This window comes from Carettochelys insculpta, chromosome 14 (genome assembly GCF_033958435.1).
Source record: "Carettochelys insculpta isolate YL-2023 chromosome 14, ASM3395843v1, whole genome shotgun sequence".
NCBI lineage: Eukaryota > Metazoa > Chordata > Testudines > Carettochelyidae > Carettochelys > Carettochelys insculpta.
In genome coordinates, this window is record NC_134150.1 from 37,493,037 (window position 1) to 37,564,507 (window position 71,471).

At 44.0% G+C, this 71,471-nt stretch overlaps 2 protein-coding genes across 5 annotated transcripts in view; one reads left to right on the forward strand and one right to left on the reverse strand.

The window, feature by feature from the left end:
• Window positions 1-5,615: 5,615 nt before the first annotated feature.
• ATP2C2 (ATPase secretory pathway Ca2+ transporting 2) lies at window positions 5,616-50,125 on the forward strand. 4 transcript variants are annotated; one of them, XM_075008263.1, is made up of 27 exons: window positions 5,617-5,769; window positions 18,783-18,893; window positions 20,633-20,749; window positions 21,815-21,904; window positions 22,266-22,301; window positions 22,402-22,463; window positions 24,855-24,963; window positions 25,051-25,200; window positions 25,304-25,372; window positions 25,888-25,963; window positions 26,163-26,229; window positions 31,057-31,181; window positions 34,348-34,445; window positions 35,348-35,449; window positions 36,650-36,739; window positions 38,326-38,427; window positions 38,988-39,144; window positions 41,169-41,339; window positions 42,112-42,209; window positions 42,304-42,354; window positions 42,783-42,949; window positions 44,955-45,023; window positions 45,117-45,233; window positions 45,879-46,026; window positions 47,659-47,754; window positions 48,075-48,216; window positions 49,682-50,125. In XM_075008263.1, the coding sequence occupies exons 1-27, from the start codon at window positions 5,671-5,673 to the stop codon at window positions 49,795-49,797; spliced, it is 2,835 nt and encodes a 944-aa protein (XP_074864364.1). In that variant the 5' UTR covers window positions 5,617-5,670; the 3' UTR covers window positions 49,798-50,125. The 4 variants fall into 4 exon arrangements, with proteins under 4 accessions (XP_074864365.1, XP_074864367.1, XP_074864364.1 ...); XM_075008264.1 differs by lacking the exon at window positions 44,955-45,023 and having other exon boundaries at window positions 5,616-5,769; XM_075008265.1 differs by lacking the exon at window positions 18,783-18,893 and having other exon boundaries at window positions 5,630-5,769.
• Window positions 50,126-54,561: 4,436 nt separating this feature from the next.
• MEAK7 (MTOR associated protein, eak-7 homolog) overlaps window positions 54,562-71,471 on the reverse strand; it is a 24,720-nt gene continuing 7,810 nt past the window's right edge. Inside the window, exons 4-9 of the mRNA XM_075008581.1 lie at window positions 66,780-67,010; window positions 65,895-66,039; window positions 64,255-64,695; window positions 60,384-60,502; window positions 58,314-58,493; window positions 54,562-56,554 (exon numbers count right to left, since the gene is read on the reverse strand). Of these exons, the coding sequence (XP_074864682.1) occupies window positions 56,435-56,554; window positions 58,314-58,493; window positions 60,384-60,502; window positions 64,255-64,695; window positions 65,895-66,039; window positions 66,780-67,010 (1,236 nt within the window). The 3' untranslated portion in view covers window positions 54,562-56,434. The remainder of the gene's footprint in view (window positions 56,555-58,313; window positions 58,494-60,383; window positions 60,503-64,254; window positions 64,696-65,894; window positions 66,040-66,779; window positions 67,011-71,471) is intronic.

The following is a 71,471-nucleotide window of genomic DNA, read 5'->3' on the forward strand; positions in this document are numbered from 1 at the left end:
GGGAAGCGGGAGGAGGAGCAAGGGCAGGGAATGAATCAGACAATTTGCAACTTCTGGTAGGGAGGGGGAGGCACAGGAAATGTGGGATTCTGGTATTCCAGTGCATCAAGAAGTGCATGGGGCAGGTGGGCGGCCAGGGAGTCTGTGGGCTGCATGTGGAGCCCCAGCGAGCCACAGGCTGCCGACCACTGCCCTAGCAGTTGGAATCCTTGTGTGGTTAAGGGGAAGTTGAAAACACTCAGCATTTTGTATTGTTTCTTCCTGTTTATTTTTGACCAGCTAAAATGTCCAGATTCTGTAAAAATTTAGTGCTGGGTTAGACTCATAGACTTGGAGGCCAGAAGCGAGCATCATGATCACCTAGTCTGATCTTCTGCCACAGAGCCTCACCTATCCATCCCTCAAATAAACGCCTCACTTCTGACGGAGTGACTGACCTCCTCGCCTCATGATTTAAAGACTTCAAGTTACAATGAATTGGGGGTGTAGACATGGGTGGGCTGGGGAGGGAGAGGCCATGGCCCACTCCCTTAGGATCCAGGCCTACCTGCTCCCAGTCCCGGCTTGGCTCCCATCCAAAGATGGGAGTTTGCCCCTCCTCCCAGTGCTCCAGGCAGTTCTGGGGAGTAGAGTCCTGGGCTAGCCCTGCTCCACTTGCCTGGCCTTCATTCCAAAAAGCAATTGGGAGCTTGTAAGCGGAGGTGAAAGGAGGACAGTCCACCCTGATGTGCTGCTCTGGTAAGAAGGAGCTGTGGACTGGGACGCTCAGTTCCAAGAGGACACGTGGTTGCTCCCAGGTTGGCTCCGAGGGCTCCCCTGAAGGCTGCCATGCCAAGCAGCAGGCAGCCAGGCAGGTTAAAGGGGTGTCCTCCAACTGATCTGGGACTATCCCAGCCCCGAGCCTCCCCCACACACCCCATTTAGGGAGGCGAGGCTGAAGCTCTCCCCTTCCACAATTCACAGGAGGACATTGCTAGCTGCTCCCCTTCCCATCATTGTCAGGGAGCAAGAGGAAAGTGCAGAGTTTGTTGCATTCCTTACTCTGGCTGGGCAGGGCAGGGGGCAGGTGAGCTGTGGTTATTCCTCTTGCTCCCTAACAGTGATGGGAAGAGGCAGAGCAAGCAGCATCCAGTACAATCCCCCAACCCCCCAAAAGTAAAACAAAAGGGCACAAAACATTTTACTAGTTTTAAGTCAGCTCTAGAGCCAAGTGCCTTCAACTCCCATTGATTTCAGCCAATTTTGTGTGCAGGATCAAACACCTAAGCCAACGGCGGTCCACCTGCCGCCCATGGGCCACCTGTGACCCTTGGGGGTCTTGTGTGGGGCCTGTGAGACATTTTGTTTACTGTTGCCACATGGAGGGTTTCCAGATTACACTGGTTTCCATCCTCATAGATGTTTTTCCTACTGGTATTACCACAGTAACACGAACGTAAAGCAAGGCCACGTGAAGTGAGGCGTGTGCTGATTGGCCGTGATGTTGACTGTGAGAACTGTGTGTTCCCTCTGCATCCAACCAAAGCACTGCTACGGTTCGGTCGTCACACCCTGCAAATTCTAGGTAGGCCAGCACCATTAGCAAAACTCCCCTATCCCAGGAGGCCATTTTGGTTACGGTATAGTTGCACCTCACTCAGAAGGATGGTAACACCTGCAGTCCACTCACTAGCCAAGCACTGACACAGGCGCTGATGTCATTGAGCAAAACACTCAAGCACATGTTTAACGCGAGGTGGGCATTTTGCTTTGCGATGTTAGTTACGCTCACGGCTGAGTACTTTGCTGGATAGGTGTTGTAGGCAATGTGTGTAATCACTGCAAAATGAGTCTTTTTTTTAAAAAAAGGCAGACTGATAAAACAACATACTGCTGAGTGATTGCTGTTTGCTACATGCTGCAGAAAACCCAGCCTTCCGAGCGGTGCTACTATGTTAATTTTTCTTTTAAGGTTCTTTTAAACTGTCATATTAGAAAAAAAAAATCTGTAGCGGAGATCCAAATGCTACATTTCCAATATTAAAAAATCGGTATTGCTTTTGAAAACACCATATACTGTAAGACAAATTTTCCTGAGTTCTTATTGCTGCCCAGAAAACAAATGATTTTACAGCAACATTATCAAACTCAATTGGTAATGCTAGCTTTTAAATAACACCTCTTATGTGTGTACGGGATCATTTTACAGCTTTTTTGGTGCTAACCTTTTCATGTAACATTATGTGCTCAAATTGTTGCCAGATTCTCAGCTGGTGTAAGCTGATGCCTTCAATGGAGCTGCTCTGCTCTCTACGACCTGAGAATCTGTCTCAACAATTCACATATTCTGTGCTGCTTGTATTTAGAAATTTAGAGTCTTCTACTTTGGTGCTCAATAAAACCAAATCCAGTCTATTTTTCAACTTGCTGTAGTTTCAGGTGTGTGTCTTTAACACTGACTCGGCTCTTATTTACATTAAAAGAAAGTAAAGTTCACAGTTACTCTCCTTCCTGCTGAAAGCTGCCAGACCAAAAGCCTGGAGGACTGAAACCATGTATGTATCTGTCTGAGCTTTCCTTACCCTTTGCCCTCCTCACCAATGTACCAGCTGGCGAGGTCCCAGGTAACCGGGCTACCATAGCCCCTTCAGTGCTTGGCTTTCCTGCTGCCAGTGCTTATCACTGGAGTCTGAGCCTGATTCGCCCAGAGGATGGTTGTGATATTGACAGCTGCTCAGAGGAATCTGACTCCACCCCCATCCAGCTCATTTCACTGACCTAAGTGCATAAGAATGGTCAGACTGGGTCGGACCAAAGGTCCAGCTAGCCCAATGTCCTGTCTTCTGATGGTGGCCATTGCCAGATGCCCCAGAGGGAATGACCAGAACAAGATGATGGAGAGCAACCTCTCTCTTGTCATTCATTTCCAGATGCTGACAAACAGAGGCTAGGGACACCTTTCCTAGCTATCCTGGCTAGTAACTATTAATGGGCCTATCCCCCGTGAATTTATCTAGTTCTTATGTGAACCCTGTTAAAGTCCTTGGCTGTGGCCACACTAGCCCCTCCTTTTGGAGGGGCTATGGTAATGTGGCACTTTGGGATATGCTAATGAGGTGCTTCCATGAATAAGCAGTGCCTCATTAGCATAATGGCAGCCACACGTGCTTTGAAACTGCTAATTTCGAAACGCACCTCCCCGTGTAGCTGGGGGGCTTTCCTAAATGACCCCCTGATTGCGAAAGTCCCATCTGGTTTTGGGAATAAGGAGCTGTCAAAATCAGGCATCTGTTTCAAAAGGACCCCTGGCTACCCAGGCGGTTGTGTTTTGAAACCGGCAGTTTCGAAGCACATGTGGCTGCCATTATGCTATGTATTCATGGCAGTGCCTCATTAGCGTATCCCAAAGTGCCATATTACCATAGCCCCTCCGAAAGGCAGGGCTAGTGTGGCCACAGCCCTTGGCTTCACAACATTCTCTTGCAAAGAGTCCCACTGGTTGACCATGTGTAACCCACAAATTTATATGTAGTTAATTGTCCCATGTACTGGTACTTAGAACACGTCACAGAAGAAGAAGCAGTGTCCCCTACCACCTAAGTTGTGAGCCAGTTTGCCTTTAGCTCAAGCTGTAGAGGCACCTTTTCTAAGATTATAGAGGTCCTTGGTTCAGATCTGCCTGGTGGGCAGTGGCAGATGTACTACATAAAGAAATATTGCCTTTTGTTTATTTTTAAACCTGCTGCCTATTAATTTCACTTGGTGACCCTTAATTCTTATGTTATGGGAACAAGTAAACAACTTTTTCTCAATCACTTTCTTCATACCTATCATAATTTTATAGCGCTCTGTTATATTCTGCCTTAGTCACCTCTTTTCTAAGATGAAAAGTCCCAGTTGGTATAATTTGTCCTAACAGGCACCTGTTCCAAAACCCCTAACCTTTGTTGCCCTTCTCTGAACCTTTTCTAATGCCAATATAACTTTTTGAGATGAGGCCACCACATCTCTATGCTGTATTCAGGAGGTGGGCATACCATGGATTTATACAGAGGCAGTAAGACATCCTCTGCCTTATTCTCTGACCCTTTGCTCATGACATCTCCAGCCATGAACAATGAAATGTTTCATCACCACGGGTTGGCATGAACTACAAGAGGCTTCCTACACCTTCTCCTATGTGAGTGAGCTAAAGTGGGGAGGGGCACACGGAGTCTACAGCCGTGTACACCCAGCCTGCTAGCAAGCTCTGCGTGGAGCTGGATGCTGTGAACCAAGAAGTTTCTAGATGTCAGCAGAGAAAAGAACAAAATGGAGCTACATGTCTCAGGGAACTAGAATGTCATGGAGTCCCCTCCCCTGCCCTCTTGGCAGGGCCGAACACCCTCCTTTTTGTAAGCTGTTTGCCCCAGACCCCTTTAAGGATTGAACTCACACCCCACACATTTAACAGGGCAAGGCTCAAACCAAAGAGCTACCCCCTGCCATTATGCCCCTTGCTGGCTTCCAGCCATGTTCTCTGATAGCTGCACAGTCTTTGCTGCTCCTACTGCACAGCTATAGCAAAGGGGACACCCCACCTCACACCTCTGTAGTTTTCAATGTAACAGGAGCAATGATCCAGCTGTTGACCCAATGAGGAGAGAGAATTGTTTTAATTGTGCTGGGGGGTTCAATGGTATTAGGCTCTGAGGGAATCGGGGAGCGGGGGAGAGGGTCAGAGCAGGTGACCAGGAGAGATCTAGTGCTCAGCCTGAAATAGCCTTCTCTCAGCATAGCCAAGCAAAGCAAGAAGGTCTGTTGGCTGTCTAGAGAGAGAGAGAGCTTCAAACTGTACAACTGTCGCATCAGGGCCCAGGCATGTTGTTAATGGTACTGTATCTGCAAGAATAGTTCATGCCACAAAGGGTCCTTTAAATATGTGCTACCTACCCATACTAAGCAATCTGTTTCCTGTTGTATTTAGCTGTGACACACTGAGTAAGTTTCCCAGGCTCAACAAAGAGCTCTGTGTGAGTGAAAGCTTGTCTCTTACACCCAAGGAAAAGGTCCAATAAAAAAGATATGACCTCTCCACTTTGTCTCACTCACAAACCCACACAGATTTGAACATGTCTTAAGGAAACTTCTCCCCAGTGACTACTCACTCACCCACCTTTGTGAATTGACCTACAACTCACCTGGGGTGCCTGCATTTGTGTGGCACCACTGCCTTTGGGAAACAAGGCACCAGTCCTGCCCAATACTGAAAGGCAGCACCAGACGCTGCTGTTGCATTTTGTCAGGGGGTCTGAAAATCAATAGAGGGGGCAGAGCTCTCAAAGCAAAGTTCAGTTGCTTTACACGCCCTTAACAGTTACCAAGTCCTGTATAAGAACCACGCCTGCTCTGTAGACATGCTAACCAGGATCTTGACAGAGCAGGCACACAAATCCTCCAGCATAGCATTGCCTAAGCAAAGCACCCTGCAGGTATCTGCTGCTCTGAGTGAAGGAGGCTGTGCAGCCTCTCCCAGGCACCTGTTGCTGGCAGGGGGCGTGGCTTCCTCTGTAGGTATCAGGTAGCACCTGCCTCGCTCCCTCTTGTGTAGCTACAACCCTGAGCTTGCAAGGGAATTTGAGCCACAGCCAGGAATAGGTGATATTCAGCAGCAGGATAAGGAGGAGCTGCTACTGCTGAGGTCCAGTGAAGATGGTAGAAAGACGCTTCTCCAAACTCTTCCAGAAAGGGTCACTTTTCCGCTTCTCCCAGGAATATCAGCCAATTGGGAATGGGGAGCCAGCAGGGGAGGTAAGGATTTCCTATGCTTCTTGCTCGGAAGTTCTGAAATATAGCATGTGGGTGGGGTTGTTGCTGGCAGCATTGTTGCTCTGTAACTCAGCCAGTTTCGTGTGCTGCTTTGTGGCATCATTCTATGTAAACTGGAGACTGATGTTAATAATGGCACTTGCCTGCCTATGGGAATGCTGTGGGGTTAGTTAATGTATGTGTACAAGGAAGAGCTCCATGAGAAATTCAAAATGTTAACATTCAACTTTATGTCCAGGATTTGCTAACTCTGCTCAGCTTGGTTACATATATCATGATGCTGCAGACAGATTTAAATAATGTGGGCCTGTAATCTGAGCACAGAAACCCTGGGACATGAATGAGGCCGGTGCCTGAACTTCCAAAGGAGTGGTTCCCTTAGGGTTACCATATTTCATCTTTCCAAAAAGGGGACGCCCCTGAGAGGATGTGGATCTGTATCAGTATTTACTAACTCACATTAACATGTATATATGACACATAGTATTAATGCAAGTAAATACTGATACAGATCTACCCCCTCTCAGGGGTGTCCTCTTCTGTTATATGGTATCCCAAAGTTCCTTCATTTCAAAAAATAGAGCCTGTTAGTGGGTGAGGTGAGCTGTCTGGTCTAGCAGGCATCTTATTGTTTGTTTATTTTATTTATTCATTTAAAAAAAATCCATAAACTAAGGCTGTGTTGGAAATATGTCCCTTTTTTTTTTAAACGATTTGTTTATTGTCTCAAAGATGTTCGTGCAATGTGGTTTGGAACACTTCTGAAATACACATTGTTTGGTTTTCCTTCTATTCGCCAAGTCATGTGGTAGAATGACAGATTGTATCTTTCCATATGTTCAAAGAAACTTTCTTTTTACTTTCAAGTCACTGTGCATGTTTTCCAGAGCTGGGCCTGCTTCTTGAGACTATGGGTTTGCCAGTGCAAGCGTAGTCTGCTGTCTGGTGAGGCCTCTAGGGTCTATTGCGGCTTTTATTCCCTGTAAGCTTGGATGACTGCCCAGGAGAGAGTCATGTGCTACCCAGCTGATTGGCAGAGCACCCCAAGCTGGCAGCATGTGTTTCTACTGATGGTACACGTAAATAATTCCTTCCATCCATGGAAGAAAAAATAATTCGATGGAACCTTAGTCTATTGCAACAGAACTAATGGCATATGATATTTTTCAAGCAACAGAGTGATGCTTGCCATACTTCTGTAAGGGATTGACCTTCAGACCCATTCACATGGGTAAGAGGATTAAAATCAGATTCCTTTCTTCAGTACCTGGCTTCGTTACTCCTGGTTTATAATACTATATTGCTTTCCCTCCTTCCAAATACTTGTTGGCATTATGTGCCCAAGCTCTGTATATTGCAGTTAGTATTCTTCAGAAACTACTCCCTCCAACACTCTAATTTTCTCTTCATCCTTTCACCTTTGTTGTTTTTCTAGTATTGAGGTGACCAGAACTGGGGGCAGTATTACAGGTGTTACCTCACTAGTGCTACAGTGAGAGGAAGATTATCTCCTTTCTGCTCCCTTATGCAAGTCTACAGCATACACAGCCCAACTTCAGAGTAAAATGTAGGCAGGAGGGATGCCAAGAATGATTTCTGATTAGTGTTCCCTGAGAACTGTGCTCCTGTGTGGCCAGCCACTGAGGAGAGATTCCAGGTCTGTCCTGGTAATTAGCAGAGCACCCACAGGTAGGGTTCTTGTTTGTTTTTTTTTGTTGTTTCTTCTGGTGGTGCACATCTGCACCTCCCTTGGTGCATGTAAAATTTATTCTACATACAGGGAAAGAATGAGCAGGAACATCGTTTCTAATCGCTCTGTGATATGAGATTATGATGAATTGCAGGTTGTGAACTCTGGTCTGTTGCATTGCCCAGTATTTGAGGGAGGGTCCAGTCACTTTTCCATGGAGAACTACAGTCAGTGAGCTGCTTATTCTGAATTCAACTTGCAATGTTATGGTCCTGCCATTCCCTCAACAGCATAATAACTGATGGAGTATTTGCTCCCTGACCACAGGATCTCCTTGAATTCCAGTCTGAGTCTATGCAGACACCACAATATGGACTAGCATGTGAATAAGGGTGGTGCGGTGTGTTTGGACTTTCAGAAAGCCTTTTACTGGGTCTCACAAGAAAGGCTCTTAAGCAGAGTTAGCAGCCTGGGGGTAAGCATAAAGGTTCACTCATGGACCAGCAAGCACTTAAAAGATAGTTTATTCCTACTTGTTATTTTCAATTGGTTTACACCATGCAGAAAGGTAAATAGTGCAGTCCCTGAGGATCTGTACTGGGATTGGCATTCCCATTCATGCATGTTTTGGAAAAGACAGTAAACAGTGAAGTAGCAACGTTTGCAGGGTTACACAAAGTAGTTAAACCAAAAACTGACTGGTGCCAAGTTACAAAGGGGTTGGGGGTGGCAGGTTTGTAGAAATTGTGTTGGTGCCCAGAACAGGCCCAAGTTGTCTGTCAACACTGCTCCTGAAGCTCCCATTGGCTGTAGGGGCATTCGGGGAGGAGCAGCCTGCAAAGACACCCACCCCCATGCCCAGGGCCTGCATGGACATACCAGCAGCCCTTCTATCCTCACTGCACTGCCTTCACATAGTGCAAGAACTAGGGGTACCCAATGGAATTAATAGGTAACAGGTTTAAAGCAAAGAAAAGGAAGTGCTGCTTCAGACCATGCACGATCAGCCTGTGGAACTCCTTGCCAGAAGATCTTGTGAAGACCAAAAGCTTGTCAGGATTAAAAAAAGAATTAGACAACTTCCTGGAGGACAGGTTCATCAGAGGCTGTTAGCCAGCACGGTCAGGGATGTAACACCATGCTCTGGGAGTCCCTAAACATCTGCCTCCCACGAGCTGGGACTGGCCAGCAGGTTGGGTGGGTATCACTTGACATCTCTGTTCTGTTCGTTCCCTCTGAAGCATCTGGTACTGTCTGCTGTCAAAGACATGACACTGGGCCAGATGCATCATTGGTCAGATCCAGCATGGCCATTCTTATGTTCTTAAAGGCCTACATTTTCAGCGTAAGCCTGGTAAGAATCTGCAACCATGGGAAAACGAATTCCATTCAAGTCTATGGAGCCCTCATCAAGATGTAAATGCAACATCACAGTGATTTCAATATTTATGGAATGACATAAGGTCATTTGGTCTCAGCTGGAGTACTGTGTCCAGTTCTGGGCACCGCAGTTCAGGGAGGATGTGGAGAAATTGGAGAGGGTCCAGAGGAGAGCAACAAGAATGATCAAAGGTCTAGAGAACATGACCTATGAAGAAAGGCTGAAGGAATTGGGCTTGTTTAGTTTGGAAAAGAGAAGATTGAAGGGGGACATGATAGCAGTTTTCAGGTATCTAAAAGGGTGTCATAAGGCAGAGGGAGGGAACTTGTTCTTCCTTGCCTCTGAGGATAGAACAAGAGGCAATGGACTTAAATTGCAGCAGGGGAGGTTCAGGTTAGGAACGTTTTCCTAATGTCCAACTGTCAGGGTGATCAAACACTGGAAGGAATTGCCAAGGGAGGTGGTAGAATCTCCATCACTGGAGCTATTTAAGAAGAGGTTAGATAGATGGCTTTCAGGGATGGTCTAGAAAGTGCTTGGTCCTGCCATGAGGGCAGGGGGCTGGACTCGATGGCCTCTCGAGGTCCCTTCCACTCCTACTCTTCTATGATTCTATGACATGTACAGCCAGGGCAGCTGCTGAGACCCAAGCAAAGACTGCTAACAATACAGGTTTTGATATTTGGGCTACAGGTCCAAGGCCCGGATCACCAATGATTTCAGCGGAAGGTAGGAGCCGAAGTACATTTACCATATGGGGTTGTCACAACGGGAGGGCACAGATTCGTGAGTTACATTCATGTCACAATTCTAACGGAGCCTGCAGTTTGAACTTTGGTAGAAGCAGATGACAAGGACTGTTGGTGTTCAACCTCCACTTTAACATCTGTCTCCATCATCTGTCTCTGTCTAAAATTTCTGGGATCTGCTCTCTTGCAGTCACCTCCACGTGAATATCCTTTTCTGGGATCTAGAAGGGAACTTACGGCTGAAAGACCAGGGGACAAGGAGATGTTCCCCAGTGGCTGGAGTTTGTCCAGCTCTAATGTCTCTGAGCAACACCAAGTTTTAGTCTCTTCTAAACTCGAAGGCCAAACTATGGTTTCTGAGGGATCACCTGCGCTTACCGGGAGACTGACTTGTTTAGGGTAAATCTTCCAGGCTTCGATTTTGCACACGTGATTCGATTTCATGCACCCCTGCTATCAGGCCTTGACATTCAATCTCCTCTACTCATTATTGCAAGGAGTAAGGGAGGTCAGCCAGATAAATCAGTCCTAGATACATTGATTCCAGCTATGCAATTGTAGCTGGAATTGAGTATCCAGGTTTGACTTTCAGGTCGAGTGTAGGCTTGCCCTGGGCTGTGTTATTTTCGCTTCTCACATCTCTTGGGGTGTTTTCCCTGTCTAGACAGTACCTGATATCAAATGGGCTGAATCTGTTCAGTAGCTACCATGAGTCTTGTCATCTCCTCCTGCAGCAAAACTCCCAGGAAGGGAAGAATGGTTGGCCTTCAAGGTTTGCCTCTTATCTACCTACCCTTCAATGGGGTGGTGCTCCTTATCAGGGGTTGTACCAGGGGAGAGGGTGCTGCCACTGGCTTACCCCTGTGCATGCTCTCCTCCCTTTGAGGTGAGAAGGGAGAGAAAATTCAGAGGGAGGGTTAAAGTTTTATGAAGAGGCTCAAAGGGAATATGCCTTCATAGCTCTCTAGCTCTCCAACATGCCTCTACAAATGGAAAGAGACCCGACCCATCAATTAGTGTGTGGGTGGAGGGGCTTGTGGGGGAAAAAGCACGCCATGCATCTGCTGCTTCTGTATAGAATCATAAAATGTTAGAACTGGAAGGGGCCTGGAGAGGCGATAATAGATGGCTATGGCTGCTTCTACACTACAAGACAAAACTGATTTTTAAGTCAGTTAGCCTGATCTTTCCCAATGCCTGTCCTCACTGTAAATTCCGTTAGCTTGATTTTATGGACCACAACAATCGACACGATATTGAAATTCTAAGATCGTAGTAACCCAATGGGTGTAGCCTTCAATTTGAATTTAAAATTCCGAATGAAGCGTAGTGAGGATGTGGCATGTCTCTCAATCGAATCATTAGCCTCCACAGATGTCTCCTACGTGCCCCACAATGCATCTAAGTTTTCCGCTCTGGCCTCTTACATCTCCACCGCTCTCAGGTGCAGAGGAATTAGGCAACAGGACCGTTACAATTTGGCACCTGGGAACCTGTGGCTATAGGGTCATGAGAGGCTGAAAAATCTTCTTTCTTCTTTGCTAGTAGCACAGCTGTGTGGTCTGTGATTCTGTATATACCCCTCTTAGCTGCCTTTTTTTCTGCACTGCCTGGCACCAGCCACAAGTTCCCCCATACTGTGTGTCAGTTAGGTGGTGGCTGGGGGTCATGCTTGTCTGGTAGGATGAGAAACTTCTTTTCAGCTGTTCGTTTGTTGTCCTGCTCCCCACACCTCCTTCCTTCCCTCCCCTCAGAGGTGCCACACAGTCTGGGACATTCCTGCGCCCAGCTGCGTCACATGGCTTGACCCCAAACCAATAAGAGGACATGCTGCACAAGGTGCCAGGCAGCTTGTGCGCAGTGAGGGTCAGAATTTTCAGGGGCTGGTTGTAGCCAGGGTTCTTTTAGCCACCTGGGGGATGTCTCCCTTGGTGCTCATGATTTTCGGGGGGCTGGCTGCAGCCGGGGGTCTTTAGCCGCCCCGAGCCATACATGTTTCAATGAAGGCAACATATTGGCTATACAATTACCACAGTTAAAGTAAGGCTTGCAGCAGGGATTATTCTTGTCCTAAGGGTTGTCTTTTCCAAGTCCAAATCTGACTGTAGTCTGGGGTCTTTTAGCCACCCCAAGCTGTAACTCTTTCATGAATCATTTGAGTTTTAGTGTAGCTACTATGCCTACATAAACATAAGGGCCTTCTTCGTAGGAGGCCTAAATCCAGATTCAAGTTCCTGAAAGGTTCGCTATGAGTGGTCACGATTTTCGTGGCTGTCAAAAGTCTTTTAGCTGCGCTGAGCTGTAACTGTGAATGATTCATTTGGGTTTCAGTGTAGCAACCACAGCTGCTTAGACATACTTAACATGGCAGGGTAAATAAGGGAATTAAATGTGGGAAGGTGTCGTATATCCACATCTACTTGTGGGGCCAGCATGCAATGGGGCTCAGGGAACTGTGGGATAGGTTCCCACAAGATACTGCTGCAGCACTTGATTTGAGCTACTTGTGTGTGGCTAAAGTAGGTTGATTTTTGTGGGAAGCATGAGGAAGGTGAAGATGCTCATAACTGAATGAGTGGATAAAACCCAGTGTTAAGAAATCAATTTTAATAACTTTGATTTTTATCTCATAGTGTAGACACAGCCTATCTAAGCTGCTCTTAAATATCTCCCATGACTGAGATTCCACAGTCTCCCTAGGTAACTCATCCCAATGTTTAACCACCCTGACACTTAGGAAGCTTTTCCTAATGTCCTACCTAAACCTCCCTTTAAACCTGTCGCTGCTTGTCCTACCCTCAGAGGCCAAGGAGAACAATTTTTCTCCCTCTTCTTCCTTGTTTTGCTCTTTTCTGTGGGTATGATTGGATACCATCCAGACCTGTGAGATTCAGAGGCAGCCAATATTTAGGTTACATATTAGGAAAAACTTTGCAACTACAAGGCTAGTTACGCTCTGGGACAGGCTTCCAAACATGTTTCTGGAATCCCCCTCCCTGGAGGTTTAAGACCAGGTTGGACAAACCCCTTGGGGTGGGACTAGATTTATTTGGTCCTGTCTCAGTGTTGGCTTGACTTGATGACTTCTATGATTCTCATAATTTTTTGTGTGCATGAGCCCTATGGGTACAGTTGGAAGGGCGGAGACAAATGGGCAAAGTTTTATATAAGAACACATAAAAATCACTAACAATGGCATGGGCCTTGTAGACACAATCTTTCAGTTCCCAAAGCATTGTATATGCAGGCAAAGATAATGTAAGCTCTGAATTCAAGTCAGGACAAAGCTGTCTGTGCTACTTTTTGGATGTGATTTTTTTCAAAAGGTCTATTGCCCCTGTTTGCAGACAAAAGATAGACCTAAAATATGCCTGCTCAAATGAATTTGGGTGCAAATCAGATTCCTTGCATCTTCCGCTGGATTGGAAGATTTGTCATTTCCACTGAAGATCTTGTTAAAGAGTAGTGCTGTTTAAAATGTCAAAACTTGAAATTTATTTGATGCAAAGAAGGAAAATTTTTAATCATGAAATGTTTTCCATTCTTCTGCCAGGTCCATTGCTCAGTCTGTTTTTCCATTCCTTTCATTATACTGTGTCTTGTACCTGGACTCACCCTCTGAGTTGCAATCTGTCAGACTATAAATGTCTTATAATTTAGTGTCTTATGAGTTGACCTGATGCTGCAAATATTCCTGCAAATAGCTCTGGGACTGCAAGGATGCCTAACATGCATACAAACTGGTTCCAATCTTTTTTTGTCCCCCCCCCCAAAAAAAGTGGCTATTTTAATTTTTTTTATTTCAATTTCAACATTTTTGATGGTGACGACAAAATACAAAAGAAACAAAGACAGTTCTTTTCAATAAGGTTTTGTTTTGTTTGTATTTGAAAGCCAAAAACAAAATGAAAATTTTTCCGTTTTAAGACAAAATAAAAAATGGTGACTTCCTTCAGTTATGTCATTAAAATCTTCTGCAAAAAGTTGGAAACAAAACCATTGTATTTAGTCTTTCATGAAAACAAAATTGGATTTTTCAACATATTCTACATGGGATAAATAGGAATTTGCTGGATCAGAACATAAGTTAGTTCTCCATCCGGCAATAGAGAGAGAGCATATAGTTCAGGGGTACGCAAAGTGGGGGTGGGCGTGAAATTTCATAAGGGGGGCACAACACAGGCAGCTGCTGGATCTCAGGCTGATCCATCTCATAAAAGATGTTGAAATGTGTTATAGTTTTTATGTACAGTTTGAACCTCTGTAATTGAGAACTCTCTCATCCAGCAACAGCTGCAATCCGGCATGATTTTAGTTAGCCGGATGACCACTTATCATGGGTGCGGCCAAATTTCCCACGGTCCCAAAAGTTTATTTGCAGCCACCAATCCTGGCTTTCCATGTTCTGTGCTGTTATTTAGCTGCAATTTACCCCTACATGTCCGCTAAGAGCCGAGTAAACTGTGAAAGCGTTCAGTAATGTGCTAGACAGTCTTGACCTCCCATGGTCTGGCTAATTCTCTCATCCAGCACAAGTCAGGCAGTGAAGATGCCAGAAGAGAGAGAGGTTCAACCTGCACAAGTATTCACATTTACAAACTGATAAAGCTTTTACACTCTACGTACTTATTTGTCTTCCAAATGCCAAAAAGTTTTTCTGTTTTGTATGAACACCACAGAAATTTCCATCTGTTTGCATTACATTAGATGGGGGGGCATGGGGCCCTGCTAACTGTAGGGACAAAAAGTGGGGCTTGGTGTAAAAAAATTTGTTCACCCCTGGTTTTCTTCTTTGGGCCAAGTCTAGTGCAACTCCAGAATAGGCCTTTATTTCCCCTTATATTAGCACCTACTGTAATGGAGTATGTGCTTTCCAGGGCAACTCATTCACTTCGCAGCCGAGGTGAATAAAACTACACATAACGATCACTCTTTACTTATTACCCTGATTGCTTAACTCTGTGTATATACACTGACACCAGAGTTGGTCAGCTGTGCCCTTTAAAAGAGAATGAGCAGGCAGGAAAGGGGTGCTATTTAGCACCAGACAAAGCAAAAGGTTGCCACAGCATATTGCGCGTTAGCCAAAAGTCAGAGCCTGTTTACTTAGTCTTTAAGCATTTGATTAAAAACTTGCTCAGGGAACAGCTTTGCTGGCTGACACTTTTAGGGTCATCTTGCCCTTGAGCTTTCTGAATTTACTCCCAGAAATACCAAAGGTGCAAAATGCTGCTGTGGAAACCAGTCCTGTGTTATAATGATACCTGTTGGCTCCTAGTCAGGAGCCAGGCCTTTGGCAAACACAAGCTTCGTCCTTTAACAAAAGGAAACACAGCTTGTCCCTGACAGAACATGAAAGGAACCAGGGGCCCTGCTGTTTTCCAGCAAGATGAGGGTTAACATCATTCTCTGCACTTCCCACACAGGTTGGCACAGTGGAGTAATGCACTCAGGCTGAGGCCCTGAAGGGAGATTGTACAACACTGAACTCCCACGGTCTTGCTTTGTTCCTGAGTGGGTGGAACTGTACTCTCTGCGGGTCTGTGTTGAGGTGACAAACTCCTTGCAGCTGTGATCTGCACACCCTAGGGCATGTGGGAAGACCTGTAATATATACTTCCAGGCTGACGGGCTTGTAGAGTTAGGACATACAATGAGAACAGGAGTGAACAGGTTTAAAATCTCTCTTGGGTGCAGAGTGAAAGCTCTGCGTGTGAGTAATGCTGTGTGGAGGCAGTGAACTAACTGGGGTGCAAGCAGGCTAGGAGAAGGGGGTTTCTTTATGTGGGCCCTGTCAACTGCATTGCTAGCAGCAAGCATGCGAAAGCAATGAGTGAGGGTGTTTGAAATCATGTGGTAGTAAGCCTTTTCCACTCCCATGTCCTGGGCAATCTTTTCTGGTTCAGAACAGGTGTGTCCTGTCTATTTTTAGAGTCTGCCTTTCAGGTTTCCATGCCAGGTGTTTCCTGGGCACCCTCTTTTCATTTTTCCTTGTGGGTTCCAACTTAAGGCTCTCTTTGTGACGTTGGTGGCTGGTTTTCTACGGGTAGGTCCTTCCCTGCCTGAATTCTTCTTCCTCAGTTACCGCAGGTCTTGGTCGTTGATGTTGTATGGCCAGTGGATCCAGAGGCTTTAAGGAGTAGTTATTGATACACATTGGATTCATGAACCTGCCTTAAAAACAATTTTAAATTTAAAAAAATATAATATTTGAAGATTATATGTCTTGTCAAACAGTGATGGGCAGCCTCGGCTGGTGCGAGGGCCTCATGAAGAGCCCTCCTTCCTTTCTATGGGTGACAAGATTGTCGTAACCAAACGGTCTCCTGGCATAGAGTAGTTTCACTAACTGCACTTGCATAGGTAGAATTTGCAGGGTGTACTGACTGGATGCAGAGGGAGCACATTGCACACAACGTTGACTGTGAGAGCCATCAGCCTGCACCTCACTTCATGTGTCCTTGCTTTGCAGGTGTGTCTCTTCAGTAATACTTGCAGGGACAAAACTATGGAGAGAAAAAACAGCGGAATCTGGCAATCCTGAGGGTGGGCAATGGGAGGTGAAAAGCCTCCCAGGCTGTACATAGGACCAGAGGTGAAAAAGTACCCTAAAAGTTATGTTAGTAAAAGTGCAGCTGCCTTGTGGGGGAATATAGTCAAGTACAAGTCACCGGTGTCTCTCTGGAAAGCTACTTGTGTGAAAGGACACATGCATGTCGCATCTTTATTGGATTCAGGGACCCAGAAGTGAAAGCAGATGCATTTTTACTCAAGTACAGTTTTGGGTACTCTTTCAACCTCTGCATGGGACCTGGATGGGCTCCAGGGCACCCACCACTGCTGTAGAAACGTTAGAGGTCACGTTTCTGGACTTTACAAAAACAAGTGGTCCTGAAGCACCATAAAGACTAATACATTTATTCATTGGGTAGTGAGCTTTCATGGGTCAGACCCACTTCTTCCAATCTGAGGAAGTGGGTCTGACCCATGAAAGCTCATTACCCAATGAATAAATTTGTTAGTCTTTATGGTGCTACAAGACTGCTTGTTTTTTGTGAAGCTACAGACTAATACGGCTACCCCTGTGAGAGACACTATTTCCACACTTGTCTGTCTACCCATGAAAGCTAGAAAACTTTTTTTTAAGCAAAAGCTAAGGACCTGTAGGCCTCGGGATCGCAAGAATTAAAAGCACTGCTTGAGCCGGATTAAATGACATCAGTGCCACAGCACCACAGATGGGAGATTAAGTACCTTGCTGTGGAATTCTGACTTGGTCTTCCTAAGTGTTTGTGCAAAGCCAATTACTGTAGTGCCAGGCAGTGCTGAGTTTTTCAAATCTCTCTCTTACACACACGTGTATGTTAGTCTTATGTGGGAGGGGATTGGTTTTCATCTGTTCCCAGTAAATACTAACTTGGTGTGTGGGGGGCGGGGGGAAAGCAAAGATCAAGCTTTACATTTGGAAAGGCTCCTTTTTTTAATCAAATGACTCACTTTCCCAGCTCTTTTGTCAAATTATAGTCTATCAGCTGGCCCAAATAAACCTAGGAAGGAGAAAGCAGAACACGGTATCCCAGAATAAACAATCTTAACCAAACAAACTAGAAGTTTGTTTATGCCCTGGTGAACCTTGAGGAGATAAGTAGTTCAGATTCACAGAAACCTCCATCTTCTCACCCGTTCCAGATTTGCTCTCTGTCCAATATGGTCCTGAGTGAAAGTAAGGGGGTGCACCTTACTGTCCTGTGTGGTCAAAAATGCAATTTGAGGAGTTCAAAAATAAAAAATACTGGCTTTTTGCTTCAGGAGGTAAACTTGGATGCACAGTATGTTGTGAGATTTCCAATTTGAAGCTGCATTCTGCAGAAGGAGTTAGCATCTCCTCAAACTGGGCCCCTTGTGAAGTAGCCTGACAGGGAAAGAAAAGAAACAGCTGTCCTCCCTTCACAAAAAAATAAGTAAATATAAGAAATCAGCAGCTCACATGGAGGCTGAAAAAAATTAAGCCAGGGCTAAAAAAGAAACTCAACTTCATCTGATGACTAAAAGTGGAAAAACCCGCATTTGAAAGTACTGCTCGTATACACTGTACAGCTACGTTGTCAAAAACAAACCAGCCATTCAGGGACCATGAGAGTCTGGTTGAGAGCTACACAAAAAAAGCAATATGATTTGGGTCCCAGGTGCTCAGCCCATTCCATGCACATGGGGCTGTGTGCTTCTGTGGTCCACAGGATCACCTGTGTGGAGGATTCAGACCCTACAGGAGTCATAGTATCCATGTCCCAGCCTCCCTAAGGAAGAGGGGCAACATCTGATATGAAAGTGAGGGAGATAAGCTCCACAGGTGCTTACTCAAGAAGCAGACCAGCTGCACTTAATTTTCCAAAAGCACCTGGAAAGGTGGCAGTCTCCTAGGAAGGGAGGTACTAGTTCAAGGAGAAAAATTCAGTTAGCTCCGCTCCCTAAATTGCTGCCAACATGTGCCATTTTTGGCTTGGTTGCCTTGGGATTCCTTGCATCCGGCATCTCCCAAGGGACTTGTGAAGGGGCTTTAATTTGAGCTGAGTCTAAAATATCCAGCTGTTTCATAGGACCAGCATCTCTCTTCTGTAGCGGGAAGGGTTTCTGGTTTTTTTGGTTTCAGAGGGGGGATGGGGTGAGGACTAGAACTAGGCCTGGCCATGTTCACCTTCCACCTCTTTTTCTCTCCAACCCAGTGTGTGTAACACCCCTGCTACTCCTCTCACAAGCTACTGCCAAGCGACCAGATGTTTTCTCAGCATTTACCCATGTATTTACCTCAGACTTTCCTTCTCTTCCCCTCTTCTTCTAACAGCCTGATTTCCTAGGTTCTTTCTTGGCAGCCTCCCTAACGAAGGGGACACCTTCATGTCCCCCTTGCATTTGTGAATCTGCTGATAGCCGACCAGCCCGATTCTGGAGTCACAGGTCTTATTGCAGAAGGGCCAGGTGCTGGTAGCTGATGGAGGGGGACAGGGCAGGTTTTGCTGCTCTTTTCTCCTCCACCTCTCCTCAGCTGCGCTGCAGCAGGACCTCTCAAATTGTGCCACCCCCTCACAGATTACCATTCTCCCTTGGGGAGGGCTCTCCCAAGTGTTGACAATGATGCCACATTGTTTTTTTTTCATGCTCTTTCTGTGTTACCTAGGCAGATGAAGAACAGGTGTTGGCAGCAACTAAACAAGCAAAAGAAGTGACTGCTTTGCCCCCTAGAGAAGCCTGCAAGTGCCATAAAGAAGACTTGGCAAAAAGTTTACAAGTAAGGATTATTACATGTGGTGTAACCGCACTTTGTGGAAAGACACACCCACCTCAATATCCACTATTATTTTACTCAGAGAGCACTTTAAAGACTAGCAAAATAGTTGATTAGGCGAGCTTTCGTGGGACAGACCCACTTCTTCAGACCATAGCCTGGCTATGGTCTGAAGAAGTGGGTCTGTCCCACGAAAGCTCGCCTAATCAACTATTTTGCTAGTCTTTAAAGTGCTACTTGACTGCTTTTCGTTTTGGTAGTGTATAGACTAGCACGGCTTCCTCTCTGTTACTGTTTTACTCAGAGAGGGGCCAAGCTGTGAGATTCATACCACATTTTAGATATGAACATCCTCAGGCTTCAGGTGGGGTTCAGATCTATCTTCCTTTGGGTGGCTTTCTGACACCCGTTGAATCACTGGTTTACTTTGTGCTGGTCAGTGATGGTGTTGAGTGGAGTGAACCTCTGACCCAGGACTGACTGAGTTAATGGTTGGGCAGCACAGACAGCTAACTGCTCCTGATCCTTTGCCAGTGGATGGAGGATTTAGCACAGTTCTACAGACAAATGTGCAAGAGACACAGCTGTGACACGCTGTCCCCGCTCAGTTCTAGCAAACGTGTCATAAAAATCTTAGTGGGCGTAGGACACAGGACTGGAAGGGATCTCCTGGGTCATCAACTCCAATCTCCTGTGCTATTGCAGGGAACCCTGTCATGTAATCCCATTCATAAATTTATCGAGTACCTTCTTATAATCTGTTAGGTGGTTTGTTCCCACTGCTTCCATCTCCACAGCCTCACTCCTCTAATGGTCAGGAGCCACATTCTGATTTCCAGCCTAAATTCATTCAAGTCCAGTTTTGATCCATTTTCTTTCCCTTAACTCCCTCAGCATCCCTAGCATCTAAATCAAAGCTTTTCGCTTCATGATGCTAGATCCAGCACATCACAGGGGACTTTCACTGGGCCTAGGTTGTGATGTGTATATAGTCATATGTAAAAGATGATGTAGGGAGATGTGTATATTACACCTCCCGCAAGGAACCCTGAGATGCATTCTGACTCTGAGGGAATACAATCTGTATGACAGTTTGCAATGGGGAAAAAAGTAATAATACAATGTAAGTAATATACACATGATGTTTTGAAAAGGAATTGGCTGGAGGACAGACAACTATGAAACACTGATCCATCAAATCTGGGGACCAGGGAATATTGTAATACTGAGTATTTTTGTAGTCTTTCATTTTTAGTTTATTCTCCATTGAATAAATGAAAGATCCATCTTTAAAACTTGCAACCAAAATTTATTTCCATTGTTCTTTTTCTAAAATTTGGCAAAATACTGATTTCCTACCCTATGTTTCTAGTAAACCCAAAAGCTAGTTCTTTCTTAGCTGATTTTATTATTTATTTTATTTTGTCATTCCTCAAATGGAATCACAGATCAGGGAAAAAACATTTTGTTAATGAATTTGTGCTCTCTTTTCTGGGTCCATGATAGTAGCTTCCAAAGCTTTGTAGTTGGTACAAAAGCAGTAGTTATCTTTTTGTCGTTGTTCACATCTGAACATGATAAATATCTGATCAATGTTTTACTCCATGCACAGATAAGTGAAAGATGTGGTTAAATATTAGCTTTTAATTTTAATGCAGCCTGAGTCCATCATGCACTTTTCCTGCATAAAGCATATTTTTGTTTGATTGATGTTTTTATTTATTTATTTAACCTCCCTTCAGGTGGATTTACAAACTGGACTCTCAGAATTTTCTGTGCTACAGCGCAGAGTAAAACACGGCTGGAATGAGTTCATAGTAGACAATAAAGAACCAATATGGAAAAAATACCTAGACCAGGTAAGGGTCACATGTAGTTTATGATGTAGTCCATTAAAACGCAGTTTTACATTTCTGTGGTGTGCAGTGAGAAAAATCTGTTTTGAAGGGATCTGAGCACTTCTATTTTATTAGAATTTTTTGTATTTCTGTAACCCCAATGTACCAAGGAACTCTGCATAGAGTGACAGGCACTCGCTAAGGCCTGGGGGAAAAGTCATTGCAAAATCATGGACCATGTTTGTATTATGTGGAGATAAATTTAATGATCCGCCCCCTGCTTAAGGTGCTGTACGCTATGTCTGACTCAGAGCTTTAGCGTTCTTTGCCAGTTTAAGGTTAGGCTCCTAACTCCACATTTAGGTCCCAAAATAAAGGCTCGGATTTTTTCAAAAGATCTGAACATCCAACAGTTACCTCTGATTTGGTAGCAACTCGTGATTGCTCGCCTTTGTCCTGTGTCAGAAAAAAGCACACACGCTATGGTCTGAGCGTTTAGCTGCTTCTTCTGGTCAGTGACTCAGCCATTTCATGTCTGTACTCGGGTGATGGGATTCCTGAGAGGGCAACAGCCAAGTGCCCCATCCCATCCTCTCCCTACCCCTTCTGACCTCACCCTTGTCCACCACTTCCTGTGGAAGCACTGTGCTGCTTGCGGTGGGCGTGGGGGCAACACCCCCTCTGTCCCAGAGCAGCGGGGCCTAGGAGTAGCACTTTCTGGCCATGCTGCTATGGGGAAGGGGTGGGACTTCCCCTGTATGCATTAGAATCGGCATGGTGGTCATGGTAAGTAGGTGGGGGGCACAGAGGGTTCATATAGCCACCTGTGTCCCTCCTCATGCATTGTCTATTCCTATTCTCATATGAACATGATTGGACTGAAGCTAGACAGAGAAGCAATTTCGTTTTCAACAGTCTCTGATCGCAGAATGATGCAGTAGCACTAATTAAAGGAATTCTTTATATCAATTCCGTGCTGCTGCTTATTTTTAAAGGAGTACAACGTTAAACTGTCTCTCCAACAGTGAACTAATCTGTATTATTTTTCTTAAATGTCTTTTAAAACAAAAAATCTCTTATTTTTAGTTCAAGAACCCTCTCATTCTGTTGCTGCTGGCTTCTGCTTTAATAAGTGTAATTACTAAAGAATACGAGGATGCCCTGAGTATTGCAATGGTAAGTTATTCACCCGAAAGTGAACTTGTCTCAAAACTGAAGCGAAGCAAATTCAGACAGGAAATAAGGCATGTAGGTTTTAACGGTGAAGATAATTAATCAGTGGATCCATTTGCCAAGATTTATGGCTCATTCTGCATCACTGGTAATTTTTAAATTGATTAGATTTTTCCTCCCGCCCCCTTCCCAGAAAGATTTGCTGTAGGAATTACTTGGGGGAGGTTCTGTGGGTTAGAGAGGGCCAGATGTTCAGGATCACGGTGGTACTTTCTGCTCTTAAAATCTCAGTATCGCGTGTAATGAATGCACTGCATTAGCTGGAGTTAATATGCCCAGGAATTTAATGTCCCTTTCTCCTTAGGCAGTTCTAATTGTGGTTACAGTGGCCTTCATTCAGGTATGTCATAAGAATCCATAACTTTGCTGCATAGTTCTGCATCTCCTATTTGGAGTAGTCCTGTTTTTGTAACTTAATCTTTATTTGACTCTCTCATAAGGAGTATCGCTCTGAAAAATCTCTAGAAGAACTCAACAAACTAGTCCCTCCGGAATGTAACTGGTAAGTCATGCAGAGCGGTTTGTGTATTTTTTTTTTTTTTAGTTCAAGTAGTAGGGGAAGAGCCAGATATTGGAGGCAACAGTTCTGATGCTTGTGCATGTAATGAATTTCAAGAGCACATAACTGAGAAATGTGTCCTTGGATGGGGTGTCTTATGGGTATCCAGCTGGTAACATACCACCTTAGTGCATAGTCTCATAGCTCCCTCTGATGACTTACACTGTTGTTCATGGTTTCAGGAGCTCTCCTTTAGTTGAGGTGTCAAGTTCATGGGGCAGGGGGGTAAATTCCTGCATTTGAGCCCCAGTGATTAGCATGGGGTTTTTCTGAGTGTAACCAAAAATTCCTTACATGTGACCTAAGAGAAGAGCTAGCTTTAGTCAATAAGGCTGAAAGTCCAGCTACACCAACAAGTCATACCTCAGAAATCAATGTCTGATCTACACCAGGGATCAAAATTGATCCCAGAAGTGCAATTCTCGCCATGACATTTGCGTAGCTAGAATCAACGTATCGGAATTGTAACTGAGAGAAAGCTGTGCTAGTTTATATGCTATCAAAACAACAAAGCAGTCCAGTAACACTTTAAGGACTAACAAAATAATTTATTAGGTGATGAGCTTTCGTGAGACAGACCCACTTCTTCAGACCATAGCCATACCAGAACAGACTCTCTATTTAAGGCACAGAGAACCAAAAATAGTAATCAAGGTTGACAAATCAGAAAAATATTATTCTTCCCTGGTGTAGATCAAGGATCTTCAGGCTTGTGCTGACGTCCCTTGCTCTACACAGCCCCGCGGAGTACCAGGGTCGATGACTGTGCCCAGAGAGATCAATTTTACTGTCTTCACACAAACAGCAAAATCGATCCCTGGAGGATCGATCGGAGCCCTGAGTAGTGCAGTAAACAAATTTTTGCCAATGAGCATAAAGAAATAACCAGCAGGGCCGACAGCCACCGCAGGCTTGGGGGCAAAGTGTGCATTCTTGTCTCCATGTCCTCAGAAGGGGCAGAGCCTTTGGCAGAAGGAGTGGGGCCTAGGGCAGTCAGCGCTTAGCCGCCAGTTCCCTGTACAGTTGCCCCTCCCCCTCGGTGGCAAGCCTGAAAATAACCACAAATCACCGGTTGTCATTTGTCTAATGGGCCGAGAGACATGATCCAACCATATTTGTTAGGCTTTCCAGCAACCGCTAAAATGCCCTGGGGGAAAAGCAGATTTTCTCCTCCTAGTTTATACAAATCTGTTTTTTTCTCTTTCTTTCTGGGTTGTTTTGGCCTCATGACTGAATCTCTGAGATAATCCATCCTGTACCCTCTTTGCACCCTGGCTGTCTGTAATTCAGATGGCCTGCAGGCGGCTCTGCATTCTGACAGTTGAGAGCAGACCCCACAAAGGATAAATCCATCATATGGAGATTCTGGGCCTTAAGGATGGCCCAGTCATGCCCTCTTTTCCTCAGCTGCACCTCTGCTAATCTAGAAGCTGTCAGAGGAATCACTGCAGGAAGTCTACTCTATCTGATGAGCCCTAGTCCAAGGGGAATCCCCCACTGGCTATATCCTTTGTGCACTGGCAAACCCACAAAAAATAACCTGTGCAGTGACCCAATTTACATGCCTAATTCATGCCCAGTATCCTGCACGTGTAAATCTTTATACATGTATTCAGTGCACATGAGTTTTTTAAAAAAATGTTTCTCTGCAGCTGATTAATGGATTGTATTTATGTCCAATGTGTTGGATAGTGCATTAAATCCTATTGATCCGACTGCTTTAGCATAAAGGATCAGCTTGGTACAAAAGGCTTTTACGATTTGTCTCTAAGGAAATCAGCTCTATCATGGCCAATACAAACAAATGGTTCCTGTTGAGGGTATAATTATAGTGTCAAAAACAAGGGATGGCCTTTTCTACTTCAGTGGTCCGAGAACTTTGTACCTTACAAAGACTCTAATTATCATTGCTTGTTTCCATCCAGGAATTTCAGAGTCAGCACCTAACCTTTTCAAAGACAAACATTTAGTACAACAACATTCAAAAATACCAACTGTAATTCTACCTTTCAACAGACTGCCAAGTACCATCATCTCTTGGCTCTGCCTTTTCAAGTCTAAACAATGGAGAAAGCATTTCAGGACAGTTCAGGTTAAATGTACATGCTTACCAAAATCTAAAGCTTCCATAATCCACCCATCTGTTAGTGCATTAAAATTAAACTCATGGTTGGAATATAATCTCCTTTCCTCATTTTTTGGTTAGATGATAATCTTTTATTGGAAGAGCTTTGGGGCAAGGGGTTCTCATCCTTATATTTGCCAAACATGCTATTTGGCCTATAGAACTAGTAACACTCATTTAAATAGTATCATTCTTTCAATGTAACGCAGCATAAGGGAAGGAAAACTGCAGCATCTTCTCGCCCGAGACCTGGTCCCAGGAGATATTGTGTGCCTTTCTATCGGAGACAGGGTTCCAGCAGATATCAGACTGATAGAGGTAAATGCTAGCCCGCACCTGAACAATAAGATCAGTTGGTTTGTTAGTGCAATGGTAAAGCCTCTACATGGTTACACTTTTAATTAGGTTACAGACCTATTGGTGGATGAATCCAGTTTCACCGGAGAAGCTGAGCCTTGCAATAAGACTGATGATCCCTTATTGGAAGCTGGTGACATAACCACGCTAAGTAATGTTGCTTTCATGGGAACACTGGTGCGATATGGGAAGGGAAAAGTGAGTCCTATACACGCTCCATATCATCCATCTCTAGATAATGGAGAAGCTTTATGGAAGCTCAGCATTTTGCATGAATCTCATTGTTCTTCTCCTAATCCAGGGAATAGTTATCGGAACTGGAGAAAACTCACAGTTCGGAGAGGTGTTTAAATTGATGCAAGCAGAAGAGGTAAGGGACAAGAACTCTGTTTTATTAGTACTGTGCTGTAGCTTTCCTGGTGTGGTACCAAAGTGCCTGTCTTGCTCCTCAAAACTTGGAGATCAAAGAGTTGTTCACAGGTAGGGTGGTCTTGATGTTCAGGCATTGCAGTGGGTGTAAGAGAGTTTAGTTTAAGTCCCAACTCAGCCACAAACTCTGTATGCCCACTTACTCTCTCTTCCTCAATTCCCCCATCTGTGAATAGCGTCCTTCTGTCTTGTCTATTGAGATGAGAAACCCTTCAATAGGTATTTGTCTCTCCCTGTGTATATGGTGTGCGGTGCCTGCATAGTAAGCCTGCAATCTGTTTTAGGCTGTTTCCAGGTCTGGCCCTCCCCCTGCTTGCATCTGCGGGCCAGGCCCTGTAGATTCTTTGGCTACGCCCCATTTCTCCAGTGACAATGTTGTTACTGCTTCTAGGAGGATTCTACGCATGTACTTCATTTTACAAAATAAAAAACATTTTTTCTTCCTCTTGTTTCCAGACCCCTAAAACGCCTCTACAGAAAAATATGGATAAGCTGGGGAAACAACTCACCCTTTTCTCTTTTTGCATAATTGGTGAGTCGGCCTACCTGCTTAATTATAGTGTGTTTCATAATAAGTATATTCCCATGTTCCACTGTATTCCAAAGGGCCCTTCCATCGGCAGTGCCTCAGTTTTTGACTGTCTGGTCAGTGGCACCATGAGATCTTGAAATGCTGCAGAGACCCTTAACTGCCATATTTCAGTTGGTTTTTTCCCCCCTGCTTCTCCTAGGCTTAATAATGCTGATTGGCTGGTTGCAAGGAAAGCATCTTCTCAGTATGTTCACCATTGGAGTGAGGTAAGGATTGGAAAGAATTCTTTTGTTGTTTCTTTTGTGTTTCCCTGCTTTTCTGCATAAAAGAGATTGCTTGAGACAATGGTGGGAGTTTTTCTACGAAAACAGGAACTCAAAATACTTCCTCAATACATGGTTTGGTTCTGCATCTCTGAAGCTAATGGGAGTTTCAAAATTGACTTCAGTATGTGTAGAATCTGCTCCTTATGATCCCTTCAACAGCAAATGAAGGAACAAAGGAAGGCTTGAGGTTTAATGTATTTATTTTTGGAAACAGACTGGTGCACTCTTGGTGCATTATTTCATTAATGTCCAAATTCTACCATGAACTTATTTCTATGAACAATGACTTGGAAGACGCCCACATAAGCACAGCTTACCCCACTTCGATCCCTGCCAGAAAAGTCCTTCAACGTCTTAGTAGGCAGCAATTTTAAAACAAACATAAGTTAAGTACTTCTTCAAACAATGTACAGTCAACCCCGTGGAACTCATTGCCAGGCCATGTTGGGAAAGCCAAAAGTATAACTGAGTTCAAAGAACAATTCAGTAATTTCTTGGGGGAGATGTCCATCCAATGGCTCTTCAGCCAAGATGGTCAGGATTACAACACCAGTCAGTGTCTTCTGTAGTTTATTTTCTATCCCTCAGCAGGATAAATCTGGCTGTGTGCACCCAGGCACATAACCAATGTGCACCTCCAGTAGAAACACATGCTGCCCACTGCAGGTAGCTGTGGAAGTTCTGCTAATCAGATAGAAGACTCCTGAATTTCACTCGGCCTAGAGGGAACGCTACCTCAGTTCTAGGTGTCCCTAATGCTCCAAGAGTCAGATGACGGGAATGAACAGCATAGGATGGATCACTTGAAATTGTCCTGTTTTGTCTCAATGGTGGCCAGATGCTTCAGAGGGACAGAACAAGTTACTGACCTGGATGGACCACAGTGTTGTTTTCTTTTATGTCTGTGCAATAAATTAAGAAGGACTGTTCCATCTGCAGCTAGCCCTTCCCTCATTTGTTTATAAAGCCAGAAATGTTACATTTGTCCATGACATATGGAAATACATGCACAGCCCCTTAGTCAAATACAATAAACCATCTGTTTGGGTGGCATTTGGAAAATGCGTCCTTAAGTGCTAACTAAGATTATTCATTAACTAGCACAGTTTGGAAATGGAAGATAGTGAAGTAGTTCAGTTTTATTCTCACAATGGCAGGGGAGTCACTGAGGATGAAGGAGAGAAGGCTGTGTCAGCAGTTCTTGACTTGGCATTTCAAAAGTGCTGAGAGACAATGCTCCAGTTGGGACTGTTCCTGGATCGTCTTCATCCCAAGCCAGTGCTCTGACCACCAGTTTGTTTATCCTGGGCTCTTTTGCCCTTATTTTTTTATGGAAAAACTTTGAGTGGTTTCAACTTCGTTCCTTATCAGAATGAAAACAAGTGCCAGTTTCATTTTTTTTGAATACAATAGACTTCTGGTTTTCTGACCAGCCTTAGTGCTACTAGCCCCAGGAAACTAAGCCTTCCCAACTGGTCTGAAATTATAGAATCGTAGAATACTAGGACTGGAAGGGACCTTGAGAGGTCATTGAGTCCAGCCCCCTACCCTTATGGCAGGACCAAGTACTGTCTAGACCATCCCCTGATAGACATTTATCTAACCTGTTCTTAAATATCTCCAGAGATGGAGATTCCACAACCTCCCTAAGCAATTTATTTTGGTGTTTTGACCACCTTTACAGTTAGAAAGCTTTCCTAATGTTCAACCTAAACCTCCCTTGCTGCAGTTTAAGCCCATTGCTTCTTGCTCTGTCCTCTCTCTTCTTTTTTTATGGAAAAATTTTGAGTGGTTTTCTCCCTCCTTCTTATGACATCCTTTTAGATACCTGAAAACCGCTATCATGGCCCTCCCTCAATCTTCTCTTTTTCCAAAATGAACAAGCCCAGTTCTTTCAGCCTTTCTTCATAAGTCATGTTCTCTAGACCTTTGATCATTCTTGTTGCTCTCTTCTGGACCCTTTCCAATTTCTCTGTCTTTCTTGAAATGCAGTGCCCAGAACTGGACACAGTAGTCCAACTGAGGCCTAACCAGTGCAGAGTAGAGCAGAAGAATGATTTCTCGTGTCTTGTTCACAACACGCCTGTTAATTCTGGCAATGAAACTCAGAAGTCACTTTTAAATATGTTTGCTTTGATGCATGTTTTAATTGAGTTAGTGTTTAACATCAATATTTTTATTGCCTTATAACAGCAAATATCCTTTATGGCCACTTTGTACCTGCCTGCTGAACAACAGAGGGTTATAAAGTAATTATCAATTTGTAATATTTTTCTTTTGGCATAACTGTGCACAGTGCAGGGGCAGGTCTACACTAGACCTGAAAGTCTCTTAGATAGGTACATCAATTCCAGCTACTCAGTTGTTGTAGCTAGAACTGCCTAAGATCAATTTACCGGGCTGCCCACGCAGCAGGAGGTCAATGGGGAAAAATTCTCCCGTTGACTTCCCTTACTCCTCATAAGAATGAGGAGTACAAGGGTCGACTATTCAGCCTTGATGGTTTGACTTAGCTCATCCCCACTAAACATGCTAAATGGAACCCCAAAGATTGACCCGGACTGGGTCAACCTTCTGGGAAGTATAGACGTACCCCCCAGGTGCCAGTCTGGTTAACTACGTCCTCAAAAGAGCCTTTGGGGCTACGTCTACACTAGCCCCAAACTTCATTGGCCATGCAAATGGCCATTTCGAAGTTTACTAATAAAGCACTGAAATGCATATTCAGCGCTTCATTAGCATGCGGGCGGCCACGGCACTTCGAAATTGATGCGCCTTGCCGCCGCATGGCTCATCCCAACACGGCTCCTTTTCGAAAGGATCCCACCTACTTCGAAGTCCCCTTATTCCCATGAGCTCATGGGAATAAGGGGACTTCGAAGTAAGCGGGATCCTTTCGAAAAGGAGCCCCATCAGGGCGAGGCGCGTCAATTTCGAAGTGCTGCAGCCGTCCGCATGCTAATGAAGTGCTGAATATGGATTTCAGCGCTTCATTAGTAAACTTCGAAATGGCCATTTCAAAGTTTGGGGCTAGTGTAGAGACAGCCTAGGAGTAAAGGCTGCTCAGACTATCATTAGCTCTCTGAGAATAGCTTTGATCCTCCACACTGAGGAAAGAGGTGGAGAAATTGGAGAGGATCCAGAGAAAAGCAACTAAAATTGTGAAAGGTCTAGAAAATATGACCTATGAGAGAATATTAAAAGAATTAAGTTTGTTTAGTTTGGAAAAAAAGAAGGCTAAGAGGAGACATGATCATAGCTTTCAAGTACCTAAAAGGATATTACAAGGAGGCGGGGAAAAAAAATTATTCTTGTTAGCCTCTGATGATAAGACAAGAATCGATGGGCTTAAATGGCAACAAGAGAGGTTTAGGTGGGACATTAGGAAAACTTTCCTAGCTGTCAGAGTGGTTAAACACTGGAATAAATTGGCTATGATGGTTGTAGAATCTCCGTCGTTGGAAATATTTAAGGACAGGTTAGATAAACTTCTGTCAAGGATAATCTAGATCATAGGTTCCCAGACTGGAGGGCGTGAAGAAATTCTAGGGGACCATGAGGCAACCCAGCCCCCCCACTGTTCCCCCATTCTTTGCTTCTGGCTCTCAGCCCCTGCTATTTTCTGTGGGTGACCTGGCACAACCACTATAAAAAGCGGGCAGCTGGTGAAGACCCACATGCAAAGGTGAGTGTGGGTTGTCGGGGAGGGAGGAGGTTGGAAGTAGATGGTGGGGGGGGAGTTTGGGGGGGGGGAATGAAGTAAGAGTAGAGAGCTGGTGCTACCTGGCTTTGTCGGGGGGGGGGGGTGGCTTGTGGGGTTCAGGTGGCCAGCTGGCTTTCAGGATTCATGGGGCTTGGTGGGTGGGCTGGTGGCTGGCCCCTGTGGTGCGTGACTCAAGCGGGCAGCTCTGGCAGCACAGGTCTGAGGTGGGCGGGTGGCTGATGCAGGCATCTCTGGTGGCTAGCACGGGGCTCAGGCAGCTGGCCAACTGGAGCTGCGCCAAGCACCCGCAAGGGGCCAAGACAAACTATTTATGCTTATTTTTAAGTTTAAATAACATTTTATATCAAGCTTTTGTGTTTATTTTAAATTACAAATTGAATTTTTTATTAAAGGGGGGGTTGGATGATGGGGAAAAAAGAGGAGGGGGGCGTGAGGGTTTCTCAAAGATCAAAAGGGGGGCATGATGCCAAAAAGTTTGGGAACCACTGATCTAGATGGTGCTTGGCCCTGCTGTGAGGGCAGGGGACTGGACTGGATAACCTCCTGAGGTCCCTTCCAGTTCTAGTGTTCTATGATTCTGTATGTGTGAGAGGACGTCGGTGGGTAGGGAAATGAACTATCCCTGGCAATGGTTCGAAGGAATGCTTGCTCTTTGGACTCGCTCAAATGGCAAAGGATGGGTGGGTGAGTATTGTACCAATTTCTATTTCACCATGGAGATTGGAGTTGCAAGATTTCCGTTATCAGAGAGGTAGCCGTGTTAGTCTGTATCTTTGAGAACAACAAGAAGTCCTGGGGCACCTTACAGACTAAAAGATTATTATACTATTATTTATATTAATTAATTAATAGCTATTAGTCTATAAGGTGCCCCAGGACTTCTTGTTGTTCTCGAAGATTTCCATTGCTGACCTTCACATTCAAGAGGTCCTGCGAGCCTCATGCCTTCTGGAAATGTTTATTTGAATGTCTATTGGGTGTAGCGCCTTGTGGTGTAACACACTGTAACTGGAAACCTGTTCTTTTCCTATACTGCAACCCAGTCTGGCAGTGGCTGCCATCCCGGAGGGGCTGCCCATTGTGGTCACGGTGACACTGGTGTTGGGTGTCCTAAGGATGGCCAAGAAAAGAGTGATTGTGAAGAAGCTACCCATAGTAGAAAGTCTAGGTAAGGCGGATGATTGTCACCTCTGAGGAAATGAAGCAGTGTATCTGTATTCATCTGCCAAGTCTGTACCCATCCACTTGCTTAGAAAAAGTCGGGGGAGTGTTTGTGATTAGAACACAAGGCTGGAACAACCCAGTCACCCCCATTTTTTAAATCTGGCTTTCTTCTTCTCCACCCCCTCCTCACACCCAGGTCCTCACCCTCCTCCCTTTAATCCCCTCAGCCACAATGCTGCTGGGATCAAAAGGCGCTGTTGTCACCAGTGTTCCCTGTAAAGGGAGCGCTTGGGTGGCCACCCAGGAGAGATCGGGTGCTGCCCAACTGATTAGCAGAGCATCCACAGCTGTCAGCATATGTTGCTACGAGTGGTGCACATCTGTACATGCCCTGGTGCACATATCAAAAATTTTTCCACTCATGGATGGGAAAAAAATAGAGGGAACCCTGGTTGTAACCTGTTCTTTTCATGGAATTGGCTGTCCTTGGCCACCGGTTCACTTTTCCAAGGGTTTGTCTGTGTTAGTCGTGCTCCTGTGCCTGGTTCTTTTCCTCCTTCCCCACTCTGTTAGTCCATGTGCTTCTCCTCTGGCTGGATAGTGGCATTGCCCCTGCACTAGATTAAGGCAGAATGGGATGGGCTGGCATAACGGCATCCCTGTGTACCTGCCCACCTCACTGATACACCTCAGCTGCCTCATCACAATGGCACTCCCAAAATCACTGTCTCCTGGAACCTGGCTCCCTGGCCCTGTGGGTTGGTATGGGGCATTGCATGGCAGGAAACAGGGATGTCATAGACGGGGCAGCGTTCCACTTATGATGGAATGCATTAAGGACGAGGGTCTAGGCCCACAAGGCAGCATCATGCAGCCTTCCGTGGCTGTGGTGGAGCCTCACTCGGTGTTGCTGTCACAGACAGAACTCCCATTGACTCAGGGCCCTGCAACGCAGGACTGGAAGGGACCTTTTAACTCTCTGAATCCAGGTCTGCCTATCGCCTGCAGCCCTGCCTCATAATCCCACTCAACTATATCAAGCTCTGTCTTACCACCTGTTCGGAGGTTCGCCCCCTTTCCTTGCATTGAAGGGCACTTCCAGTACCTCATGCCTCTGGTGCTAAGAAACCTCCCATTTCCCAGCCTGAATTTATTCATCACCATTTCGTCCCCATTTTTTCTTCTGCCAACATTGTCTTTAGCCTAAATAGCTCTTCTGTCTCCCTGATATCAAAAACAACACTCTTCCTTCTTGCCTTTCCTCCAGAAGCAGGACCCCTGCTTTCTAACAGAGACTGATCACCCCATCTCCATCTTATCTGCACTGGCTGTAACACCAGCCCATGTGGCACTGACTGTCCCATCTCCGTAAAAAATTATTCTGAAAGGGCCTTTTCAGGCAATCATTAAAAATGGTCATATCCCAGCATCACAAGGAGCAATGTTCTTCTACTTTGTAATGATACAAGTGCACACAACTTCTGTAAAGAAAGTATTTGTCCTTCAGTCAGCTTTTTCTTTTTTTAATTCTAAAAATAATTAACTCCAGAATAATTAGAGATAATGACTCACTCTGCACTAATCCTTCAAAAGTGCAATCTGCTTGATCGTAGACCAATCTGTCTTCTGAGTTCTTACGCAGCCCTTGTCCTGGTTATTGTAGCTGAGCTCTGCCCATTTTGCCGCTTCCTATGCAAAGGAGTCAGTGACTCAGATGAACGGACCTGACTTTCCTTTACACTAAAGCCTCTTTACACTGCATCAGTCTAATCTGCTCCTGCTCTAAATCTGCTTTATATTGTCAGTGCAGTGTAAAGAGGCAGTAATGGAAATGAGAATCAGGCCCAGAATTTTCATACCCTGGTATAATTGAGATGTGTGCTTTCAAAGCAGAGGTGGAATACGGCATTGCTTCTCCCAGAATGCCTCTTGTGCCCTTCCCCATTATTGTCTTAGCTAAACACCTCAGAATTCTCCATACTTTTTCTCCTCAGAACGCCCCTCTGAGGTAGGGTGCAGCTCTTATTCCCATTGTACAGATGGGAAACTGAGATACTGAGGTTATGCCTACCTTGCAAAAAAAATGTGCAGCTGGCCCGTGCAGCTGACATGGATTTATGGGGCGAGGGCAGTAGGTCTATAAAATTGCTGTGGAGACAGTGGTTCTGGAGCAATTTTAATAGTGGGCATGTGGTAAGCCAGCCCCCTTATCCCTATCCACTGCACTCCCCAACAAGGGGCCAGGAGCAGGGGTCTGTCTTGGGGGAGTGGGCAGATAAGGGCATGGACAGAGGTTGGGGGGCCAAGGATGGGGCCACTGTTGAGGATGGGCACAGGGCCGTCAGCTGGCACCTGTGTAAAGTGTGGGTGTGACGCAGCTCCCACTCCCCTGGCTTGTGTGTGTAGATTTCCAAGCTCAGACATATACGTTAATATCTTCTAGCTTGCAGTCCAAGCCCTGCAAGTGTGAGTTAGCTGACTCTGGCCAGCTGAGTGTTTTACTGTGGTGTAGACATACCCTGTGAGGGTAAATGACTTGCCCAAGGTCATACAAGAAGTTTGTGGTAGGGCCACAGGGCTTGAACCCCTCTTGACCCAAAAGAAAAATATGTGACTCTGCGATCCACTTACACTGTTGTCCAAGAGAATAAAGAACTTCTGAGTGCATCTTTGGGAACCTGAACCTCCATTGTATCCCCATCTCTGTCTCTTAGGCTGCAGAGCTTTTATTCCCACCCACCCAAACTTCCTGCCAATGTGTCAGTAACAGCTGCATCAGGACAGGTTCTTGCAGCTTGGAGAAACTGATTGCTTCCTCCAAAATTAAGGGCTTCTTGGAAGAGTGTAACATGTGATGGAACCTTCCTTCCAACAGCTGTCTCCTACCAAATCCCAAGCCCAAATTACATACAGAGTAGGACAAGGCATTATCAGCCACTGGAGAGGCATGGACAAATGTTTGCAGAGCTTTTCTCTTTAGCCCATAGAGAGGGGTTAAAAGACTCGCCCAGCTTTTTGTATTTAATTCTTTCTCTCTCTTAGGTCTTTGCCCAATAACTGCTCGTGTTTGTAATGTAAAAGCAACATCTTAGAGCATTTATATGGCTTCTAAATCAATTGTTCATTTGCACATTGTTTTAGTTCTGAGAAATAAATTTTTGTCCCATCAGGTTGCTGCAATGTCATCTGTTCGGATAAGACAGGGACTTTGACAGCCAACGAGATGACAGTAACTCAGCTGGTAACCTCAGATGGATTCCAGGCAGAGGTATTGTCCATGACATTACACAAACTTCATTGCTCAAGCCAACGAGAGATTGTTCACATTTCATTCAGCATCAGTCTAGTCCTGTACATGCCTCAGTATCTGTTCCTTGTATGGTCAATTCCAATATACACTGCTCTTGATATAGGTGAATTTATATTAAACTACGGTCTTATTCCTTGTGCATCTGAAGTTCCCACTCACATGAAATGTGCAGGTGCTGAAGGAATGCAGAATGAGGCCCCATAGCTGCAAAAGCTACTTTCTGCACTTGAGAGTGTGGGTTTAATACAATCACGCAGGATTTGCACACAAAGTTCCCAGCAACTTTATGAGCATAAACGCAAATCTTAGAATATTTACCTAAGCAATGCTGGTGGCTTTTCTAGCAGAAACACTTTCTCCTACTTTTTCATACAGCCATGGGGCCTGATTTGCCATGACCTTACGCATTGATGTCCGTTACACCAGTGCATATTGGGTGTAAACTATTTCCACAGAAAAGATAGTGGAGACCCACACCTGCAGCAATCAATCATAAGATAGGAGTGCAGGTTAATATATTTGTATTCCAACTGGCAAATCTAATGTACCTGCACCTCACTAAGAATTTGGTCCATTCATTGAACTGAACCCAAAATTTCATAAACTGTGATTATCAAATAGGACTGACATACGACAAAGTGAGTTTTCTTCCTTTTAGGCAGTACTGCACCTTGATTATTGGTGAACTTAGCTATAAATATTTCTCCCAGCAAAGCACACAAATCACAGCATGTCTTGAAAATAAATTGTGAGTATCCTCAAAGATAATGTGCTGCAGAGGAGAAAATCCTGATAATCACAGATTTCAGCTAGACAGTGGGATATTTGATGTATGCACCTTTCCAATTTATTTTCCCCAGGTGAGCGGGGTTGGATACAAAGGGGAAGGAAGCGTATGCCTGTTACCATCAAAGGAAGTTATTACGGAATTTTCCAGTGTCTCAGTAGGAAAGCTAGTGGAGGTGAGCATAAAATATTAATCAAACTGCTCTGTCTTCACTCTGTCATTATTTATGATGCTCTCCTTGTCTGATTTTTAATGCCTCCAATTGAGCGTGTCCTTGCTGTAGCAAGAGGATATAAAGATGGGTTTGGAGTGGTTACTATATCAGACATGAGCATGATGTATTACAGGTTACATCATCAGAAATTGCTAGCGAGAAGCCAGAGACATTGGCTTACTGGAATACATTGCAGTTTTGGATGAGCATTTGTGCTGTGGTATGGTGATGCAACTAGCTTTTGCAGTTCTTGTTTCTATAAAGTAGCAGCAATTCCAAAAAATGCAGCCAGCAAGATAGGTAAAATCTTTGTTAATTTCAAAAAGTACTGGGGATCAAATTTTTATGCACTGTTACCCCTCATTTTTTGCCTACCATTATATGTGGAAATCAGATACATGCTATTTGCATATGCAAATATCAAACTCATATTTGACCATCTTTCAGTCTTGAGATAAGTTGGATTTTATATTGCGTGCCAGAACAACAGTTAGAAGGGACTAGTCTGATTTGTTGAGCAGACACAAAAGGGGATTCATGAAATTACAATCTAACCTTTGCTTGTTAATTTGAAATAATACAATTTTTGATGAGCTCTTCTCAGAGGCGGAAAAAGTACCCAAAAAGTTATGTGAGTAAAAATGCAGCTGCTTTGTGGGGGCAGGGCTGTACTTAAGTACAAGTTACCAGTGTCCTGCTGGAAAACTACTTGAGTAAAAGTACATGTGCCCATACACACACCTGTCACATCTAGATTGTACTCAAGTATCCAGAGGTGAAAGCCGCTGCACTTTTACTCAAATAACTTTTTGAGTACTTTTTTCCACCTCTTGTTCCACTTGTTTGGAAACTCCTCAAAACAGTGGGAAAATACAACTGATCTTGTGATATGCTGGTATCTTGATCGAAAATATAAATTAAGAGGCTGTGCCACCGAACTTGATCCTTAACCCTCATATTCAGCCTTGATGCCAGTTTTTGATTCTGGATTTTTATCTACCCTGAATCTGACTCCAGCTCCTTAGTTTAGCTCTACTTGACATGAGCAGAAAGTTATCACAATGCAGCCTTTATAACTCTGCAATATTTTACCAGTTCAATAGCTACATAATGTATTAAAATTTTATATAAAAATAATGTATGCAAATATATCCCTTCTAGGCTGGCTGTGTAGCTAATAATGCTATTATCAGAAAAAATACTGTCATTGGTCAGCCAACGGAAGGAGCGCTTCTTGCTCTTGCAATGAAGGTAGGGTTTCTTATATTTGCTTATTTCTTGCAAATTTTTTTCAAGATAGAGTCAGGTTCTGTATAGGTGGCAAAATGATGGATCCCTTGTAAGAGCTGAGAGGAGGCAGCCAATAAGATTGTTTGGTAATCCAGTAAGTTGCGAAATAAACTGAAGCCAAATTCATTCATTCATCGTTATAAATGGAGGCCTGTCACTGAACAGGCTGACGTCAGTCCTTTTTGCAAGAATTTTTGTTCCAGCTGCCCCATCTCGCGCTCTCTCTGTCTCCCCCGTGTGCGTGCACACACCCCTTCAGTTGCTATCGCAGGCAACACCTTCACAGAGTGATTTCATGTGATAGCAATAAGCGTTTTACTTGAGTGCTTAGCATAATTACACTGCACAATGGATTTCTTGGGGGTGGAAATCAGACACCTTTTTGTGGTTCTGCAGACACCACTGACAAGAGTCACCAGCCAATTACGAGCCATGGTGCAGAGTTTTTTTTTTTTAATGTGCCCCCATCTGTTAATTTCTTCCCTTTCTTCCAACAGTTGTAAAGAACAAAGAACTCCTGTTAAATGTTCTATTGACCTTTCTGTCAAGAATGCAAAATTCTGTCCACCACAAATAGGCCTGATTTAGCACTGCATAGTTCCTCATGTTGTCATTTTCCCTGGAGTGAATGTACCTTTTGTGATTTGAAAGTACCATTGCTGGGTGGTTTTTTCACAATGCGGTCAAAACCAGAATAGCAGCAGAGACATTCCACAGGTTCTGTGTTGGAGTATACCAACTTCAGTGCAGGGCATGGCCTATTTGTCTCTGATATTCAGTGTGTTAGATATCACTGTTACTCTTTGGACAGGACATAATTTTCAACTGACTTTTTTCTTCTAATTGTTGGTCCCTTAGAGCAACACTCTGAGAGAGCTTTTTGGAGATCAGCTCATTTCTGAGCTAAGGCTATAGGAAATTAATGAAGCCATGACTCATTTGCAGTGTGTTTTTGTTTTTGGAAGGGTGGCATGTGTACAAATGAACAGAACCAAGGTCTTGTAATTAAAGCACAATATCAGAAATCTTGGTTTCTCATTTGAGCTTTGACATAGACTTGAGAAAGTGACATCGGCCTAAATTTTCATAAATCTCCATTAATTGCTGGGTTCCCAGATTAAGACATCGAAGTCCTGAATGTCAGAGTTGAGTAGCCTCTGCTGCTGACAAAGTCAACAAGCATCATGTTAGTGAGCACTTTTGACAATTGAGCTCTTCATAAATTCCAGAGCCAGAAGGGGTCCATCATGATCATCTACTTTGACCTTCTGTATAGCCACAGAGCTTCCCCAGTGTAATTCTTAGCACAAATATTTTCAGGCACACATCCACACAAGCTTAAGATATTTCAGAGTAAGCCTCCTACGTAAGCAAAATAACTAGGCTTTAATCTTTCTCTCTGCTTCTCTGTCCTCATCTGTAAAAACACTACTACATAAAGACTTCGTGATTTTTGTTTAGTATCGGTAACTCGCTATATGTAGAGGTGATATACAGAGCTTGTGCTGTTTAGTATGATAGTAATAACTTTATTTTCCTTATTTTAGATGCAGCTAAGTGATATAAAAGATACTTACGTAAGAAAGAAGGAAATTCCATTTAGCTCAGAGCAGAAGTGGATGGCTGTAAAATGCATGCTTAAAAATCAGGTACCACTACCATTACGTGGACTGGGTTCATATTTCCTGTCTTGTGTTTGAATATCAATGGAAGTGAAGCGAAGCTTCTTATGTAAAAGTCAAACAATGGATTTCAGACACAAGTAGCCAGTACTTTTATATATTAGAATGCCATTTTTGTTTGGACATTCTGGATAGCAATGCAAAAAACAGGATGAGATTTTTTTCAAGGTAAATTTTTTTGGAGGAAAAATTCATCCTGTTTTGCAAACAGCTGTTTAAAAACATTTAAATATAATTTTTTAGTCAAAATTTGTGTGGGGGAGGACATTTCCGAGAAACTGAATTCTTTGTTACCTTCTTCAATAGTTTGAGTTAATTTCATTCTCAGGTCTCTTTAAAAATCACTACCAAGGCCACTCGCCTTCAGTATATAAAGCTTGCACCACAGAAATACTGGTTTAAAAAAGTGTGTGATCATGTGTTTTATGGGATAGATAATGACACACCCAACGGAAGCTGAATATCTCCAGGTGCAAGGGGTTTAACGCTGTCAATATTTTAATGACATAGTTTTTCTTGTTTTAAAGGGGCAGGAAGATATTTATTTTATGAAGGGAGCCTTTGAAGAAGTTATTCAATATTGTACCATGTATAACAATGGTGGCATCCCACTGCCTCTCACACCACAACAGAAAGCCTCCTATGTCCAGGAAGAGAGAAGAATGGGATCGCTAGGCCTGCGGGGTCAGTCAGTATTACATCCTTTAAGATTACAGGTTATCCTATCTGAATATTTTCCATTAGAAGAAATAAATAACTCTCTGCTTCTCTACTGCTTCATGCACAAGTTGCAAGAGCATGATGGTTCCTTTCAAAATGCTTCCCAGTAAGTAGCAAAATACTTCAGTGAGAAACACGTCCCCTAGTTTCATGGTGTGGAATTCTTGTCTGCTTCTCAATAATCAGCGTCTTGCAATGTCTTTGCTGTTTCTTAGGTTCTGGTCTACGCTAAGCAGGTAAGTAGATTACAAATATGCAATTCTGGCTACATCAATTGCATGGCTAGAATCGACTTATCTGGAATTGACTTACTTGGCTGTCTTCACAGTGGGAGGTTGATGAGAGAAAGTCTCTCGCATCAACCTCCCTTATTTCTCGCGATATCAAGGCATACAGGGATTGACTGCTGACCCCCGATAGTTCGATTTTGTGTGTCTGTACCAGGCACGTGAAACTGAACTCTGGAAGATCGACCCTAACCAAGTTGATCTTCTGCGTAATCTAGATGTACCCTCAGTACTGGCCAGGAGAGGATCTGGGGTGGACCACGGTAAAAAGCATCATGTGCAAATTGTTCCTAGATAACGGAACATAAAAGGATCAGTCATGTGGCCTTTACTCATGTTAGTTCTCCAAAGAAAAGACAAAGTGTTTTAGGGAAATGTGCACAAATTGGGATCTAGGAATTTTTGATTTCCAGGCCCAACTCTGATAGTGACGCTGTCGCTCAAGGAAAGTTACGATACCTGCCTGCTTCAGATTTCACATGCAAAAAGAGGGCAGGAATATTTGCTGTATTTAACACTGAGGTGTGTTTGAGGGTATTGTTAGACAATTCTAGTACAGGTTGAACTTCTCTAATCCAGTACCCCGGTACCTGATCCGTGCTGGATGGGAGAATTTGCCGGACCACGGGAAGTCAGTATTGTCTAGCAGCATTACCAAAACTTGCACTGCTTACTGGGCTCTTAGAAGATACTGAGGGGTAAATTACAGATAAATAAAAGCACAGAACACAGAGCCAGGACTGGTGGCTGGAAACAAACTTTATGGGACCACGGTAAACTTGGCCATGCCCATAATAAGTGACTCTCCAACTAACTAAAATCACTCCGAATTGTGGATGCTGCCGGATGAGAGAATTGCGAATTAGAGAGCTTCAACCTGTATCGAGTATTATCATTACTCCTATGAATAACAGAAGCTGGGTGTTCTTAGATTTCCCCTCTGTTTCTAAGAGCCTTGTCTGAGTTTCTTGGTGGCTCATTTGGTGGTTTATGTCTGTGAAATGCAAAGAAGTATACATGACCGCTGGAGAGCATGAACAATTTTCTTCTGTGAATAATTGCAATAGTCTGAGACATAGTTTAATATTGTCACTACCAAACTGGACACTGATCCTTGCATAGTCCTTTCAGTAGCCAGGCTTTGTTCAGAGACTCAACAAAAAGCACGTGTGGAAGTGATATATTGAAGTCAATCAGAATCGTGCCTTTGTAAAGGCTGGGCAAAGTCTGCTCAATTTGAAATCCCTCCCATTGATTTGATTGGAATGGGGATCAGGTCCTGTATTTCAGCATCACGTTTTGATAAGTGAAGTAGGTTAATTTTTTTCTTTTACTAGGAAAGTGTCTAGGCCTCAGTTTCACTCCTACTTCATATCAGCATGTGTCCCACAGACAAACTATGTACTATACTTACTATATGTGCTACACAGAATCAGAGAAATGTGGCAGAGACCTCAAGAAGTCAACTGGTCCATCCCCCTGTGGTGAGGCAGAATCAAGTATTCATGTCCTGGACCATCCTTGCCTGGTGTGTGTTTAACCTGTTCTTGAAATTCTCCAGTGACAGGGATACTGCAGTCTCCATTGGAACTTTACTTCAGTTCTTCATTTATGCTTGTAGTTAGTTTTTTCTGATATCCAAACTAGAAAATAATGTGGAATAACTTACTTCTTTGTCCCCCTCTCTCTGTCTGTCTCTAGTACTTGCTCTGGCTTCAGGTCCAGAACTTGGCAGACTCACGTATTTAGGACTGGTTGGAATAATTGACCCTCCAAGAGTTGGAGTTAAGGAAGCAGTTGAAGTCCTTTTAGAGTCCGGGGTATCAGTGAAGATGATAACGGGAGATGCCTTGGAAACGGCGGTGGCTATAGGTAACAATGAGCTATCTTTCCACAAATTTTGCAATGCCTGTCAATCTGACCAGTGCCAAATCTTGTATATTTTATTGACTTTCTTAAGACAAACTGAGTCCATCTACTTTTCTTTTCATGTGTTGCACTAGATTCCTTGAATTCCAGGTGAAGCTTTACATAATAGTACATTTTGTCTGGCTACGCCTAAGGACAGGAGACACTGGGTGTGGTTTAATTAGGTATTAGCATCACCCCTAAATGTCTGGGAGTACCTGGTGCATAAAATTGTACCGTGCAGGTAATGGTGTAATTATTTACATATTCCTGGGTGGCTGCGGGTAACTTTCTCTCCCACAATCTGTTCCCCCAGTCAGCCTGCTGCTGGGACCTCACCAGCACCCCCGTAAAAGGGTTAAAATTAGCTGAAGATGACATACTTAGACCTACTTACTGCAGTGTCTTCCATGCAAAAAGGCTGGATGCTGATGCTCTCTCATTGACTTGCTGACTCTTCTTGCCCTGGTGGAATGTTGGAGTCAATGGAAGAGCACTTGGAGGCTGATTTTACTGCATCGAAGCAGGCGTGCTAAATCAACCCACCAGTGGATCAATCTCTAAAGCATTAATCCACCATGCAATGGAGACAAGTCCCTAGAAATAGAATTGTTGTCCCATGCCTTCATGGATGACACCAGCCTAGAGACATTTTCTGTGACACTGTTTCAAGTGAGAATATAATGAGCCACTTTTGGTGATAATGGGCTGCTCTTGTGTTGGGTTTTCTGTGCAGGACGGAATATTGGACTCTGCAATGGGCAACTGAAAACCATGTCAGGGGAAGAGCTGGACCACATGGCTGAGTCCGAGTTATCATCTGCTATCAAAAATGTAATTCCATTTAGACCATTTCTCAACAGTAACGCTGTGTAACATTCCATCAGTCTAATACCTTTTTTCACCCTTTGTCACTTTCTTTGTCCAGGTTTCTGTCTTCTTCAGAACAAGTCCCAAGCACAAGCTAAAAATCATAAAGGTACAGACTGCCTCCCAACACTGTTATATGACATGGAAAGCCAGAATAGTGCACTGGAGAGTCTCCTGCAGAATAGGACAGGGATCTTTGAAGGAAGAGTCAATACAGTAGAGCTGTGATTACATGGACAAGTTCATATTTTCAGGAGTGGAAGTATCTACTGCTCCTGCTGATACCCATTGAAATAATTAGGGTCATGCACTTGGTGAATCCAGGGTCCTGAGCAGAGTATCTCACTCGTTTCTCTGCGTGCTACTCATGGTATTTTGTACAGCTGTGGGCTGCTCAAGTCCATAATCCCACCTGAGATGTAAAACCCTCCTCGTGCAATGGAATATACATTACAAATATTGCAAATGCTTCAGGATCAAGTTGATTTTCACATAATGAGGCCATCCCTTAATGTATTCATCTCTCCATTTCCACAGGCTTTGCAAGGGGCTGGTGCCACTGTGGGAATGACGGGGGATGGAGTCAACGATGCTGTGGCTCTAAAATCTGCCGATATTGGGATAGCGATGGGACAGGCGGGCACAGATGTCAGCAAGGAGGCTGCCAACGTGATACTGGTGGATGACAACTTCTCAAATATCACGTAAGTTGGGCTTCAGATACTTTCTCGATATTAAATGCAATGAGTTTCTATGTGACTTGCATTGAAAATATATCAAAGACCAGATCCTCAGCTAGTGCAAATCTGGGTTCAATCTCTGGAGATAATTTACACCCACTGCAGGTCTAGCCCGTCATCTCTCTGGAGGCATATGTGGAGGACTGTGTCCATTAGATGTCCATCCATTCTCCCTGCACCACCTAGCTTCTAGCAAGGACACCTGTGGCTCTATTCTGAAGGGCAGGGCATTGAAAGCTAACAGGAAAGTGGTCAGAATGCCATAAATATGTCTTGTGTACACTTATGCCCATGAATCAAGGTAAAAAGGACAGCTTTCTCATCTCAGGCTTTTTAGTTCTGATAATATCCCTTTAATCAAACAGTTGTATTTCCAACCCTGCCATGTTACGGCTTTCCAAAACGAGTAAGGTTGAACCTCTCTAGTTCAGCACCCTTGGGACCTGACTGGTGTTGAACCAGAGAATTTGCCATACTCTGGGAGATCAATATTGTCTTGTAGCATTTGGTAGCTAATGCCTCTGTGCTTCACGGGCTCTTAAAGATATTTAGGGGGTAACAAGCAATTCTGTAGCACCTTATTAGAGCTGAATAACAGCACAGAACTCTGAGAACTAGTGGCTGTAATCAAACTGTTTAGTACTATGGGAAACTTGGACACACCCATAAGTAGACATCCGGCTAATTTAGAATCACGCCGGACTAGAGAGATTCAACCTGTATTTGGGCTTTCCTTGAAATGAAGTGACAGAGTGAGTATAGACAAGAGGACAGCCATTTGGTTTATAAAGTATCGGAGGCGGAGCCGTAGCCATGTTAGTCTGGATCTGTAACAGCAACAAAGGGTTCTGTGGCACCTTATAGACTAACAGAAAACTTTTGAGCATGAGCTTTCGTGAGCACAGACTCACTTCATCAGATGCTGGTCTTGGAAATCTGCAGGGCCAGGTATAAATAAGCAAGAGCAAGGGTGGGGATAACAAGGTTAGCTCAGTCAGCAAGGGTGAGGCTTACTACCAGCAGTTGATCTGGAGGTGTGAACACCAAGGGAGGGGAAGCTGCTTTTGTATTTAGCCAGCCATTCGCAGTCTTTGTTTAAGCCTGAGCTGAGGGCGTCGAATTTGCAGATGAATTGTAGCTCAGAAATTTCTCTTTGGAGTCTGGTCCTGAAATTTCTTTGCTGTAGGATAGCTACTTTTAAGTCTGCTACTGTGTGGCCTGGGAGATTGAAGTGCTCTCCTACGCACCACAGTCACTCTAACTCAGGGACCCATCCATGCAACAAACCTCGTTGCCAGCTCTGCTCACATAGCTACACCAGCAACACCATTACAGGACCTAACCAGATCAGCCACACCATTGTGGGTTCGTTCAGCTGCACATCTACCAATATAATTTATGCCATCATGTGCCAGCAATGCCCCTCTGCTATATACATCTGACAAACTGGACAGTCTCTATGTAAAAGAATAAACGCACACAAATCAGATATTAGAAATGGCAATATACAAAAACCCGTAGGAGAGCACTTCAATCTCCCAGGCCACACAGTAGCAAACTGAGAAGTAGCTATCCTACAGCAAAGAAATTTCAGGACCAGACTCCAAAGAGAAATTTCTGAGCTACAATTCATCTGCAAATTTGACGCCCTCAGCTCAGGCTTAAACAAAGACTGCGAATGGCTGGCTAAATACAAAAGCAGCTCTCCCTCCCTTGGTGTTCACACCTCCAGATCAACTGCTGGTAGTAAGCCTCACCCTTGCTGACTGAGCTAACCTTGTTATCCGCACCCTTGCTCTTGCTTATTTATACCTGGCCCTGCAGATTTCCAAGACCAGCATCTGATGAAGTGAGATAAGGTGCCACAGGACCCTTCTTGTCTATAAAGTTTCTTAAATGATTACTAGGTTAGATAAGAAATAGCATGAATACCCATCACTTAATAAATTACCACATCTCTCCTTTCCAGAAATGCAATAGAGGAAGGAAAAGGAATATTTTATAATATAAAAAATTTTGTCCGGTTTCAGCTTAGCACGTAAGTACATGCTTGCTTACACTCTCCTGATGAGCAGCTTTTAGGCAAGGTCGCATGTTGCAAGGTGTCATTCCTTCTTTGTCTGCTTTGCAGGAGCATTTCTGCATTGAGCCTTATTACTCTGTCGACAGTGTTCAATTTACCAAACCCACTCAACGCTATGCAGATCTTATGGATCAACATTATAATGGATGGACCTCCAGCTCAAAGGTAATGAAAATACACCATGAGCCAAAATTAATCTGGGAGAAAAGTGATGCAACTCCGTTGACTTGCAAAGCATTAAGAAGGTTCTGCTAACAAAAGTTGTCATGGTCACATGTTGACCTTCTTTACTTGACCTATCTTGGGGTGGAATCTCCAAATTGTTCCACCCATAGACTGTGAGTGAATCTGTTACTCTGTGTATACTCACTCACTTTATATGCAGGTTCAGCTGGGTTTTGATCATCTGTATTCTTCCCTTCAGCAAACTGTGTGTCCAGAAACAGTGAATTTTTTTTTTAACAAAATGTTTATATTTAGCAGCTGAAAGAAAGCCTTAATTGCCCAACCTGTGAGATAATGTGTTTGAAATTGTCAGCCTCTCTGTAAATTCAGTACGACATTAGTTTGGGGACATAAAGGAGGAAATCCTTGCCAAACAGCCCTACATTTGTCCCACTTACCCAAACAGGATCAAGGCAGCACAGTGACACCCTGGAGGAGCTAGCATTGGTGTTTCCTCTGCTTTGTGCCTTCGGTGACTAAGCAAAGGATTTTGGACTCCAGGGCTCTGTCTGCTTCCTTGCATGAGCACTAACATTAGAATAGGCATAACTGATCTGTATCTTCTCAACACGTTTTCTTTGACAGCTTGGGAGTTGAGCCCGTTGATAAAGATACCATCAAACAACCCCCTCGAAATACTACGGATACAATCCTCAGCAGAGCATTGATCCTGAAAATCTTTGTGTCTGCTCTGACTATCATCAGTGGGACCCTCTTTGTCTTCTGGAAAGAGGTGACATAAGTGTTTCATCCTTTCTTGTTTGCACTTTATATCGAGAACCATTCATAATGTTTTAAGGATAATTTTCTCAGAAGGCAGAGGGTCCAGTGAAGCGGATTTGGGGCATCACAAGAAACCTGGCTCTGCAATTAACTTGCTGTGCGGTCTCTTCTCCTCTTAGTACTGGAGTTTCCCAGCAATAACGTGAGGATAAGAACACTTAACTTCCATTCAAAAGTTCAGTGACAGCTAGTGTTTAAAAGTCCTATGTATGAATTAGGCACTACACCTACTTCTGTTAGCTATTTCAAGGAGTATTTCAGAGCAACAAGAATGATCAAAAGTCTACAGAACATGACCTATGAAGAAAGGCTGAAAGAATTGGGTTTGTTTTGTTTGGAAAAAAGATTAAGGGGGGACATGATAGTGGTTTTCAGGTATCTAAAAGGGTATGATGAGGAGGAGGGAGAAAACTTGTTCTTCTTGGCCTCTGAGGATAGGATAAGAAGCAACGGGCTTAAACTGCAGCAAGGGAGATTTAAGATGGACATTAGGAAAAAGTTCCTAACTGTCAGGGTGGTCAAACACTGGAATAAATTGCCTAGGGAAGTTGTGGAATCTCCATCTCTGGAGATATTTAAGAATAGGTTAGATAAATGTATATCAGGGATGGTCTAGATGGTATTTGGTCCACTCATGAAGGCAGGGGTCTGGACTCAATGACCTCTCAAGGTCCCTTCCAGTCCTAGTATTCTATGATTCTATGATTAACTTCTGATTTTTTTTATGCCACAACATTGAGCTACAGCCTAATCCTTTTTTTGTGTGCTAAACTTTGCAGTTGTGTCCTTTTTAGAAAGCCAAATATTTAATGATTTCTTGCATTTGATTGCTCCACTGCAGTATTTGTACATGAATAAAATCAGGATAGCTCAGTGCTTTGAGTGTTGGTCTACTAAATCCCTGGTTGTGAGGTCAATCCTTGAGGGGGCCATTAGGGATCTGGGGCAAAGAAAAAATAGGTGGGGGGAAGAGATGGTGCTTGGCCCTGTCAAGAGGGCAGTGAACTGGACTTGATAACCTCCTGAGGTACTTTCCAGTTTTATGAGATGTGTATCTCTACCATAAGTCTCACAGGCTGGGTTTGGAGTACATCAATTATAATTGCTAATTAGACATAGCTTGCAAATTTATGAGAGGGGTAGCTTTATTAGTCTGTACCACAAAACCAACAAGAAGTCTTGTACCATCTTAGAGGCTAAGAGACTTTTTGGAGCAGAAGCTTTTGTGGGTAAAGACCCACTTTGTCTGATGCGTGTGATGCATGCAAATGAATTCTCCACAGAGCTTTTGAGCAAATTCACCACTAGCCAAAGAGTTTAAAATATTGGAAGTGCTGACTGTAAAATAGAAATACTGGCAGAAGAGAATTACCTCAATGGTATTTAGGCACCTGTCATTGAAATCCGTGTTTAGAGCTAGGGGCGGTACCTAACATTCCTGTTCTCTCTCATTTTTAAAGTACATTAGATTTTAAGTTGACCATGACTTCTTTTTAAACAAAGTGGTTATTGTTAGACTATACAGTGCTGTGTTGACATGCTTTTATAAGGCCCAATCACTTTTTTTTACATGTGTTTCCAGATTCCTGAAAGCGGCACAACTCCCAGGACCACAACAATGACTTTTACTTGCTTTGTGTTCTTCGACCTCTTCAATGCCCTGACGTGTCGTTCTCAGGTGAGCGAGACAGTTGCCAGGTCAGCATTGTCTTTAAATAGCTGCTTAAATGTTTACTGCGAATGGAAAGTAATCTAAATATTCAGAAAAGGCATATTTTTTTTTTCTCATATGGTAACTGGAGAAAAATCAGGTTTTATCCTAGTAACAATAATGAACTAATTTACAACAAAGTTACGCCTCTCTGAGTTAGCCCATGTATAATTTGAATTTGCTAAAGGGCTATTAGTGTTTGGCTGTTGGATGTGCAGACAGATAAATGTCTACGTTTATATACACGAGGCTGAAAATGTTGACTTTTTTTTTTTCCCCTCCCCCAGACAAAGTTGATCAGTGAGATAGGCTTTTTCCGCAACCACATGTTCTTGTATTCTGTGCTGGGGTCACTGCTGGGGCAGATGGCTGTTATTTACATCCCGCCATTACAAAAGATCTTCCAGACAGAGAATTTAGGAGCACTGGGTAAGTTATGACAGAAAAAGCAATATGCTTTGTTAAAGCTATTGCAAATGAATATGAGATTTGCCAGCTTAGATTAGATCTCTAGTACAGCTCTTGTTATTATGAGATAGCTCGGAAGAAGGTGGGGTCATAGCCAGTTGTGTAAAGTGCCACGTTGCTGAGGAGGAGGAATTTATTGTTCTAGTTTCTGCTTGCCTAGGTTACAAGTATTTATGTTCATGTCATTCTCCCTCTCCTCTCACAATCCAGATAATGTGAGTGGTTCTACTGACAGGGTTCCTTATTTGGAAATATCAAGTTCTTTGCACAGTGTTTGTAAAATAGCCTCAGTCTCCATTAAAGAAATTAGTGCTGGGGGAGCTACCTTGAATCATGACACCAGTGCACCCCCCAAAGCACGTACGTAAAGCAGGGTTTACATGGTGGTGGTCTATACTACTGTGGGCTGTAGATCTAAACTGCACAAGTTCAGCTACATAAACAACGTTCTCAGTGGTGACAGATGGCAGAACAAGGAGCAATGATCTGAAGTTACGGAGGGACAGGTATAGGTTGGATATTAGGAAAAACTGTTTCAGCAGGAGGGTGGTGAAGCACTGGAATGTGTTACTAAGAGAGGTGATGGAATTTCCATCTCTAGAGGTTTTTAAGTCCCAGCTTGACATAGTCATGGCTTGGATAATTTAGTTGGGGTTGATCCTTCTTTGGACAGGGGGCTGGACTAGATGACCTTCTGAGGTCCCTTCCAGCCCTGGAATTCTATGAATGTAGCTGAAGTCCAATACTTTAGGTCTGCTTACCCCAGTAACTTCACCATGGTAAGCAGACACCTGACAACCTCCTGCTGACTCTGACATGCCACCAGAATGAGAAGAATAAGCAGAGTTGATGGGAGAGTACTCAGTGGTTGATTTATCGCATCTATATTTGACATAAGTCAACCTTTGCTGGGTTGATTGCTGCCCGTCGATCCAGAGAGTATCAAAGATCTGCCCTAAGGCATCGCAATATAAGGCCTCCTTTACATTGGTGCATAGGAGGTTGTGCTACTCTAACTGTAACAGACCTCCTATTTTATGAACTAACTGGCGAACGGGGAGCTGATAAAATCCAAAAATTGAGAACTGAACATGCAGCAGGGCCAATACGTGAGTTAATTTTTAATCATTCAGTGATAGTGCATGTAACGATTGGTAATGAATGGATACAGTGTGCATGACTTTGAAATCTTAGCCTGTTCAAACTGGACAGATACTTGATCATTAACTGAAAGATTAAAGTCACATTTGGCAGCCAAAAGATGGGTCCTATAACTGTTTCTAAAATAAGAATTCAACTTTGCATTAATGTCGTTCCATCAGTGCAAATTTCTCTAAAGTGGACAGGGCCTTATCTGAATATGTTTGTCTGACACACAGTGCAGCTGACCCACTGTGTTTCACTTTCTTCCCTGACTCCCGAGCAGATCTGTTGTTTCTCGCTGGCCTGTCATCTTCAGTTTTTATTGTGTCGGAACTCATCAAACTGTGTGAAAAGTACTGCTGTGGAGCAAAGAAAGTGACGAGTCCTCATGAGGTCTAAGGGATACACACCATTCTTTGGATTCAATGGCTCTTTTGTAATTCGAATACATCATTCTGTGACTATGCAAATCCTTGTGGAAACGAGTACAGGCAATATTCCTTCCACATTCTTCACCCAGGCTATATCAAGCTTTTGCCTGAAGTGTAAACACGGCCTCCATGGCACAGATATACATATATTTTCAGATTATGTTGACCTGTCCATCAGTTGAAGCTATCACTTGGCACAATATGAGTATTCACCTGTATAGAAAAATCTACTGCACACCACTACATTTATTTATTTAAATCACAATGTTTTTTGTTAATAAAAATCTGTATTTAAACTTTAACTTGTCTGTGGGAGCATCTTACATCTCCACATTTAAAAACATCTTTCCATACCTTTGCCTTGACTACCAGGACACTGTAGTCCATTTTTCTTGATAAATGCTGTGGCTTTGGAGTTCAGCCCAGCTGACCTTGATTCAGCAAAGGTCTTAAGCATGTACCGAGTTTGGGACTATTTACATTCATGCTGGAAGAGTTGCACATGCTCAGTACCTTTCAAATTAAAAGGGCTCGACTTGTTTTTAGATTTGTGTGCTCCCATGCAAACGCCATTGCCTTCACCTTCTTATGGGGGGTATAATAGAGCAAACACACACAGACAGACAGACAGACAGAGAAAAAATTAGTAACAGAAGCTTCTTGGGTTTACAGACTGCAGGACCGCTTTGTAAAGGTACTTAAACACTGCTACCGTCAGCATTTTCTTTGTCTGTCTGATGTAAGAGCCTGGGTCTCAGTTTAACAGGGATTTAAGCACTTAGGAGCCTAAATCCCATGGATAGTTGTTGTGTTTTAGGTTCCTAAATGCTGATATCCCTTTTGAAAGTGAGATTTAGGCTCCTAAATTGGATAAAGGTTGCAATGCCAAATGCAGTGATGGAACACAATAGCCTAAGTCAGCAGTGTTCAGTAAGAATTCAAAGGTCGCCATACATGTGGTTGTCGTCTTTCCATATTCACCACATTCCCCTCCCCCACTCTAAATAAATGCCCCCCCTCCCAAACCCCCTTCTAATTCAATGCCAGTAACTCACCAGAGCTACTGGAGCTGCCGCCAGGGCTGCTGCCGTGCGTGTTTCCCCCCCAAGCCATGGGGCGTGTGCACAGAGTGGGCAGACAGCACTCCCTGCATGTGGCTCTCAGGAGAAGCCAGAGGTAAAGGGCTTTTTGTGGGAGGGAAGCATTGTTAAAACCCAGAAACAAGAGTGAAAACCAAAGGGGATATTTCTACTGTCACTCATTCCTTTCTATGTCCTTGCACTGCAATGCAGTGGTGCATGGGAAAGGGGCTGAGGCTAAAGACATAAGACCCCACGGATAAAATATTCACTAAGCCCACCTGCACCTGGGCTGTTTGTTTTGTATGCTGGCAAGTTCAGTTTCTGCACCCCCTGCGTACAGCATAGCAGGTTTAGCTTAAATCCCAGGAAAACTGCCTCAGTGTAAGAGCATTTGGACAAGGGCCAGGCTGCCTTGGGATGCTGCAGAATCTCCTTTTTCAGAAGGAGGTTGGATAACTCTCTGATAGTGAGGTTGGAGGATGTGTTTCACCTAATCTAACTGGAAAATCAACCCAGGCACAGTCAATCTTGTGGGGTTCAATTTCACGTGCTTAGAAGGGACATGCTGAATGGAATGATTGGGGTGGACAGTTGACCCCTATATTCCTCAATACCGTGAGGAGTAAGGGAGGTTGACGGGAGGGTTTCTCCCATTGACCTCCCTCGGTGAGGACAGTCACACAAGCTGACAAGTCAATTCCGGCTTCACAATGGCCACAGCTGGAACACCGTATCTACAGTAGACTTGAATGTCTAACGTAGACCTGGCCTAAGATTCGGTCATCACAGAATTGGGCATTTCACTTCCATACAAAAGATATTGCTGAAAGACTTTTCTCTGTCCTCAAGTTCACTCCCTTCCTGTTAAAGTTACGCTTTGTCTGTTTATACTTCAGCTGGTCTGAAAAAAAAAAAAAAAAAAAGCTGTTTTTGCTCTCCTTTGTTTAAACAGGGAGGAGAGGGCTGGGCTGGGCTGGGCTGGGCCGGGCAAGGTTATTGTGGCAGAGTACAACTTTTTCGCTTTGGTGTAAGCTTTCCATCTGCAGTTACACTGTCCAAACTTCCTTATTGGCTTAGCAGGAAGTGCTTTGTTTCAGCATCATCTTGCTAAGCAAATCTGTAACTTGAGCCTCCATCAGAACATTCACTAAGAGCATCATCGACTGTTAGGTTTCCCTCTTCCCCCCCCAACCACCTTCATTTTATATGATCTGATTTCAGGATAAGACCAGTTCCTCAATGATCATAGGACTTCCATGCAGTCAAATGCTTCGCTGGTTTCCAATAGGAGGGAACCCAATGTGTATCTCCTTAACAATACTGACAGAGCTTGGCCCTTCTTTGCTCTTCAAAGAAAGACAAGTCTCTGCTTTTCACATATTAAAATTCTTGGTGAAAAGCAGTTTTCAGTAATTCACCTACCGAAATGAAATACAACCACCCACAGTAGCTGTTCTTCGGTGGCAATTGCCTCCACTTCTTCCCAATTACCATAAAATATCAACTGGCTTTTCAGTGTTGACGTAAATTCTCTTTTAACCAGTATTCAGTCTGCTGGAACTCTAAAACAACCAGCACCAGGTGCCATCCTGGAACCTAGACCTGTTCCTCCTCCAGGGGACTGCACTTTTCACAGCCTGCTCCTACTCCTCTCCTGCCCATTGATCATATGGGGAGCAGAATCCAGCCACCACCTGGGGAATTACATGTGGCCAGTGGCCCCCAGTGATGGGCTGGTGGCCCAGAATAAGGCAGCCCTGCTGAGGTGAGGCACTGTGTTAGCTGCATGGAGCAGGCTGCACCGGCTGGGGTGGAAGCCTGGTGCCCCCCATGACAGCATGGCCACAGTGAAGCCAGAGATGGCTGGAGAGCAGTGTGCTGCCCTGAGGAAAGGGAAAGCCCCACCATTTGGGGCAGGTCTGCTGGGAGCATGAGTGGCACAGCGAAGCTCTGCCACAGGCTGCCAGAAGAAGGAGGTGCTGGGGGCTGTGGGTGGGGGGGAAGAGAAGTGCAGCTGGCAGCAGGAGGAGCTGCCCAACCAGCTGAGCCATGGGGAGGAGCTGCTGGCCTGCCATGAGGTGAAGGAGCTGAGTGAGACCACCATGCTGCAGCAGGAGTGGGATGAGAGCCTCCTGCAGGCAGGGAGCCCTGTCAAGGACCAGGGAAGACACCTCTCAACCATCTGGGACCTTTGAATACCTGGCAACCTTCCTGTTCTGGGGGTGGGGGGCAGATCGACCAGATTGTCTGCTTAAAATCTACACAAACATCCAGTAACTAACTTTTCTAGTGGGAGGCCAGAAATGCAGCACTCTCTGGAGTGGAGACCAGAAGCAAGTTTAACAGCACTCAGCCTGCCCTGCAAAATTGTCTGCTGCAGGCAGTGAACGCTAGGTCACTAGGTGAGGTACCCGACTTTGCTCAGGTCTTTAACGGCAGTGCTTTTACTAAACAAATGGAAAACCATGTGCTTTATTTCAATGACTGTATTTTTCAAAAATGAAGGCAGTGAAAGGGGTGTAAAGAGGCAAGAGGTGGGAGGCTCGGGGCAGGGGATTGGGGGGCACAGGGCAAGAATGCAGAAGTCAAGATGTGGGAAGTGCAGTATTCAGGGCGGGGGACTCAGGACAGGGAGGTGGGAGCGGGGGCCTTAACAGGGCTGCCTGGGGCAAGGGTGGTACTGGCCCAGTGAGAGCTTCGCACAGGGGCTCAGGGCTGTGCACTCGGGCTGGTGGCGCCTCCCGAGGGGTGGGGTGGAATCTGTGGCTGTACGTTTGTCAGGTGGAGACTGGGCGTTGCAGCCTGGCCCCCAGCTGCCCAACACCATCCTGCATGTGTTTGGAGGGGTGGCACTTTGGGGGTTACCCCCAGCTGCCAGCAGCCTTCTACATCCTGCAGCCTGTTTGGGGGGGCTGCTCAAGGGTTTGGGGAGGTTCTGGGGGCTACCCAAGCCTCTCCAGTGGCCATCCTATGGCCTGCAGGCTTTGCAGAAAATGAGGTTCCAGGAGCTGCCCCCAACCTGCACAGTCCTTTCCCATGACCTGCAGGCTTTCGAGGTGCGGACAAGGCTCAGGGGGCTGCTCCTAGTCTCCAGTTGCTCCACTGTAGGCTGGCTGGGAGGCCAGGCTCTGGGTGTTGCCCTGCCGTCCACTAGCCCTTCTGTGACGTGAAGGCTGTGTGGAGAGGGGTGAGGCTCCAGGGGCTGTCCCCCTCCTCCAGCGCTCCCTTCCCCCCGTCCTGTGACCTGCAGGCTGGCAGCTGTGGCTGGGCTATCTCCTTCAGAGGCTCTTTTCCATGATCTGCAGGATTTCCAGGGGTGGGTAGGAGGAGGGAGGCTCTGAGGTTGGGGTAGGAGAGCTATTTACCTGGTCTGGTGGAATCAAGAGGGCTGAGCCCCAGCCCTGCTGCCACTTTTGTGTTGCTGTAGCTGCCAGTAGTACCCATTATCACATCCCTCCTCTCTTTGCCCCTCCCTTCTCATGTTACGGAAAACAGTCCCATTCCGGGCACTTCACATTTTTTCAGGCACAACCAAACCCTGACCTTGCTTTAGGATAAATTAAGAAGCTGAATACCAAATTTTGTGGTCCTAACTCTTATGATTTAGGAGAATTTCTTGAACAAATGAACTCACAGATGCACAGTCAGACTCACAGACTTTATATAAACTGTTGGGGAAATTTCAGGATGTGAAAAAACAACTTACAGAAAGCACCAGACATTAATTTATTTTCTACAGTAGTTCTGCTAAATACAATTTAAAATGGTTATAAAAACACTCAGAGGAGAAAACAATTGTTTACAAAGCTCAGTATAAGTTATTCAATACAGACTCTTGAGCACTTTAAACATCCTGGAATGTAACATGATCATTTGGATAAACATATGAGACTGGGCTAAGAGTGGGTATGACATTTATCTGAACCATCATTATGGATAGGGTGTAAGATATAGCTGATTAGCACCTACAGCAGGAGTGATTTCTCTCTGTTCCTCTTTTAACAATAATTTAAATATAATAATCTTGAATACCCCATAAAGTAAAAGTAAGTTCAATGTCATGCTTTGGCACCCACTGAAGAAACACCAGATAGGTAAGGGGACATCAGAGTTGACTGGAACCTGATCAAAGTAGTAAATGACCATGTACACGGTTAAAGTACATTTTATGCATGCTACCACTGCCAACAGTGAAGAATCTAGACCTATTACAAGACAATGACTCCACTCTAATAGAAAGATGCTTTCATGAGATCCCCTCCTTTACTGTGAGAGAGATGCTTCAGTTATACATAATAAAGGGATAAATATTGACTTTTCTGTTCCCCGTGTTGGTTGCTGGGACGAAAATTCAAGTTCTCAGCAGAAGTGGTTCTTTTAGCAAGTAAATTAAATAGCTAGAGGGTTAGCAATATACAAGGTACTGAAACAATAGGTAGGAATGGATTGTAGTAGGAAAAAGCCCTGAATGTGATTGACTGTAGCTACTTACCAGCACAGACAAGTGTTGTAAATAACAGCGCCCAAAAAATAGTCTCATCAGAGAGCAACATGTTTTAAACAAACCAGTGATACCTGATGTTATTGCAACAGATTCTGTAATACAATATTTTCAAAAGTTTTAGGCATGAACCCTAATATTTTTAAGGCATTTGGCCTGGTTTTTAAATGTGTGGCTCCCTGTGACCCTCTCATCGCAAGGGAGACTATCTTTGAAGACACTTTCCAAGAAACTTTCCATTGACATCCATGGGAGTTATGCCTGTGTTAAGAACCAAAGGACGGGCCCGTTGATGAGAGTCTTTGAGTGAATCCCTGAACAACTCCAAGATTGTTTTATTAAGGGCCAAGTTCTGTGCTGGCTATTAATTGAGGTTTCACGCACATAAATTCTAGCATAAGTCAGTGCAGAACAGCAGCAGTATGTCCACAGTTCTGTGTGTCTGTACACAATCCATATGCCATACTTTGTTAAAAAGCTGAGCTTAGAAACATCCTAATTTGAATCAGTTTTTAACAGCAAGAATGCAAATGAATGAAGTGGACTGTTCTACAGGAACCATTTTAAAAAGTTAACTCCTTTCTAGGCTGCATGGACATTTAAAGTATAAAACTGAGTTCATGGCATGCAAGGAATTATTTTCAGGTGAGGTGTCAAGAGCTTGTTTTGCCATCTTAGAGATTCTAGATACGGTAAAAATTAACACTCTGTGTGACTAAGTGGTAGTAATAACACTTGTGCTTAATATTGGCATACAGAGTGGAAAATGAACAAATATTGCAACTGCTGTCATACTTATTTCCAGCTCCAAGCAGGACTCAGCCAGCTATCTAATTTCCCATTATTCCAAAAGAAAGCACCTGCAGTCATGACCATGTTCTGGCCCTACTACCCAGTACTGTTTACAATGTATTCTTATTTTAACTAATTATGCACCTGGAAACAGATCAGAAAATGTTCAGTCCAAGGAATATCAGCATTTGCTGGGATCAGGCAGAACAATCCAAGTCACATGGGTCACCTTAGTTATCTTCATCTTCGATCACCTCTCGTAAACCATCACTCTGGCGACTTTTTCCAGTCATTTCTAACAAGGCCTGAGCCTCAGGGTCTATATCCAGTATGCTCTTCTTACCCTTTGTCTACAACAAAATCAAAAAGACAGTTTAGAATGTCATCACAAATGTCGACAAGGTCAGATCGTAATTAAATTAAGTTTGACTATCCATAAAGCGGTTGGTTGCTTTTAAAGATTGTTAGGAAGAAGGTGCATGTGAACAGAAGAGATTCACTAGGACGTAGCAACTAACTTTGTGCCATTCCAGTGACACAAGACAGCTTGAAGTTGGCTTAGCAGGCTAGTTTGCTGTTTGTGGTTGCTTTGAGTCACAAACCAGTCAGAGCACACTGGTTAATCTGACCCAGTATTTCCAATACAGATGTGAACTTTTTAAGTGTTCCAAATACAATTTGACTGTCCTCCTGAAAGACTAGGTCTCTCTCTATTTACAGCTGTGTGCTCACTGTACAGCCTCTGGCCAGGTTTGCATAATGTGAAAAGAAAATAGCAGCTGCGTAAAACAGACAATCCAACAGGAACAACTGAGGGATATTTACTATAAGGAGGCCTCAGTCCGGCCTCAGGAGCAAAGAAATTTTCTACAAGTCTATTTATGCACATATTAGGCAATAAGACCTTCCCCATTTGTTCTTATTGAAACCAAGCCCCACAAAGATTTGCTGCATCCCTGAGGAAATTATGCCTCTGATTCACTTCTCTCTAACACCCTAAAAATCCCACTTCCTCTTTGGTATTACATGATTCCAGAAGAGGGGTCAGCATCCCCCGGCACAGGTGCCAACAGTGGCACGTGAGCCGGTTTTCATTGGCACGTGAGGCGGGAGCTCAGCCCTGCCCTGCTTCCTCATGCAGTTGGAAGCTTACTCAAAGCCAAGCCACCTACGGATTGCCAAAAGATCAGCTAATGCTATCAACCACCACCTAATCGGTAAAGCTCTGCATCTTCATTTATTTATAAAGCTGTCGTAAGGAGGATTATTAGCGCCTTTAAAAAGTATTACCAGCACTCAGCCCACACATAGAGGTCAAGAAGCCAGATTGCAGCACTCTACCTCAGAAAGGTTGCTGACCCCGACAAAGAACCATACCCTTACTAAAAAGGATTACAACAGTACACCCAAAGTTTCATAGAGATAGTTTTAATTTTCATGATTTATTTCATTTATTCCTCTTGTTCCAGTTGGCATATGTACTTCATGTGTTTTAAATTTCTAGAAGTATTTCGCTACATCTACACGAGACAGTTTTGTTGATAAAACTGGTGTTTTGTCAACAAAATTCAGGGAGCGTCCACATTACAAATGTGTTCCGTTGACAGCAAATTGACAGAACATGGTACGTCTGTCGGCACCATTCTGCATTTCCCCCATGAGGCAGCTCACCTTTCTCGACAGAGTCTGTCAAGAGAAAGACAGTGTGGATGCCCTAGGGGAGGCCTTCTGTCAACAGAAAGGGTTTCTGGGACACCAGGCAGCCCTGTTTCCTGAGCTTCCAGTTGGTTGCTTTGTTGAAAGAGCAGCCTGGTCACTCTCCGTCAACAGAGCGGACCACTTTTCTGATCTACTTTGCAGTCTGGCTGCGATCTGTCAAGAGAAGTTTTGTTGGACGATATCATCCAACAGTAATTTCTGTTGACAGATTGCTCTAGTGTAGACATAGTCTTGTGCTGCCTTAGCAATGAATGTTACAGAAATAAGTAACATGATTTCTCACAATATGGACAAAAAGTCAACATTAAAACATCATAGAAATATGCTTAATATATTCTCCCTTGTACGCAGGTAGGTTAATTTTGCCAACTTTTGAAATACTGTGCTCACCTCTGCACTTTCTGGGAGATCTCCCACTGCCCACACCTCAATGGCATCTAGAGTAAAGTTTTCGTTAGCTGACAGCTGAGGACAGTTGTAGGTGGTACATCTAGGTTTTGCTCTGCTGTGTCCACTCCCATAGTTACTGTCTATCCAGAGCCCAAAGTAATCATGCTGTCCGCCCATGCCCTGTGAAATAAACAATCACGTTAAATAATTATTACACACACATATAAATCAGAAACTTGACCAGGGCTGCAGGCTATATTGTAAGTTGCTAGCTTCAGTATTTATGGCCAGATTTCCCAAGCCAGTGAAATGGGGAGTTTCAAATAAACTTGTGTTTACATATCCAAACTGAATCTGTATGCGTGTAAATAATCCATTCCGCACCCATCTTACATGTCCTACAGGAGCATGACAATTGGGCAGGCACATCAGCTGTACCTTGCCTTGGAAATGTAACTGGCTGTGTAGTCTAACAGCTACTGTTTGTTTGACAATATACCCATTTTAAGGAGGCTATACCTGCTTTAGCCAAGGTTACGGCTACACTAGGCAAAGTAAGTCAACCATGGATATGCAATTCGAGTTACGGCAATTGTGTAGCTAAAAATCAATGTATCTGCATTCGGCTAACTTGACTGTCCATACAGGGAAAGGTCAACAGGAGAAACCTCCCTTACTCCTCGCAATTTGTGAGGCATACAGGGGTCAAATGTGACCCCCTGAAAGGGCAATTTTGCATGTCCATAGTAGATGCGTGAATCAAACCCATGAACAGCAACCCTGAGCAGATCGATCTTCCAGGGTAGCGTAGGTGTAACCCAAGTCTTTCCCATTTAAAGCAAAACTACAAGTTGATGTGGCTTTCTTTAAAGTAAGATTTCACCAGGATGCAGTGATTACTGATGTAACAATCGAGGCAATGCTGACACATTCTGTCTTAGAACACGCACCTGCTTTGTTCCAAATAAAATGAAACACATAACTTTCAGGTCACTATAGGGTCTCGTCTGCATACTTGGCTCAATCTAATTCTTGACCTTCCCCCCCACCCCGCCACTCTCTGATTTGCTCACCTTGATTATCTTTTTCTGATTTGTCCTCCTTGCTTACTGTTTTTGGTTCTCTGTGTCTTAAATATTGAGTCTGTTCTGGTCTGGCTATGGTCTGAAGAAGTGGGTCTGTCCCACGAAAGCTCACCTAATAAACTATTTTGCTAGTCTTTAAAGTGCTACTTGACTGCTTTTTGTTTTGATATCTTTCAGGGGATAATCACAGACAGACCGGGCTAAAAATGAGTCATCTGGCTCTTCAGTTACTCAGGGCTAGGGGTTCTAACACTGTAAATGGTGTGGATATGTGCAACCAAATCTTCCAGCCCACAGTTTGAAGCAGCAGCATTCTGAGGGTTTCCTGCAATGCTGCGTGTGGTTCCCAGCTTGAGAAATGGGTTCTGCTCCTTAACTCCCCGAATCTTCATCTGCACAAAGTCCAGTTCCTTGGCTTAGGAAACCATTTCATAGGGCAAATCTACACTAGGGAAGGAAGCTGATTTCACAGATGCAGTTCTAGCTGTGACGTTAGCATAGCTAGAATCAATATCAGAATTGACTTTCTTCCCTAGTGTAGTCCACTGCTTGGAAGGCAACATCCCTTACTCCATGTGATAGTGTGGAGTACAGGGATCAGCAGCTGAACCCAGAGAACTCAATTTTGCCATGTCTGTTAAATCGAACTCTGGAAGATCACTCTTCCTGGGGTCAATTTTCCCATAAGTACAGAGTAGCTCAGATTTTACCCTCAACAGTTGACTAGTCTAATATGAACATCATCTGTAAATACTCAGATTCACTGGCACTTCCACATTGCCACAGCTTTCATTTTAATGAAGATGCATTAAGAAATCCTCATAGTAAAAATGCTAAGCTAACACATGAGCTAGAAAGATGACAAATTCCTGTAAGAAGTACAGAATAGATAATGTCAGCTGAAGATGGCAATGAAACTACTACACAAGACACTGAAAGACCAGCCAGGAAGCTGAGCCCCAGATAGTCATTTCTTAGTACTCACAAGTCCATTTGGCATAGTTTGCTGCCCATGATTCAAATACATGTAGTGATCATTGTATCCAGTGTATGTGTGCACCATGAGAGAGGGAAAAACGGAAAACAAAAAGCACCTGTTGTCACCTGTGAATAGCAATAGTGCAAAGTGTCAGAGACAAAACAATGGACAACCGTGTGAGTTATCGAGAAGCAGAAAAATAATTCAGAATAAGCACTGATATGTTGACAGATCCAGTACAGATGCTTAATTCAGAATCATAGCCAAAGTCTATTCTCTTCTATAGCTGTGCACTACCCCAGAAATCAATGGGATTGCATAACTGTACATGAGAGCAGAAGCTAGGCCTCTTAGGTATATTGATTACAGTGTAACAACTGGATCACCCACAAAACAGACAAGGATCCACCCACAATCAGATTTTAAGGCCATTTAGCTAGACCAGGGCAAACCCCTATGTGTGGACACGCTTCCTACTTACTAGCTACAACTGGGATGCGCTTGATCAACATAAAAACCACCTTTAATTAAGCTTGATGTGGGTTTTGTATGTAGAGAGCACCTGAGGGTCTGATGCTTCAGTGCCTTCAGCCTCTCGTTACTGACACCTGTACCAGCTTGCTGTAAAATGCCATCTAATCAGCATATAGCACAATATCCATTTCTTGCACAGAAGTGTTTAGACACATTACAAGAGCGTTGCAACTCAGGGCCTATGTTTTCACAAACTAAGCCCCAGTTCAGAAAGCATGTGCTTAAGGTCTTTGCTGATGCAAGGCCAGCGCTAGTATTGATCTCCTTGGCCTCTGAGGCTAGGACAAGAAGCAATGAGCTTCAACTGCAGCAAGGGCGGTTTAGGCTGGACATTAGGAAAAATTTCCTAATTGTCAGGGTGGTTAAACAGTGGAATAAATTGCCTAGGGTGGTTATGGAATCTCCATCACTGGGGACAATTAAGAGTAGTAGCTGGACATCTATCAGAGATAGCCTAGATGGTGCGTGAGCTGCTGTGAGGGCAGAGGCCTGAACTTAATGACCTCTCAAGGTCCCTTCCAGTTTTTAATATTCTATGATTGTCCTCTGAGTGTAAGAAACTCAGAACATGAAACAATGGCTTGGATAACATAATCCTGAACAGCTAGCAAGGGATCCAGCCTGAAACGTTAATCACATGCAAGAGGGTTTATGAAAAGAATAATATGGAGTACAATGAGTGAAGCTATAACTTAGGGAATTGTCTCAATAAATGAGAATGCTCAACAGGGTAAATTATCTATTGAGTCAATGCAAACAGAGTTTCTACACTTGCACATCAATTTTCTCTACAAAATTTCACAAGGATTTTTATCAACCCTCATTTTACTTGGCTAGTATATCTGGCTTAGGTGCGTTTGAATCGATATCTACCAGTTAAAAAAGTGTCTCCTGCAATAAGATGTCAGCAATTTATGAAACCTGACATCCACTGTTATTCTCTAAGGGCGGGAGCTAAAGATTCATAGCAAGACTGCCCAGAAAATAATCGTGACAATGTTTGAAATGCTTTTGAAAACAGAATAGCTTGATGTACTTGTGAGGCTGTGCCCACCCCACCACCAAGAGGAAGAGGTAAAATGGAGAAGAAAGGCCTTGAACAATTAGAAAATGGCTCCCTAAATGAGCCAAGTGGGTAGTGACTTGTTGCAGCAGCCACAAGGGGCCATATATATGTAGGGCTACTCAGCAGAGCGGAAGGCAGTCTCTCTTTGACCTGCTACAGAGAAGGACTGGCTGCTTAGGTGCACCATGGCCAAAGCAGAGCAAAGCAGAGCTACAAGAGCTTCTGGCTGACTGCTAGACTGAGGCCTGAAGGATGGGCAGATAAAGTGCTAAGGCTACAGGGGAAGTGCCCAAAGGGAAAGATGCAGCACAGGAATTTGAGGAGTGCTAAATTGCTGCCAACTATAGGTTCCCTGAGTCAGGAGCCAGAGTAGTGAGTGAGCCTATGTCCCCCTCCTCCATTTTGCACCCACTTGCTTGAGAAAGTGGCCACTATGGACTGCAGTTTGCCTTTGGAGCAAGGGACCAGACCGATGACTGCAGAAGGCCACTGAGGCAAGTAACTGGACTGCCAGTTCCTCCAAAAGTGGGGAGACTGGTGCAAGGCACAACTGGCAAGCTGTGCCCAGAGGTGGACGCTGTGGGTGGGGGGAGCAATGTGGGTCAAAAAGTGATGAAGACAGCAAAGTGGGAGTAACAGCGATGCACCCCTGGAAGAGGGAACCCAATGAGAGGACTGGGCTAATTCCCAGGACAGCTGGCACGAGGTACTGTGGTGGAGAGTCCACCCCATCACACTTGGCTGTTTAAAATTCTTCAAAGCATGTCTTCAGTGTCCAACAAACCCAAAGGCACTGACTAACCCCCAAGATTAGCAACTGGTATACAAAGGATTTTGTAAATTAACTTGCTGGAGTGAAATGCAAAAATCACTTTCATATGTTTACACTGTTATGTATTTGTTACTTCAGCTGCTGCTTCAGAAGCTAAAATCCCTTCTCCTCCGACCCAAGTTTTGTACAGGGAACATAAAAAGCTTAGTTACTAGCCCGATTGCAAGCTTCTGGAGTCAAGATAAACCCTTATATTGTATTTTAAACATGAATATAAATATCTATCCATTGACATACAGAAATAGCCATCTGTTAAATTTATTAAACATTCTGACACAAATTCTGCTGAGCTTCAGCAATGTAAAACTGGAGTCATTCCAGTGAGACAGAGCAGAGTTTAGTCTTGAGTGTATATATCAGGGTGTATTTTACTCTTTAGAGCAGCAGTTCTCAAGGACTCCAAAGTGGGTCACAGCCCCATTTTAATGGAGTCACCAGAGCTGCCTTTAGCAAAAGCCTGAGCCCCACTGCCCAGGACCAAAGCTGAAGCCCTCAAACCCAAGACAATCAGGTTCATGCCTGAGCTGTAACCCCCCCTGCCTAGGGTGGCACAGCTTGGACAAGCTCAGGCATCACTGCCTCCTCCTCCCAGAGGGCTGTGTAGTAATTTTGTTGTCAGAAGAGGATTGCGGAGTAATGAAGTTTGAGAACCCCGGACGTGGACGAACAGCTACACAAATGTAAGGCCGCCATCTAGTGGACATTTATTTTAATGTACTAAATAATGAAGCTGCCTGGACCACATTTTTCTCTCCTTCACACCAGTGGAGCTCCAGTGAAGTAAGTGAATAGAACTGAAAAGAGGATTTATTCTAGGGTGTTTGTTTTGTGCTCATTAAGTCATGGGGGTTTAAAACTGCCAGTGAATAACAAACACAAACTTTCCACAAGCATCAGTAATGGGTCTGAGTTCACAATGGGGCAGAGGAACTAGCCAGGTTTTTACCAAGGTACAGAATTATAGTTTAATTTTGAATGTCATAAGGCAAGCACCTCTGGCACTTTACAGAAGCATACTGTGTTACCCCAGTGAAATTACTTAGTGCAGGAAGTGGATATAGAAAGGTCTCTGCTAAACACCACAAAGCAACAGATACCACGAACCATCAACTTAGCAGGTGAAAAGACATTTTCTAAGGGAAACAATGAACAATTTGATCAATCTAGGTTTTGTAAGGGCTCAGCTACTGCATATTGTCTCTGTATATGAGAAAATAGAATATAAGTAATTGAGAAAACCTACAGATTCATTCGTCTTCCACTGAGACAGTTAAGCTTTTGAAATTCAGTCAGAAGATAGCCAGATGTTAAAATTTGAAAGAAGACAGATTCAATTGTCTTGCAAAAGCTTTTTCCCCTTCACGCCCCTTGATAAAATCTTCAGTGAAGCTACTGTGGCTTTACTCTAAGCCATGGGAATTTTGCAGTAAAATAGAAATTCTTACCTTGAAATTGTGGTTTAACTTCCCATGACTGTGATGCAAACCCACCAAAGATATATCCGTCCAAGTCCTTTACAACTAATATACAGGGACCCTTGTTTATGATGTGCCCACATAGCTGTGAAAAGCTTTCTCCATGAATCCGAGAAGAAAACAACAGCTTCCACTTGTTCTGTAGCTCTGAGGGCAAGTGCGAGTTGATGTAAATGATGGATGGGATGTCAAGAAGACTAACAAATCCTCTTCCTTTGATTCCCTTGCACTTTGGAACCAAATTGGCTATGTCATTAGCTTGATCTGGAAGGGAATGCAGGACAAGGAGCCCCTGTCTGACGGTGACACTGAGGAAAGCAGAGATCTGTGGAACTTGAAACACCCAGTTCTCAATGGTACTTTGATCACACATGGTATCCATGAGATCAGATCCTGTGAGTTTCTTTCCATCTACATAACGAACACATTAACACAATAAAAGCTTAAACATTTCTCACAAGTGATCTGCATAGCTGCTTATAGCCTCCAACTCTATATTTTCTGCTAAGTGTATGATTACTTGCCTTCTAATTTTGTACAGTGGAAACACATGAACATTGGCTTGCTAAACCTAGGGTTGTGAGTTCAGTCCTTGAGGGGCCATTTAAGGATCTGGGACAAACATTAAAATAAATATGTCAGGGATGGCGATAGGTCCTGCAGTGAGGGCAGGACACTGAACTCAATGACCTCAAAAGGTCCTTTCCAGTTCTATGAGATAGGTATATATCCACTTATTCACATTTGTACATTATTTGAACAAATATTAAACTGCATATGGAAGAAGCTAATACTATCTGCAAGGAAGTACACATCTGTATTGGAAAGGAGGTTACCTCTTTGTAACTTGAGACCTCCCCTGGTTGCGTTACACAGGTGGCTGAGAAATATGATGTCTGAGGGTATGTCTATACTTACTGGGAGATTGACCTGGGCAGGACTGATCTTCCGGGGTTCGATTTCACGCGCCTAGTGGGGATGCATGAAATCAAACTATCTGGGGTCAACACTTTATCCTGTACGCCTCATTCTCGCTAGTAGTAAGGGAGGTTGACGGGAGATTTTCTCCCGTCAACCTCTCTCAGTGAGGATGGCCAAATAAATCAATCAGAGATATGTCGATTCCAGCTACGCAATTGCCATAGTTCGAATTGCATATCTATGATCAACTTTAAGGTCTAGTGTAGATCTGACCTCAGTTTAATGTAACAGATGTCTTCTACAAAAAATGATATAGCAAAGTATGTTCTCGGTCACCCAGCAGAAGCAAAGACAGCCATGAATGCATACAAATGCACCAAAATATCAATCAATGTAAGGCAAGCAATTCTACCATGGTGACAAGGCCTAAAGAGATAAAACACAAAGCCATAAATCTGCTTGACAACAAATGAGATTGAATTGGGAATTCAAATCCAAACCACTCCTGAGTTCCATCAGGAAGTGTAGATGGGTAATTAAAATCTCCAGATCTCAATTAAGCCCTCTGATTTTGGTCTTCATCTGAATTTCTAACTCCAGGTCAGAGAGAGCAAATATTTTGCAAGAGTTGATTCTGAACAGAACTGTACCGTTTTCACATAAATTAGTGCAGCACTTTCACCACTTACCTTCAAGTTTCAGTTCTGATAACAGCTGAGAAGCCAGAGTCTTTACACCACTGGCAGGATCCTGTGTCTGCTCCAGATTCCAGCCCACCAGCAGATTCCTGTAGCTCAATACATGTACTACAGAGGTGATCAGATCCTCTGTGAACTGAAAGGGCATCAGATTACCATTACAACTTAATTCTTTATTTAAGAAAATTGCCAAGAACACCACAGAGCACTTCCCACTCTCGCCCACCAGGGCATTAATCAGGGCTTATCACATCAGTCTGGATGATATGGACATTGTAGATATATGTAAATGTTATGAATAATATCTGTCTGCTGTAGTTCAATGTCACAAATATTCCTGCTTCTCATTTTTAAACTCCCTTTCCTCAAAGATTTCACATATAAACCTTAATTCTCAAATACACTTCCAGGGTAACAAATTTTACACATAGGTGAACTGAGAAGAAACAGGGCCAGGTCGTGAATTACACTCCTCCAGAGGCACTTGGAAGTGCTTGGGCTGCCACATCCCTTTTGTTTGTGCAGCTTGTTCTCCCTTTGAGCTCTTCTATACTGTCTCTTTGGCTGTGCAAACCTTGACTATGCCTCAAAGGAGCAGTCTATAAGCTTCCCACAGTGAAGTCCCTGCATCTTCAGACAGGTTCACAGAGGGCAGAGAGGAAAAAGCTTATGTATGTCCATCCCCACAGCACACGTGCACGATTGCTGTATGCAGTTTTGCCCAAAAATGATTTCCCCAAGTCCAAGGCAGTGAGTGGCTAAGCTAGGAAAAAAGGCCATGAGTCCTGAAGCCCAGGCCAGTTCTCTAGCCACTACCCTCCAAAACATTCATGAAAGCAAAACCTAAATACACACAAATAATTGTTTTCTCTTTACCTCTTGGATTTGTTTTCCCGTCACAGGCCCTTCGGTACCAGATATCATCCTCATTATTATGCTACTCTTCTCCTCTACATTGCCTTTCAAAAGGGCTGACATAAAAATTACAAACTGCTCCTTAACAATCTGGTCACATGATCCAGGTGACTTCCCTGTCAGATCAACATTTTTCATTCCGCTGTACAGCCTAAAGGTCATTTGCTCTGGCAGTGCTTCCTGGATATAGGCCTGCCAAAGACAAAAGAGTTAAGGACAGATTTTTAACGATGAAGAACAAGATTACTATATGCAGCTAAAACATTCCAGCTACTTTGTGTCTGGGTATACCGAGTGAGATATTCAGTTCCTAATCCAGGCTGAAACTCTCCCGTCCATCACTCTATCATCCAGCAACATCCCTCATCCGGCAGCACCCTGGATGTTGCTGGACCAGAGAGGACATGCACCAGAAAGCTCCAGCTGTACAGGGCAGAGCAGAGCCCTGCTGGTAGCAGGGAGCCCACTGGCAGCCCACTCTGAGGAGCCCCAGTGGCAGCCCCAGGGCAGGGCGCTAGGTCTGAGACTCCCCACCACAGGGAGCTGCCCAGCTGGGGTTGGGTATCTCCACCATGGGGATCCCAGCCCCAAGCAGGCACCTTGCCTGGAGCCTCATTGTGGGGAGCCAGTGGGGAGCCTGGCCTGGCCACTGAGCCTTGCTGGCAGCCCTACAGCCACGGGGACCCCGGCCAGAGCCAAGGAAGCTCAGCAGCCCCATGGCAGGGAGCCAGCTGGGGCACGGAACCCTACTGGCAGCCTGCAGCAGCAGGGAACCCAGCCAGCTCCCTGTGGGGGAGTCTCCTCCAGGCAGCCTGGGGGACTGACCTCCCCTTGTCCAGCAAATCCCCTCGTTCAGAACCACTCAGGTCTCAAGAGTGCCAGTCAAGGGAGGTACAACCTGTATCTATTTTTTATATATATATATATATATATATATATATTAGAGTAAAACTTCCATAGAGTATCACTTCTTACAGAGGCAGTGCCCATTATTATCAACTACGTCACAGACTCCCTAAAATTTCCAATAGAATTTTTAAGGCCTTTAGTTATTTAGAAATGAATAGGGCACAGGTTCAAAACAAAAGGAAGAACTTCTTCCCACAACACACAGTCAAGCCAAGGATTTGTTGCCAAGGTATGTTGTCACAGCCAAAGTTATAACTGTGTTCAAAAAAGAGTAAGTTTATGGAGGATAGGTCCATCAATAGCTATTTAACCAAGATGAGCAGGGGTACAACTACAAGCTCTAGAAGTCCCAAAACCACCAATTGCCAGAAGCTGGGACTGGAAGATTGAACGGATCACTCAAAACTGCCCTGTTCTCTTCATGCCTTCAGAAGCATCTGGTATAAGCCACTCACAGTTGGCCTGGATGGATCACTGGTCTGACCCAGCATGGCTGTTCTTATGTAAATTCATAGCAATCATCTTAAACTTGAACTTATAGAAAGTTAAATGTATACAAGTGGAGCATTCCCATAAAGACACACTGTTTCAAAGATTTGTGGCTCAGTTAGTAGAACCAATGTCTTGAATATATTATGCCAGGCTACGATGGTTCTTTTTGAAAATGTGGCTCACAACTGCATTTAAAGAAATGGACACATGGAACTTCCCCCATTTCATTTTGCTTCTTAGAAACCAAATGCAGACAAGATATTTAACTGTGAAAAGTAACTACTATGTATGTCTAGCAAATAGCTGTAGAAGATACCTTAGGGCGAAATCTAGTTCACCTTACTCACGTAAAGAGCCCTAATGATGCTGGACAGAAGAATTCAAAGGGACTTAACAAGACAGGAAGGTGAGCAGGCTTTGCATTTCTAATTTCTGTACAACTTCATACACTATATCATAGATGTAATATTAAAGGAGATATCTGGTGCTTGAAAAACTTTCACAGTATGTAAAATAACTGAAGGAGTTTAAAACAAAGTAGACTAGTGGTTCCCAACCTGGTGTCCGTGGACCACCCATATTGCAGGGGGTCTGTGAAAAAAATAAAAGAGAAATAAAAATGGTCATAGAAAATAAGTTTTAAAAAATTGCAAAGTTCCAATCAATTATTACTTGTCAACTCTGGCCCTCCCCTGGACTGAGACTCCCTCTTTAAAACCTCCTTTGGAACCTCCCACTCATGCATCTGACAAAGTAGGTCTTTGCCCATGAAAGCTTATGCTCTAACATGTATAGTAACAGGTGCCACAGGTCGTCTTGATACTTTTAAATTAAATATCTTCCAGTAATGTTATTAATTGCCATCCAAAAATCTATGTTGAGGTTTCCTTCTTCTTATAATGAAGTGTACTTAGTGGCTAGAACTGGCTTTGATGGGTGTCCGTGGATGGTTTGGTGGGGGGTGATTGAGAGTCTGCACTAAGGAAAAGGTTGGGAACCAATGAAGTAGACAAAAATATACTCATATGCTGGAGTGGAATGTGATTTTTACATAGCAGAGAACATCAGGGAGAATATGCAAAGCCTTTCACCTACGTTCAATACCCTGAGCTCGATCCAGCTCTCATTTGAACTAGTGCAAAACAGCAGTAACGTCACTGAAGTCAGTGCAGTTATAGTGGTATAAAAAGCAATCAGCTCAGCCTCAGAGCCCTTCAGTCCTCTTCTAGAAATAAAGGGCCACACTCGTGGGGACATCACTGGAAGCTGGACCACGTACTTTAGGTACAGCCAAGCCAATATGTAGGGCTCAGTCTCATTCCCACTGACGTCAGTGGTAAAACTCCCATTGATTTCAGCGGGAGCAGAATGGAATGTAGTCTGTTGGCAGGGCTACACTACTGCTTACGACTGTCTAACTTATGTCGCTCAGGGGCATGACAAAATGCCTCCCTCCCTGCCTCCCTCCCTCCCCCAGTGATGCAAGTTACGGTGACCCATGTGCTGTCAACTCCAGTGCTGTGTCAGTGGGAGAGCATCTTCCCCAGAGGTACAGCTGTACGGATGTAGCGCTTGTAGCGTTAACTGCCTTTCAACGTTAAATATTATATGGACAGAGGGACCGACACGTAGAATACAGGCATGTTCGAGAGATTTTCTAAAAGTGCCATCAGATCTTGAAGTGAGACAAAGAGCATGTGTAACCGCCTACAGGTGGGCTCAAACCTGGGACCTCTGGAGATCAGTGCAGGAGCCTTTACAGTGTGAGCCGAAAGGCAGCTAGCACTCAACTAAGGCTGTACAGGAGACTCATGCTTTCTCTGGGTAAGTGGACTAGGTGCCCTACATGTAGCAGTGAACCACATCTAGGGTGTGGGTTACACATGCATGTCTACACTATGGACACTTTAGCTCACAGCTGCAAGACTCCAGAATGCCACTCTGGGATGTTGTGCAGATGCATCCTATACTGATGGGAGAGGCTTTTCTGTTGAGAGAGCTACTCCTCTGGCAGAAGTGCATTACCTATCTTGACAGAAGAATTTTTTCATTGACCTAGCTGTGTCTACACCAGGAACTGGGAGGCTTACTTACACTACTCAGGAATGTAAATCTGTCACATCCTTGTTGACAGATTTAGGTTGATCTAAATTTTAAGTGGTGACTAGGACTTAGCTACACACCTCACCTGAAGAGTGTCACACCTTCACAATGCAATATTATTGGTTTCCCAGGTCCCTTCATCACCACTGCATTGTTTTGTCACATTGGTAGATATGACTTTTTTTTCTGCTGAAGGAGCCTTATAAACATTTAAAATAAATTTACACTTATGTTTTCATTTGGAATCCTTTCTTCGACTGGCCTAAAGAAAACTAATTACATTAAATTACAAGAATTTCTTGAGAAGACAGAAAATAGCAATGTCCATTGTAACCCTCATTTTATCTGTTCAGTATTATTATTTATATGATGGTAGCATCTAAAAGCTTTATTTTGCTAGGCAGTGTAAAATAAAAAGCAAGTAATGTTTGGTATCCCAAGCAGCTCTAGCACAAACGTTCAAATGAAGATATAGGTTGAACCTCTCTAGTCTGGCACTCTCTGGTCTGGCGACATCCACAATCCAGAATGATTTTAGTTAGTCAGATGTCCATTTATCATGGGTGTAGCCAAGTTTCCCGCAATTCCAGAAAGTTTGTTTACAGCCACCAGCCCTGGAACTAAGCGTTCAGTGCTGTTATTTAGTTGTAATTTACCTTCTCTTCCAAGAGCCCAGTAAGCTGTGCACATGTTGGTAATGACGCTAAACAATATTGATCTCCTGTGGCCAGCACATTCTCTCATTTGACACTGGTCAGGTCCTAACGGTGGCGGACTAGAGAGGTTCAACATTCAGAAGCCCAAGTGATTTTCAAAAGCACCTGTCTACATGTTAGGTGTTAAATACCTTTGAAGAACAGGCCTTTACCAGTTAAGCAAAGATCTATGTTTGTGGCAGTGTGTGCTGTACAGACACTGCACACTCAGCTAGCATAGGTTTAAAGAGCAATGTAGATGGTGAGGTAAGACTTAGGTGAATAGAATAGAAGCACGCCAGAACCTCAGAGTAGATATTCTACATGGCTCTCTTCGTGCCTCCAAGCTGTGCATGCCATAGCGGTGTAGTATCCTTCTCGCTCCCCTCTGCCAGAGCCATCCCCCAGCACAGAGAAAGATTTTGGCCGTGGGAATAGGCTCTGTCAAAGGAGA

Bases quoted from the DNA above. Each gene is read 5' to 3' on its own strand.
- ATP2C2 (XM_075008263.1), top strand. From the start codon at position 5,671: ATGGTAGAAAGACGCTTCTCCAAACTCTTCCAGAAAGGGTCACTTTTC. The intron at 5,770-18,782 runs GTAAGGATTTCC...TGTGTTACCTAG, and splicing joins ATGGGGAGCCAGCAGGGGAG to GCAGATGAAGAACAGGTGTT. The intron at 22,302-22,401 runs GTATGTCATAAG...CTCTCTCATAAG, and splicing joins TTACAGTGGCCTTCATTCAG to GAGTATCGCTCTGAAAAATC.